The 71,582-nt window shown below is 43.5% G+C and overlaps 1 protein-coding gene and 1 long non-coding RNA gene across 4 annotated transcripts; both read left to right on the forward strand.

Moving 5' to 3' along the window:
- The first annotated feature begins 1,886 nt into the window (after positions 1–1,886).
- On the forward strand, positions 1,887–31,528 carry TIPARP (TCDD inducible poly(ADP-ribose) polymerase). Of its 2 annotated transcripts, none has more exons than XM_038571279.1 (6): positions 1,887–2,025; positions 5,013–5,970; positions 21,431–21,599; positions 22,919–23,079; positions 28,546–28,824; positions 29,457–31,528. In XM_038571279.1, exons 2-6 carry the CDS (start codon positions 5,054–5,056, stop codon positions 29,902–29,904), a joined length of 1,974 nt encoding a protein of 657 aa, XP_038427207.1. In that variant the 5' UTR covers positions 1,887–2,025; positions 5,013–5,053; the 3' UTR covers positions 29,905–31,528. The 2 variants fall into 2 exon arrangements, with proteins under 2 accessions (XP_038427207.1, XP_038427208.1); XM_038571280.1 differs by lacking the exon at positions 1,887–2,025 and adding an exon at positions 3,242–3,393.
- An 18,775-nt stretch (positions 31,529–50,303) lies between these two features.
- LOC102153563 lies at positions 50,304–59,972 on the forward strand. Of its 2 annotated transcripts, none has more exons than XR_005377266.1 (3): positions 50,304–50,841; positions 53,555–53,768; positions 57,238–59,972. It is a non-coding gene; the product is annotated as an uncharacterized LOC102153563 (long non-coding RNA). The 2 variants fall into 2 exon arrangements; XR_005377265.1 differs by lacking the exon at positions 57,238–59,972 and adding an exon at positions 53,875–54,099.
- Positions 59,973–71,582: the final 11,610 nt, after the last annotated feature.

Below are 71,582 nucleotides of genomic sequence, written 5' to 3' on the forward strand. Positions count from 1 at the left end.
ACACCTGGGTGGCTTAATGGTGGATTGCCTGCCTTCTGCCCAGGGTGCGATCCTGGAGATCTGGGCTCCAGTCCCACATCAGGCTTCCTGCATGGGGCCTGCTTCTCCCTCTACCTGTCTGTTTGCCTCTCTCTCTCTCTCTGTGTCTCTCATGAATGAATAAATAAAACCTTTAAAAAAAATTTCTTAAAAAAAATAATAAATGAGGTATTTCTAAAAGAATAAATAACGTGTAATTTAACGGGTGGGAGAGAACAGAATTAAAAACACTTAATCCAAAAGAAAGCGTGAAGTGTAAGGACCACAGAACAGATGAGACAAAGAGCAAACAGCAAAATGCTATTTTTTGAACTTAGATGCTCGCTTCTAGGGCAGCCGGAGTGGCTCAGCGGTTTAGCACCTGCCTCCAGCCCAGGGCGTGATCCTGGAGTCCCGGGATCGAGTCCCACGTCGGGCTCCCTGCATGGAGCCTGCTTCTCCCTCTGCCTGTGTCTCTACCTCTCTCTCTCTGTCCCTAATGAATAAACAAATAAAATCTTAAAAAAAAAAAAAAAAGCAAACAAAAAGGAAACGTGCTTCTAGGTAACTCCGTGTATGAGCAGGCGCAGACCAAGACGCTGCCTTAACACAGTTTTTAAGCCTGAAAATTCAATGTTTACCTAGGAGCGTCCGAATCCTGTCGGTGTCATTCGTAGCTTCGCTGAACCCCCTGGACTTGATGCCGCGTGGAGCGCGCCTGCTGGGGGAGGCGCCGCCCTTAATCCACTTCTTGTTGGCGTCGTGTGGTTTAGAAGCGCGTGAGAAGATTGGAGACCCGTTATCTCCAGTCCTACTGCCGCTTAGCTCTTTATATAGGCGTTCCGGTGTGTGTTTGTGTTTTTTTGTTGTTGTTGTTTTCTTTTTGTTTTTTGTTTTGTTTTGTTTGTTCTTTTTTTTAAGGATAATAGTTGTCTTTTTCAACCCACGAAGCCTCCGAGCTGTGGGACTCAGTCAGACTTGAGGCCGCGCGGGCGGGGAGCAGCTCTTGGCAAGCTGCGTGCGCGTCTCTGTCCACGACCAACCGCCATCCAGGGCCCTTGTCCCCCGACACAGCGGGATCCACGAGCTGCACGCAGGGCTGTCCCCGCACCACCGGAAGCCATCCGAGGACTCACCGCCCAAGACCTTCGTCGGCCCAGAAACTACGGCAAACTCGCGCCGGGTGCGCGCTGGAAGGGGGAGTCCGTGGCGCTGCGCGGGGCGGCGGCTGCCGGGGCGTCGCCGGGTCCCCGCCGCGTGCCGGGCCTTCCCTCGCGGCCCGTCAGGCAGGGGGCGGGCGACCCCGTCTGGCCGCGGCGACCGTAGCAGCCGTCCGGCTCCCGTCGGGGTCCCGCGGCGCCGAGGCCGGGAAGGCCGGCCGCACGGAAACGCCTCGTGCCGTCCCGCATCCCGTCCCGGAGCCCCTCAGTCAGTCAGGCGGCGCCCGCCCCACGCGGCGCACACCGCCGCTCCTCACGGCCGCGCGACCGCCACCCCCACCCCCACCCCCACCCCCACCCCCACCCCCGCACAGCGCGCGTGCGCGCGCGGGAGGACACGCCCCCTCGCGGGAGCACGCGGCCGCCGCACGCACGCACGCTCCGCGCGCCTCCCCACGCCGGGAGCGAGCGCGCACGCGCACGCGCACGCGCACGCGCACGCGGGGCGGGCCCCCCTCGCTCCGCACGCCCCGCCCTCCCCGGCGGCGCCCACTGAGCGCCCGGCCCTCTCACCCCGCCCCTCTCCCCCGCGGCCCAGGCTCCGCCTCCGCGACGGGGCAGCCGAGAGGAGGCGACCGGAAGCCACTTTAAAGCGGAGCTCGGGGTGACAGGCGAGCGAGCCGGAGCGGGCAGTGCGGCCGCTGCTCTCTGCGCTCCCGGCGGCGGAATGGCCCGCGCGCTGCCCGCCGCGGCCCCGGCCTGACCGTCGGACGCCCGAGCCCGCTCTCCGCGCGGACGCTGCCGGCGCCCCGGCTCCGCGGTCCGCGCTCTCCGGCGGCGCCATCAGGTGAGGGCGGCGGGCGGCGGGGGGGGCGGCAGACCCGGCGGGGATGGCGGGCGGGGGCGCCGGCCTCGCGGCGTCCGTGCCCCCGCGGGCTCCCTCGGACCCGCCAGCCCGGGACGGGGCGGCCTGCACCCCCGGAGCCCTCGCGGCCGCGGGCAGGTGTAGGATCGGGAGGCGGCGGCGGCGGCGGGCCGGCACCCCGCGGGCGGACCCCGACCGACCCCGCGCGCTCGGCGGCGCCGCAGCCCACAACTTTGCGGGCGGTTCTCACGTCAACTTCGCGGGCGCACGAGCGCGCGCCGGCCTCGCCCCCCGCCCCCGCCCCCGCCCCGCGGCGCCGGCCGCCCGGTGCCCGCGAGCGTCCGAGCCCCGCGGGACGAGCCCCTGGGCAAGGTCGGTCGGGAGGCGGGGACGGCCGAGCTGCAGAGGCGGCCCGAGCGGCTTCCGCGGAGGAGGGGCCCCGACGGGGTCGGGACGGCGCGCGGGATGCTCGGGGACGCGGGGTCGGCCGGGCCGGGCGGCGCCTCCTCCGCGCTGCGCGGGGCTGCGGGCGGCCCGGGGGGCGGGGCTGCGGGGCCCGCGGCGGCCGGCAGGAGGCGTCCCTCGGACCCGGGCTCGGCGGCGGGGGGCGGCGGGGCTGCGGAGTCCGCGCCGGGCGGTCTCGGGGCGCGGGGGCCGGGGGAGCCCGGGGGTCACCACGCGGGGTCTGCGGGAGCGCGGAGTTCGCAGCGGGCGGTTGCGGGGCGGGGGGCGGCGGGAGCGGTAGGTCGCCGGCTGCGGGGGGGCCCCAGCCCGGAGGAAGTGTCCCTCCAATCTTTATTTTTCTGTTATGCAAACTAATTGAGGAACAAGTCCTAGTGACTTCCCCACCGCAGCCACTCCTTAGCGCTCTGCCTCCTCCTCGGTCTTATTTCCGAGCGGGTCGGAGGGCAATAACAGGAAAAGAGCGTGCGTGCGCGTCCACTGCCGTGTAAATGAGACGGGTGCAGCGTCTCTTCCCGTGATCGGAGGGGGCCGGGGTGCGTGTGAGTGAGTGTGAGTGTGTGCACGCACGCACGCGAGGGGAGGCACGGGCGGGCTCGGCGTGGTGGAGAGGGAATACCACAGTCCGTGCCAATTGTGCCTGGAGGCAAGAGCACCGAGCGATGAATAATAACGCCTGGCTTGGCCGCCTTCCAGCCGATGTATGTCTTCTGTCAAGTTCCTCCTCCGTGAAGCTTTCCCCACGGTGCCAGCTCGCACTGGACTCTTGCTGCCTCTTCTTTTGTACCCACCGTGTGCGCTAGCACCTGGCCCCGTGCCGTTGAGCTTTGAAAGACGGCTGTGAGCTTTCCGCGGCCGCCCGCCTGTGTGCAGATTTTGAACAGTACTGTAAGCCTGTTTTTTTTCCCGTTCTGGTGACTCTCGATATTTTCTTTTCTCTGGCTTGTTGTAAGAATACGGCGTGTAATACGTCTAAGGCAAAACATGTGTTCATCAGCTGTTAATTCCGGTCGCCAGTAGGCTGTTAGGAGTTCAGTTTTGGGGGAGTCCAAAAGTTACCGGTGGATTTTTCCTGGGTTGGTTTCCCTGCACGTCCCCCACCCTGGCCTTGTTCGAGGGTGAGCAGTACTGTGTTTTGTGTATTTCTCTGAGTTTGATCATTATGAACTTTTTAATGTGTAGATTCATGAATCTCTCCAGTTAGATCTCTAATATTCATTTTTCTGGGGAGTCCGTTTTAGCATTTTGTTGTACCTATGAAGGCTAACAGAACTAGTCCTTTAACAAGTGCTTTTTCTTCAGTAATTCAGTTAAAAAAAAATATGGAGCACCTACTGCGTGCTTTGTGCTAGGCGTGGATGGTGCCGATCACCTGGGATGAGTGTTTGAGGAAGTCATGGACCCTTGCATCAATGATCTCTTTTTCTTTTAGTCACTTGGCCAAGACAGAAGATTAATTGCTCATCACCAGCTCTTCCACCTCGTACAAGGCTCATTAAATATTTTCAGAATTGGTTAATGAATGTTAGGTTGTGGAGGAGACACTCTTTGTCCTTCTACAAAGTTTTCTATATACTGGGTTTTCTAAGGGGTCTTATGCTTTGAAGAGAGCACGATTTTGGTCTCAGTTCATTAAGAATCTGGCATTTAGGGTGTGTTTTATATTCTTGTATTTTTCTGTAATATGGCTTCACTTACCTTAAGAGATAAAATCATATATGTAACTTTTCTGAAGATAAGGGGGAGGCCCTTCCTGAATTATGTAGTTGTGTTTGGTTTCCAAAGCAGTGTATAGTGGTTGCTGCTGATGTAGCTTCTGTTGCTAAACAAGCAACTGGAGGAGTATTCTTCCTCCAGTAGTGATAATGTTTTGGGGATTGTAAAAGTAGATCCTTAACATCCTGGGGGGATATATTGGAATTGAGAAATGCTTCAGTATGCTCCTGGCTTTCTCTCCTATAACATCTCAGTTGTGAGCCCCTGTTTCTTGAGTATATCCTCGTGCTTTAAATTCACTCACTATTTACCTTTGAAGTTTATCCTTCAGTTGATGAACTTTTTTTTTTTTTTTTAATACAGTTTTTGTCACCTCGTGGGATAGGTGATAAAGAAACTGTGAAGAGAACCACAAAGTAGAGATGTGGCTTCCCTGTTGTCATCTGTTAGCCACACCTATCTCTACCCCTCATCCTCCACCACACCCTAGATTTAGTAAAAAATTCATACCTCAGCAGAATTACCAATTGTATATTGTCCACAAATGAATGTCAAGAGCCTTTTGAAAGATACTATATCTTTACCTGCTGTGGGCTTTTGAATAGCCTTGGCTGCTTGGGAGCCTTAATTTCTCAATAAAACTTAAAATTGACTCATAAAGCTGAAATACGGTATAAAAGGAGTGACTTCAGGGACTTAGTCACAGACTAAAGCAAAACATTTTGATGAATGAATGGGATCCAGTTGTTGTCAGCTTGTAAATGATCATCTTTCCTTTCCTTTCCTGGTAGGATTTTTAGACTCTGAGGAGCAATTGGAGCTAATCCACATCATGGAAATGGAAACCACCGAACCTGAGCCAGACTGTGTAGTGCAGCCTCCCTCTCCTCCTGATGATTTTTCATGCCAAATGAGACTCTCTGAGAAGATCAGTCCCTTGAAGACTTGTTTTAAGAAAAAGGAGCAGAAGAGATTGGGAACCGGAACCCTAAGATCTTTGAGGCCAATTTTAAATACTTTGCTAGAATCTGGTTCACTTGATGGTGTTTTTAGATCTAGAAACCAGAGTGCAGATGAGAGCAGCTTACATGAACCTATAGTGAAAAAACCCCTGGAAATCAGTCCGTCATGTCCACCAACAGAAAACAGTATGTCTGTCCTGATTCCTGATGGGACAAATGTTGGGGGCCAAATACCGGAAGCCCATCCTTCCACTGATGCTCCAGAACAAGTGGTTCCAATCCAGGATCACAGCTTTCCACCGGAAACTCTTAGTGGGACGGTGGCAGATTCTACAGCAGGGCACTTCCAGACTGACCTTTTGCATCCAGTTTCAACTGATGTTCCTGCTAGTCCTGACTGCATAGACAAAGTCATGGATTACATTCCAGGGGTTTTCCAAGACAACAATTTTACAATCCAGTACATTTTGGACACCAGTGATAAGTTGAGTACTGAGCTCTTTCAGGACAAAAGTGAAGAGGCTTCCCTTGACCTTGTGTTCGAGCTGGTAAACCAGCTACAGTACCACACTCACCAAGAGAACGGAATTGAAATTTGCATGGACTTTTTGCAAGGCACTTGTATTTATGGCAGGGATTGTTTGAAACATCACACGGTCTTGCCATATCATTGGCAGATCAAGAGGACAACTACTCAAAAGTGGCAGAGTGTATCCACTGATTCCCAGGAGCACTTGGAAAGATTTTACTGTAACCCAGAGAATGACAGAATGAGAATGAAATATGGGTATGTATCTATAACTACTTTAAAGCTGTTGTTAATCCTGTAGAGAAGGTCAGGAAGCTAAATGCTTCTTAGTAGGGTGGTTTCTTTCAGTAGTAACTTAACAGGTTTTACTCTTTTGGCTGTATGCTATCCTGATTTTTCATGTTGTTTGAATGCAGACTATTTACCTAATGAAACAATGAAGGTTTTATGATTTGAACAATTCAGATGTCACTCTGTTCAATATGTGTGTGCCTAAGAAGTTGCATATACATTGAATGTTGTGAGTCAGATACTGTTTTAATGGCATGCGAGTTTGCTTTTGAAAGAAAATCCAGGGGATCCCTGGGTGGCTCAGAGGTTTAGCGCCGCCTTCAGCCCAGGGCCTGATCCTGGAGACCTGGGATCGAGTCCCGCGTCGGGCTCCCTGCATGGAGCCTGCTTCTCCCTCTGCCTGTGTCTCTGCCTCTGTCTGTCTCTCTCTCTGTCTCTGTCTCTGTCTCTGTCTCATGAATAAATAAATAAAATCTTAAAAAAAAAAAATCCGAGGTTAATCTTAAGGTAGTATAAATAATGAATACCAAATTTATCTAATTTTAAAGTTTCGCATAGTGAGTAGCTGCTGTTTTTTATGGGGGAATAGTGTCATTTAGAGATTTTTGTGGCCCTCTTTCCATTTTGAATGGTACAGGTTTTTTGTGAACTTCTTCCCAAACTTCTGAATCATGCCCAAACATGTTGAATTTCTTTTAGTTTCCTTCAGGCTTCTTACCATTAAGTTTATTACTCTATCTTTCTTATAGATAAAATTGTTCTACAGTACAGGCTATTTTCTTCAACCTGAATAATGATCTGTAGGGAAAATTCATGTTAAGATATGTTTATCATTTACATGAAAACCAATTATCCTCAAGTTTTTATATGCAAGGCATGCAAATATATTTGGTTCTTTCATTGCGGATGTCCAAGCAATATTCACTCATAGGGAACTGAAATTTCCACATCCGAATTCCTATTTAATTGAATATAAAAATGAAGAGGAAAATAATATTTGCTACGTGTGAAGTTGCTAATGTAATGACAGCAATAGAGTAAGCATTACTCTTACGTTTCTAGTTGTTTCTCCTGTAGTACAGGAGTTAAAATATGTGATATTAATAGTTATTTGTCTACAACCAAAAGAAAGGATTAAAATGATATGAAGGGAGAACATATCTGTCCATGCTCCCTGACTTGGGAAACAATGAGGGCACTCTGACAGCTTCACAGATGATGAATGGCCTGATGTAGTATTGAAAGGCATGACCCATTGGAAGGAAAAATATACGGAGTATCCTAACCCATAAGTCCAAGAGAAACTTTTTTTCTTTTAGATTTATTTATTTGAGGGAGAGGGAGAGCGTTACACTCATATGCATGCACATAAAAGAGGGGGAGGAGCAGAGGGAGAGTGAGTCTTCAGCCAACTCCCTGCTGAACGATTGGGACTCATTTCCTGATCTCATGTCCCTGATCATGACCTGAGCTGAGACCAAGAGTCCAGCACTTAACCAACTGTGCCATCCAGACACGCCCAACAGAAACACTTTGTTAAGTCCTCTTTGTTCATTGTTCACAGATAACTTCACAGTGTAACCCAAGTGTCTGGAGAGTCAACAATCAATTGATGTCAGTAAACCACTTCTAAGTTGTCTAGTTTTGTTAGTCTTGGTGTTAACCTTCTGTGTTCAGCATAGTGCCAGGTAGGGCATTGTTGGCATTGTAGAACCAGGTTTTTGTTTTGTTCTTTTTTAAAACTTGCTCCCTTTTAGTATGAGGTAAGTGGTTTTCTCTTAATATTGCATTATTTCAGTTATGTAGTACACAGATTTGTGTATCTTTTTAACAACTTAATTATCATGAGATGAGACTAGAACTTTGCGGTCTTGTGTTTCAAAAGGGATGCATGGAAGGATGAGAAACAATATAAGGCCCAAGTTTAAGGCATTATTATGTAGAAGCCCCTTGGGATAAAAGTAAGATAATTTCAAGAATGTAGCTTTCCTGGGGCTCCTGGGTGGCTCAGTTAAGCATCTGAATCTTGATTTCCGCTCAGGGTCATGATCTCACGGTTGTGGGATCAAGCCCTGATTTGGGCTCTGCTCAGTATGGAGTCGGCTTCAGATTCTCTCTCCTTCTCTGGCTTGCCCTCTTACTCACTCTCTTGGCTAATAAATAAAATCTTGAAAGTAATGCAGCTTTTTGATAATTAATGTTTCATCTTGATAATGTTAAGTACTCTAGATTCTATCTTGCTTGGGTAGCAAAATTTTTAGATCCTGTAATAAAGCTAAGTACTTTTTAATTTTTTTTTTTTAAGCCAACATCGTAGGAGACAAAAATGTTTTCCGTGTTATCTTAAAAATCTTTTTAATAAGTTATTGTCCAGGATCTCTGTTGCCCATGAGCTAGCAATTCTAATTGGTATGTCAAGGTAATTAATTTTATATACTCTCAAAGCTACTGTAATCCTTCCATCTCCAGATTGCAAAAACTGCAGAATAGTGGCCTCCCACTTCACTCTTATGAAGCAAATTTCCAGTCTGCTGAGTACTTCATTCAGCATCTTGGTACATTAAGTTTCTATCTGTTTGAATTGGTCAGGAAGAAACTAGCAGGATTATTGTCCAACACATTACATTCTGTTACCATGAACAAGGCAAGACAGGTATTTTGATCTCAGAGAATCCAAGAACTTTTAGGTCAGCAGCATATTGGGTATTTTATTCTTTGGTAGAATTATTAGGTAGGCTAAAGAATTAGACCTAGATATAGACTCATAAGTGTATATCATTGGATCAGTTATAAAGTGGTTGCACAGTGCTTGATTTCCAAATCTCTCTTAATGAAATAAACTAACGTTTATGTGACACTTAAGAGGAAAAATAGGAGTGAATTATTGTAATTACTAATGCTGCTGCTACATTGTTAATGGTAAGTGGTCCTGTTCTGATAAAAATAGCAAAAAGTGTTAACAGTTAATTATTATTAGTAAAGTGAAGTTCTCCATGGACAATAGTAAGAAATATAAGATTGTAGATAGCTAAGTGTCAAAAATTAGGCTTTTGGGAAGTTGACCTGTGGTCATTGCAACCTGGTTTTCCTTGTATTCCAAAGCGATGTTGTGTTTCCTGGCAACAAGATGCAGATAACGGCATGTTGAGCCTTGCTGAGAGATTCACAAACAAGCTGGAGCAGCCCAGGTTCACATGGTTACCACATTATTTGGCTAAAGCTATTAATCTCTGTGGTCAGGCCTGTAAAGCTGGTCTATCTGTACAGATTGCACATAACCAGGAAGTGTGTGTTCAGCTGTGTATATGTCCAAGTCTGGCCCAGCAGTCTTTGGAATCAGAAATAATGAATGGCAATTGTTTATCCCACTTGTTTTCAGCAGTTTATATGACTTGGAAAGTCATTATTATTGTATACCATATCCATGTTACTTCATTGTATGGAACTTGGGGGAAAGTTCATAGTTCTGGGTGTCTAGCAAAGACAAAAGTTCAGAGTTTCAAGCTTTGCAGATAAAATTCTTTGTTTTGCAAATGTATTGGATTTAACATCTAAACCCAAATAAGATGTGCAGTATCATTTTATTCTCAAGAATGAATTTGGAAAGGAAGTTGAGCTAGATAAGTTTACAGGTCCCTTCCAACTCTTTAGTCAGGATGTCTAGATACTAAAATATTTTTTTAAAAAGGATTTCAATAGTAAAAGCTTATTTGGTTCATTATAACAAAATTATTTTAATTATTCTTTTCCAATTTTGTCTTTATCCCAAAGTATGATACAATCCCACTTTGCTTTCTCTGCTTTTATATGTATCTCCAGATGTTGATTGCTGACATAACTGGAAACTTAATTGTATGTATGAACTCCCCATATTTAGATGCCAAGGCTTCTTTTGCACACGGGATGGGCTTTGGAGAATTTCCAAATTCCAAATACACAGTTAAGAAAACAACATTGAATGTTGTGTTTTCGATTAAGAAAACACAGTCTCCGACAATTTAGGCACTCATCCTTAGTAGAAAATGATACTAAATGGCAGGAGTAAGTAGTTTTGAAAGAGCTTTACTAACTGTGGATAATTGAAACTGTGCAGGATGTGCAAATTTCTCTTTAGCAACTGAGATCACCGCTGTTTTTCATATTATATTCATGTTAAAGTATGCCAAAATACAGAATAGTCTTCTACTTATCACCCATGAGGGAAAGGCACTCTGTGAACTTTTATTTGTAGGTAATCTGTAGGTAAAAATATGACCAGTGATTATTTCTAATTCTGAGTCCCTGAAAGAAGGAAGGGCGAGGAAGAAAGTACAAACCTAGACTCCATGGTTAATTTTTCTCAAAGGTCGGTGTTCTTTTTTCCTCTTCTGGAATTAAAGCTTATTGATATGAGAAAGGGAGTTTTACTAGTTTCGGTTTAAGCTTAGAGTGATGTTATAGTCTTACTTTTGAGTGATTTTGATTGTTAATTGCTCTTAGAAGGTTGTTTTGTTTTTTGTTTTAATCTGGACAAAGGAAAATACCATCAGATGACTTCAAAGGAACTCCGTGAAAGAAGACAGGGGAAGTGCATATTAATGATAATATGGAACATATGCAATTTTCTATTTGACTTACGGAGTGGATTATCTAAAGTAGAGTAAGCTCCTGACTGAACTATTCTGGAATAGTTAAATTAGCCAAGTTAGCTCTGGCCTGCACAGCTGTGATGGTATAGGAACTAACTCATTATGTGTTATTGATAACACTGGAGAGAGGAGAACAGCTGAAACTTACTATGCCTTGTGACTTTTTGGTATTTCTTGAATATACACAGCTGGATGAGTTTGAATTTATTTTAAAAATTCCTGCCTCAGAGAAAGAGAGAGCTCCATAAGCAAGAACTGTGTTTGAAGTGACTTTCAAAATATGTGCCTTCTGCTTTAGGATAAAGCAATCCAATGAATTATTTTTTGTACCTCTTTATGCTCTATTTACATATGAAATAAAACTAATTGGCTTCTGTCTATACTAATCCAGAGAAGTTACTGGGTCTGTGTAGAGCTATCATGGGAATCAATAGCAATCATCCATTTATTCCCTTTCTGGTTTTTTGTCAATAAGGAGATTAGACTTTTTGAAGCAGCTGTCACCTGGCTTCAGGTTGGGGTCAGTCTGTTCCTGAAGTATTGACAGTAATGAAAATGAACTTTGCAAAAGCCAGAGATGTATAACTTTTAAATCAGAATCCATCTGTGCATCTCTGATCTTACTTAGCTGGTGATCTTAGCTTCATTTGGGTTTGGGTGCCCTTTTCTAAAGGGTGAAACCATATGTAGCTCATACAAACCTGGGCTACTCCAGAAATGCTACTACAGTCCAACCATTTGAGATTATGACCTCTTCTATTCCTTATCATCTGATTTGAGACCACCAGATTTGCATCCTTCGTCTGATTGTTAATAATTTTGATCACATTAGGACCTGAGGTCCTCTTAACATTGATCAGCAACTTTTAATAATTACTACTTCCTGTTTGAGAGTTGCACTTGCCTTTTTGTGGAAGGAAAACTTGAGTATATGTGTATCATTTTTGCAAAGGAAAAAACAAATGTATTTTGAACTAGAAGATTTTTTTTTTTGGGACAACTATAAGTCTGGTTCTGGTAATTAGACACTGGTAATAAGTTTTGCAAGAAATTCCCTTCATAAAAGCAGCAGAATTTCTCTTTTAAAATAAAACTGGGATTCTTAAACTTAAGTGAATATGAGTAATTTTTGTGTCTTTTTGGAAGATTCTAGAGTACAGAGGGTTGAGCTATGTTCTATTTCATTCTGGGTTTGAAATTTTTAGGTAATAGCTTGAGTTGAACTATACTTTGCAACACCATAAACACAAGCTATACAAAGGAATAAAATACTTCTAAAGTTAACCATTTCTAGCAGCAAACCAGTTACATTTTAGATATGAAAAACTTCTTTAACAAAACCAAATGTATTCTTTTTATATTTATAGATTATTTATGGTAGTGCTTTCTAGGGACCAGGAATTCTACTGCACAGACTTGCCTATATTTAAAAACCCTGTAAGTGTTAAACCTAATCCAGCCCAGTCCCTGATACATGAACTTTTTAAAAGCCTTGAAATCCTAATATGGATTAATTCTTTGTTAATAGGGGAATCTGAAATTGCAAGGGGTAAAGTCTGAAATACATTTTGAAGTCGGTGGGGAAAAAAGCATTTTACGTAAAATCCATTTATTTGATAGTTTATAAGGTTTATATTTGATTTGTGCAAAATTATAGTATTTTAGTCTTAAGCTAACTATAAGCAATTCTGTAATCAATAAATTTTAGAAGTTGATGATACTAATAAACTTCTAATTGTGAAACTTACAATTTTTCTTGCTGACTTAACCTGTTACTGTTGCTAAGACAAGCACAGAAGGGAGTTAACTAAGCATTCCTGTTTGCTGTGTCCACACTACAAAATGTGTCTGTCTCCTTGATCTTTCTCTGCAATGTGCTGTTTACTTACTGGTAACACCCACTTGGCCTGTAAAGAACCTTTGCATGGTCATCACAATGAAAGGGTAGGCTCTTAGAATACTAGTGACTGTTCCCTTTCACATTTTACAGAAACCAGTGATTTGTGAGTATGTGTGCCACAAAATGTGTCAGGAGTGTATTAGAATCTCCCATGACTAAGTTATTGAGAAGGAGTTCAGGAAATTTGTATTCTTTATGCAAATGGATGTCCTTTATTTTGGCTCTATTGCTTCTGAGCATAAGGAGGGATTTGTGAATAATCTTATGTGAAACATAGCACTTCTCATATGACTGGAAAATATGTTTAGGCCATACTTGCAGGAATTTCTCTTTGTTGCAATTTTTTTTTCTTTTTGGATTAAGAGATCCTTTTTTTTTTTTTTTTAAATCCTTTTTCCTTTGACATATAGCCATAGAGTTTGGGTGACCTTCTTGCTTGAAATTTTAAACAGCACTAAATAGGGAAGAATGGCAGGAGTAGAGGCCCAAGGGTGATTTTGCTTGTAGTAGTGTGTATGCTTTCAGAATCTTGCCTCCTGCACCTTGTGATCTTCACAGCTCCTGCAGCTGATCAGGGCGTAAGAGGGCAAATAGCACAAAATACTCTAAATAATTTCCTGCTGCGGTTGGTCTTTGGTTTCTGTCACCTGGCTTCGCTCTTTCATTTCCAGGCATTGAGAGAATAAAAATAAGTGCAGGAGAAATACTAACTTTGCCTTCTGAGGTAATTAAAAAAAAAAAAAAAAGTCCTTGAATGGAGGTAGAATATGTGAAACAGAAGGAACTTTGCTTATTTACTTTCTGACGTTTCGATTGTTCAAATGCTGACACACATCAGAAGCATTGTATAAAGTGTTCTACAATTAATTTGTTACCAAAAAGTATTTTAGGCTGTTTTAACTATTGATAATATTGAATCTGTCTGAGAAACTTGGCTTCAGAGAATCTTTTTCCTTGAAAAAGTTACTGATTTAAAGCCCTATTGAAAGGTTTTGTGATCACAGTTTACAAAATGTAGACGATTAAAAAAAGTATCTCCTAATGTTTTCTGTAGGAAGTCTTTTTTCTTTGAGAAATTTGCTTAAAAAAACTCAGGAAATGATGAATTCTCTATATGATTAGTTTGCATACATTCAAATCTCTAGTCTTGAGAGTTTCTTAGTCATCTCTGGGTTCTCATAATAAGCCATCAAAGTGTATATTTTTAATTTGCTCATTGTACTAACTGGGGAAAAAGACAAGGCTAAATTGAGAAAATTCTGAATAAAACCTTTTTTTAAGGAGTTTATAATTTTAAAATTCAATATATAAATTAGTAGATTGTATTTTTTTTACTGGTGGTCATTAGAGGACATCATCTATAATTATTTGTAATTAGTATTTCATTTACATGTGAATGAGTTCTGAATTGTTTGAGGTTATTTGAAAACAATTATTTTAAAACACTTTTAGCATTTACATACAACCGATTTTATAATCAAGTAGAAAAATTGTATAAACAAATATGTTTCAGCCCTCTTTTAGTGCTGTAAAATTCTGTATTCACAAAATTGAATTAATCAGTATGGTGCCCTGAGTACATGGGAAACAATTTTTATTGTCTATTTTGAGGTAAGATAGAAATTTCACAGTTTTAAAAATATTTCACTTAACAAATGGGGATATTTACCTCTCTTCGTAAACAGCAGTAACTGCATAATTTCAGGCAGTGTAAGGTATGGTACACATTTTTTTAAAAATCTATCTTGTGCTTTCTATCCCAGCTGGTGTGGTAGAAATTAGGTTTCACTTCCTCTTCAGGCCATGGTTAGGAAGTATGCCTCACTTAAGTTACCTTCTAGGTGCCTCAGGACATGTGACTGAACTTGGATAAAAGTTACGGCTGTATGACATTTCTGATGTCTTCAGAGTGCAAAATTTAATCCCATGCCTCTGTAAATAGATAGCAGTGAGATATTCTGATCTCATAAGTGTAATTTTTATTTGTGAAAGATTTTAGGCTTATCCACATCTTACTAGTTCTTTTGTGTTCTTTCCTTAGATCTGGTAGTTTTGTAATAAAAACAAACAAAAAAGCCCAACGTAACAAAATTTGGCAGGTTTTTTTTTCCTCAAGTGGATATTATCATTTGCTTTTAGTGGTTGCATAGGGCAGAAGGGACTTCAGTGTATGGTATTTTTTAGGGGTTTATGAAGTACTTAGGTGTACTCAAATGTGTCTTAGTACAAAGGTTTTTGAGAATAAACTCAACTGTTATATGTTTGTTTAGTTCCTCACATGCTTTTGGAGAATATAGAATTACAAAAGCTTAAAGATGATATTCTTTCATGTAGGAAATCTGCCTTCCTTTTTTCTCCTCTTATCCTCTCATTTTTATTTCACAGTGTTCACTTCTAGAATGACTTTAAGACACAGTTCGATGTCTAAACCAGACATAGGGTTTAGCACACAGATCAAATGTGGTTCTAGATAGCATCCATTCACTAACTTACTGCTTTTTCATTCACCTGTTTCCAAGGTGTTTCAGGAAGCACCAATGGAGCAGCTTATACAATCAGAATTTTGCCTTAAAATGATCACTGTTTTAAGAATTGATTCCTAGAAACTCATTGTATCTTAAAGTGAAGAATATTTTTACCTACTCAAAAATCATTTGAGTTACTTAGAACCATAAGATAAATCCATATTTGATGTTAATTGTTTTACAGAGTGAGCTAAGCCTCAGCAAGCCTGCCTTGATTAGGTTAGGGTCTCCTTAGAGGTGGACAGATTGAATTTTCAATATTTCAATACTGCCCACCCATAACTACTGAGGGTCACGTGCATAGTAATGTAAACTTCTAATTTTGATTTGTAGGTGTGTCTATGTCTATAGCTACTTCTGGATACAAGGGGAAAAATCCAGTTGGTACTAAGACGCATGTCCTAGTAAAGAAGTTCAATATAGAATTTTAACTGGGGTACCAGGGTGGCTCAGTGGTTGAGCATCTGCCTTCGGCTCAGGTCATGATCCTGGGGTCCTGGGATGGAGTCCTGCCTTGGCCTCCCCACAAGGAGCCTGTTTCTCTCTCTGCCTGTGTCTCTGCCTCTCTGTGTGTCTCTCATGAATAAACAAATAAAATCATTAAAAAACATTTTAACCTCTGATAAGTATTGAAAGATGTTGCCTTGTTTGTAAGCATTTATAGGCAACTTTTATTGCCTCTGAGCTATTTACGAGTCAGTATTAGCAAAAATCTCAGTACCAGAATAAATGACCGTTTACTACGCTTCTGAAGCGTAAAGTTAGGACCATGAATACATGGTCCTCTGAAGTTTAATAACTACACTGCTCTCACAAAATGCTTGTGTTGAATATGCCATGGCTTTGATTCTCATTACCTTGTAACATACTTGAAGGAATATATAAGCTGCTAGATATTTCAGCATTGCTAAATGAGTTCTGGAAACATCAAAGCCAGGTATCAAAAGCCAGCTATATTTTGTGTGCCTGTGAAATTTCTATAGCAGCAGCAAACATGTCCCATCTGTCATGCCTGTCTCAAGCATAGCAGAAGAGCCTAAGTACTCTCTATACATCATTTGATCTTTATCCTTCTATTGTTTGTGACCCTCCGTTTTGGGAGAAGTTTTTACTCTACATCATAGTAATAAAACAAGAGGACCTATTAATTGTGTCTAGTTAGTTGGCTGATATGGGTGGGTGATAATTAGTTTGAGATCACAGGTTTATCCTTATAGAAACCGGTTAGCTCTTAGATTATGGAAGCCAAATTTCCAAAATCTAGCCCATCTGGTTAAAACCCTACAGAGTAGGGTCTAGAAAATTTATATTTAATTGACCTTTGCTAAAGTCTGACTTCTGTATTTTAGTTGCATCCTCTTCCCGTTTAAATGTGTTCCACCCCCCTGCAATCCCTGTTTCATGTAATGGCACCTTACCCAGTCATCCAGATCGGAAACCTGGGATACATCCTGGACTCTTCATTCCCTTCAGCCTCACATGTAATCCTATTTTATGCAGTTAGATTTTAACTCTTAAATATCTCTCAAAGCACTCCTACTGTTGCCTCCTTAGCTCTCTGTCATCATTTGTCTCATGTGGTTCTAATAGTTACAGATGGCTAGGCGTAGAGTAATAAATATTAATAATAAACATGCTAATATTTAAGCAAGTAAGTGCCTATCTCCACCCTTCCCCCACCATTCTCCACCCTCTCTTACCAAAGATAAACAAATCAGTCCTCCATACCACCGTTGTTGGAGTAGCTTTTTAAAAGGCACGTCTGAACTTTGTTGAAAATAAACCAGTGATTCCTATTGCCCACAGAGTCAAGTCCTGACCTCTTAACCCAGCATACAAAGCTTTTCATTATCTGGCCCCAGCCACCCTATCCAGTCCAGTCTTATCTCTTATCATCCCCCTCACACGCACATACACCCTGACCTCCCACATGAACTGTATGTGCTGCGTGCTCTTAGGTCTCTCGTGCCTTGTTTGGTTGGCTTCTACACATGCCAGTCACTCTGCATGTGATGTCCTGCCTCCCATTGTCTGCTTGATGTCCAGCCAGACTTGGCTTTCATCTACTCTAGGATACGTCCCATGAGCACCTTTCCTGACCCCTTTTTCCAGCAGAGGTAGGTCCTCTGCCTCTGAATTGTTCCAGAAGCACCTTTGTGCCACATTTCACACCATAACCACACTGGGTTTGCTTGTATCTCTCTCTCCTTGCCAACTCTGACCTTTTTCATCTTATCCCAAGCACATAGCCCAGTGCTTAATCAGTGTGTCTCCTTAAGATTTTTTTTGTTTTGTTTTGTTTTTCACATTTCTGTGTTGGTTTCAGACAACTTAAAAATACAGATAAATTATCTAAAATGGTTACATTCCTTTCTGAGCTCCCAAATGCATAATCCTAAGAACTATTTATCTAACAGAGAGATTTAGGTTCTTAATTTCTGTTTCATTTAGCAACTTTTTTTTTTTTAAATAGTTTTGGTTTTCATTATAGCTCTTTATCATTTACATCATGGGCTCTGTTTACTTTCTTTGTATTTGAAATTTACATAGAAGAAATGATGGTTGTGGGACATTCTTTCTGACTTAGTGTGGGTGTTGGTCCTCTATGCATAGATAATAAGCATTGGAAAATGTTGTCTTGGTATGTCAAGATATTTGTTGAGTAGGAGGAGAATCATTGTTATAAAGCATCTAAATTATGAGAATGAGTGTTCCTTTTAGAATTTTAGATTAGTTTTGATCTGGATTCTTATATTGGTATGTGTGGTGGTGTGTTTCTTGGTGAAGCATGTGGAAACAGAATTGTTAATATTTCAGAAATTTAAGTTCATTCTTCCTTTTGTAGCAAAAATCATCAATCTGTTTACAAGACTTTTTTTTCCTGATTCATCATGATAAGGTTATATCTTGGTTAAGTCAGTACTGATTGATTTAGCCATATGATATATTTAGTCAAATCTAAGTCCTGCACAGTGGCTATCTCCCCTACTCTCTCTTTTCTGGCAGTCCCACAGTGGGGATGTTCTTAGGCAAATAGGGTTCTCATCTGCCAGGATTATTATACCCTACTTTTACAGTTTCTCTCTACCTCCGAATCTCTAGCAGTCTCTTGCTCAGTCTTCACACATCCGGTATTTATTGCTTTGACCCTTTATCACCATCTGCTCAGTACTCTAAATTTGTACTCTTAAATTTGAGGCTCTGAGACCCTGGGCTTACTTCCTCAATTCATGGCCTGACTCTTCTCACATTGTCTATTTTACCCTGGTTCACATTCCTTTATCTGTTTAAAAGATTTCCTTTTCCAGCTATTTGCACTGCTCCTATGCCTCCCTGTCCCTACCCTTTTTCCAAGAAGCAAAGCCCTTGAAGAACACCTTTTTTTTTTCTTCCATACAACCCTTCAACCCTTTCTTTATTGGTATTATTTCCTGTTATTAAACTGTCCCTAAAGTTTTAGAGAAAGCCTCTTAACTTTTCCTAACCTTTATCTGTTCCTAGATACCAGTCACCATCTCCTGTCCCATAATGCTGCATGCCTGCTCTGTGTCTTCTCATTCCCAGGATGCACTTGCCAATGATGAGTGGCAATGATGACTGCCTATCTAAATAGGCAGATGTATGGATTCTGGTTTTGTGTTTTGCTAGTTATTTCTCTCTTGAAGCCCCTGGAAGCCAGGAACTACATCTGTTTAATTCTTTGTGTATTGCCTAATACAGCCCACCATCACCATTACCACACATACATGACTCATAACTGCTTTCTCATAATAAGAAACAATGGTTTGATAAAGAAGAGTGGTGTGTGTTGAACATTTGGCATCTGTATTGCATGCATTTTTTACTGGTGCAGATGGAGGAGAAAAGAAACTCTTGGCTTTGGATTTTTTAAGCATTCCCTGTTTAAGGGAGAGCAGGTGGTAAAATTAATCTTATAAAAAGATAATTTAATGTTTTTCAAATTTGTTGTTTTGTCTCTGTGAAGTCTAGAAAAGCATATTGAAAATCAAATAGAGCTAAAACAGTACTTTGATACATCAATCCAAAGAACAGTTGATTGTAGTAAATTAGGATTTGTCATAGAAATTTCATAATGCCCAATGGACTGAAATGCACAGAGGATGTGGCAAAAGCTGCAGTTTTAGATGTCTTTCTCATGCAAATCATTATCTATGAAGTCTTAATAATACAGGCTTAAACAGAAATTGCTAGAGTGATGTCCAGAATAAAATCTGGTACTTTAACAGCAAAAAGCATTGGCTGTTTATAATGCATATTAACATAATAACTGCTGTTCTAAGAATTCCTTTAAGAAAATACTGAGGATTTAGCTCATAATTGGGAACAGTTACTGGGAAAAAAATTTAAAGCAAGAAAATCTGTTTGGAACTTAAATTATAATTTAATTAAGAGGGAGAAACAGGTATCTCTCTGTTCAATATCAGATTCTCCTAAAATTAAGTGAAAATTGCTTAAAGCAACTTGATGTGAAGCTTAATTTAGGTATAAGAGTTCTTGTTTTCAGTGTTTCTTCTTCTTTCTTAAAGAATTTTCCAGGAACATCTTTTTCCTTTTAAATTAAATATCCTTATTTAACATAAATCATTTGAAACAAGAAGTGTCAATGTGATTTTGAACTACATTTTATTATCTTATTTCCATTTCACACTTAGTTAAAAGTATATGTAAAGGTATATGTTCCTTTTAAGATTATATCCTATCAGAGTACGCTTTTTTTTTTTTTTTTTTTTGTCAGTGCTCTTTCTAAGCAGGAAATTAGGGTTTGGGAAGCTATTTAGGAATTTTTAAAGGTACATAATGGTTTTTATAGGTTATGTGCTTCACAGCACTATTAGTTGGATATATAGACCTAAGGGTTTTTTTTCAAATAGAATCTGTTTCAAAACTTATAAACATTAGGATAGAGGGTAAGAAATAGATTTTCTTTCCCTGACATTTGCCAGGCGTGTTTATTGAGAGACGTTAATAAGTATTCATGGGGAAAAAAGGGAAGAGAGCACTGTCACGGTTTTAGAAAGATACTTTATAGCCCTCATCATGGTACTTCAATATTTACCTTAGCATATTAAAGGGACTGAGGAGTGGCTGCATAAGTAAATTGTTTAACTTTGTGTAACCAAGTTTTTTTTTTTTTTTTCAAACATTTGAACACAGAATGCTTTTTACACAGAATACCTATTAACAGTCCTTGAAACAAGTGTTCCAAGAGCAGAATTTGGAAAGTTTTGTACTAACCAACAAAACCCATAGGTCAAAATTAATAAATACCCTTTTCAAAATCCTAATTTACAGCAAGGAAATAAGTTAATTATTGGTGATATTTGTTCAAACACCTGAGTTTCATATACCCAGTCATTGTGAGTGCCACTAGATCTGAAATATGTGTGTGTTACAGACATCCATTTAGAAATCCGTTGTGGAAAGAAGGAATGTATTTGGAAACTTAGTCACTCTGCCAGTACCTATGATGTTACTTTATATTTTCTTTTTCATGTGTTCTTAGGGACCTTTTGAAACATAACACAAAAAGAGAACAGTACAATGAACATTTTCCAGTTATGTAAAATAATGGTTCAGATGTTTCAAACACTAGATGAAATTCCATTAAAAAAGAAAGGCAGATGTTTTCATTGAACTACCCATTATAATTTCTTAAATGATTTTGACTCATATAGTGGAATTTTCCCCCCAACAATATTGAGATATTTATGAAGTACTGATTCAGCAGCAGCAGACCAAGTAACAAAATGACAAAAATATTCACATAGCTAAACTTCATAATAATTCAAACTATTTTTCTCTTAATGTTTTGTCAATTTCTCCCCCTCCATCCCTGGGATAAAAGATAGTGTTGATATTGGGTAGAATAGTAATATTGGTCTCGTCTGGGCTTTTTAAAATTGTTTCCTTTTTTCCCCTGTCTTTCATCAGGCAATGTTGTGTATTCTGTATTGGCTTAGGTAAACTGATGCCTCTGAAAAAAAGACAGGGTTCAAGAGCAGTTTCTTTTGTTTGTTTCTCTGCTTGCTTTCTATGTCAACTTCATCTCAAAACTCCCTGATTGGCTGAGACCAGGGTGGAGGATGAAATTACATTGATTGATTTAGGTCTGTGATACTGTGGGATAGCCTCTGTCCTACCATAACTCCATGGCCTGGAACTTTTTGGTCTTGTTAAGAAAAGGCATATAGGAAAAGGGGAAAGAAGCAGTCATGTCCTTTTATTCCAAATAAGACAAATTTTGAAAATTCTACAGCATGTTATACTATATATTTCTAATGTCTGTTGAAATGTTTAGATATTCCTATTTTGCAAATGTATTAACAGTTCTTTTTTGGGGGGGGTCTCTTTAGAGGACAAGAATTTTGGGCAGATTTGAATGCCATGAATGTGTATGAAACAACTGAATTTGACCAACTACGAAGGCTGTCCACACCACCCTCTAGCAATGTAAACTCTGTTTATCACACAGTCTGGAAGTTCTTCTGTAGGGACCACTTTGGATGGAGAGAATATCCTGAGGTATTTACAGGTTCTTTTTCCAAAAAGTGCATTAAAGCTTTTTTTGTCTTTTACTGTCCTTGCCTTCTTCCTTTACAACAGTAACTGCACAGAACAACAAATCAAAGAGCTTATTGATGTAAAATTGAGTCTTGTTGATTAACATTATTCTCAATTTTTCTGAGGATGTATTTCTTTCCATTAATCTGGAATCCATAAATACACTATTACCAGAGAGGTAAAATGCTTTCCCCAGTATCTTCACACTGTAGAGATCAAGTATTTATGGTGGTAAATACTCAGACTCAGTGCCCCTTTGGAATAATTTTAATGAGATGAGCACTGGTGTAATTCTGGCTATTTCTGGCTCCTGGGCTCATGTTCATTGGATCATGTGTTACACTTAGCATTTCGGAAGTCTAATGGGAAACAAGCACTCTTAAGCTCCTGGAAGAAATACTTGAAAATGTTTATTGAGTTGTGGTCAGGCAAATCAGTCATTTAAAATTCTGCCATATGTATACATGCATCTTTGGTCTGAGATGGTAAGAATAACTCATCAATCATAAAGCGAGGTTTTAAAATGATGATGGATTTACTTGCCTCTGAAGGAGAATTCTGAGTCAAGTTTAAAAACAATAAAATGGATGTTAGAGATTAATTTCACATTCCAAAGATCTGACTTCTTTAATTTGATTAAATTCATTTCTAGCATTACAGAAAGGGAGAACTGACTTATTTACCCTTAGGTTTTCTTTTAAGGCAATAGCTAAAGAAAACTACTTGTATGTTAATTGCTTAATAATACACAATGGAATTAAGATTTCTGAGACTCTTTTAAGTAATCACCAGTATCTAATACCTTCCAAGGAGAATAAGAGGCTGTTTAAAATGTATTCTCAGAATACTTGGGCTGTCCCTGTGTTTTACCTCTGAAAGATTTCTTGGGTTTGGAACTTAACTAGTTTATTTGAACTGTATATACTACCATCTTTAATCCTCTTCTGAAAATTTCCTTAAGCGATAAAACAAAAAAATTTCTAGGACATTGTTAAGGCCTCCAAATGGAACAGAATAGTTCCCTGGGCTTCACGTGTTTTATAAGGTGGAAATCCATGCTCTTCTGAAGAGGGAACATCTTTCTATTCTGTTTGTCCCCTCACCGTCTCCTCCCCCCACCCCCAAATCCTTTGTGTAAAGGGAATAAATTTGACACTCTGCACTTCGTTGATACTTTTCTGATGTTAACAGGAAGGTTAACTATTTTTGACTTTAGTTACAGTAACATTTTTCATATTTCATAGTGATTGCTTTTTTCTAACTTCTTTTTCCTACTCCAGTCTGTAATTCGATTGATTGAAGAAGCCAACTCTCGAGGTCTGAAAGAGGTCCGATTTATGATGTGGAACAACCACTACATCCTCCACAACTCATTCTTCAGGAGAGAAATAAAAAGGAGACCCCTCTTCCGCTCTTGTTTTACACTGCTTCCATATTTACAGTAAGTGTCTGTGGAAAGCCTTATTTTTACTCTCATTTTCTATAAATGTACAACTGAATGCCAAAGAGTAAAAGGTTTTAAAGGATAGAGTTCAGATAAGCTACAGTTAACCTAACATAAAAGTGATTATCTGGGATGCCTGGGTGGCTCAGTGGTTGAGCATCTGCCTTCGGCTCAGGGCGTGATCCTGGAGGCCCAGGATTGAGTCCCAGGTCGGGCTCCCTGCGTGGAGCCTGATTCTCCCTCTTTCTGTGTCTCTGCCTCTCTCTCTCTCTCTCTCTCTCTCATAAATAAATAAATAAAACCTTAAAAAACAAAACAAAACAAAACCTGATTATCCAGTTGATTTTTTTTTTAAATGAGAAGCAAACAGAAATAACATTTTTGCACAACAAAAACTAATTATATCTAGAATGAGGTAGTTTGCATTTGCTTCTTTTGTGGAAGATACAGAGTTTCCTAATGATAACCATCCATGTAATGGGACTACCTCCCAGTACAGGTAAACTGCCAGGGCAAGTAGGGAGAGTCCTTCAAGGTGACATTCTCTAATTCTCCTTTCTTGAGTGAATTGTCATGGGAAAAATTCTTTTCAAATAATTTGCCTTCTCATTTGCTATAAGTAAGGCCTACCTTCCTATAAAACTCACTAAAATCACCTGTCATATTTCTAGGTTGATACTGAACTCATTCTTCTGAATTGTAGGTGAGCTCTTCTTCCATTTTTCCCAAGTGCTATTTCTTCTTCCCCACCCTTAGATGCCCATGGGTACATCTCCATAGATGCCAGAAAAATGGAGTGTGTTACCAATAGCATGGCCATTAGTAACCCTAGGGAAATTGTTAATGTACTCTCATCAGATATACCATATCTAGAGCCTGATCTTTATAATGATGCTAAGTTTACTTGGTTTTATGACTGGGGGAGGTCTAGAGTTACTGGTTTTTCTCTTCTCCTAATCGTAGAGATGCTGTTTTTATAATCTGTGTTTTTGGTGTTTTTGTTTTTTTTGTTTTTGTTTTTGTTTTTTTTTAATTTCAGTCTCAAACTGTTTTCCCTGGATCATTATGACAGAATTTTTTAATGATTTCTAATTGAGATTGCAAAGGGAACATTAAAAACAAAATACAAATGAATAAAAATCCCTGAAATGCTTGGTATCCAAAAGCAATTTTTAGTAAGGCTGATTTTAGAAATATATGTTGGCTTGGGGTAAATGTGTGCTTTCTTTCTAATCCAAGTGTAAAAAATTTTACCTTGTAGGTTTCTTTTTATTTTTTTTATTAGAAACTAATAAAAATGCCATTTCTGTGATTTCACTAGCACAGCTGGAGATAGTGTCAGCGTCCAGTAGTTAGGAACATATTGTCCTCCTAGTGAGATGGTGGAACTCATTAGTGAGACCAGCAGCTTGGCATGCTGAGCCAATCAAGCGGGATGTAGCTTCTGAGTGAGAGTAAGAATGCTCATTCGAGTGCTGCATTGTTGGAGAAGTTTTGCAGAATGGTGAACGTTGATTTATTTCAATCCTAAGACAAGTAATTATGGAATAACTCCTCCCTCCTCTTGTTACACTTAGGCTTATTTTGTAAAAGTATGAACTATGAAAATAATATAAGCAGTAGTAGAATCAATGTTGCAAGTTTGGCACCTTACTATTTATAACATAGGCTTACAAGAGAACAAAGTCACTCTATTCTCCCTTCCTTTTTCTTCTTAAAATTTCCTATTTTAGTCTTCTTGTCTGAAATAGTGATAATCAGGTATAAAGTAAGAGCTTAGCAAATCAAAGAGATTATGCAGACACTTAAATGAGAAAAGAGCAAAGACGCAGCAAGTTCACCAGGGTGGAATGGGTAAATGCACCCCTTCAGTTCCTATCTGCCCTGGAGTCTGGGGCTGTGGGGCACTCAGACTGGCCTAGTGGGAAGAAAGTAGAGAGGGATTAGTTTCAAAAAGCCAACTGCAAAAATAGACCATGATTTTAATATTAGCCAGGAAGAAAGTTTTGTTTTTAAGTGTTAGTAAATACAGAGAGTCAGATTAAAACATAAATATCAAAAAGGCCACAGTTATCAGGGAATCAGAGATGCCTAAGAATTGGGAATGCCAGAATAAGAGAGGTGGGATGAGGGGGCTGGCTGACTTAATCTCTGAATTTCCTGCAAATTTGACTTCTCATAAATAAATTTCCCTAGTGATTTTAATTCCCTCCAGTTTCATTGAGCTCTAACTATATACAACTCTGTCCACTTAAATTTAAGGTGTACAGCATAATGACTTGTATATTGCAAAATGATTACCACAATCGAGTTTAGTTAACCATCACTCACAGTTACAAAGAAAATATTTTTTCCTTTTGCTTGCTGCTTTTTAATGAGGCTGATAAAAAGGAGCTTATTCTTTAATATTCTTGGAATACTTGAGCTGAGGCTGCATACACAAACAAATCTCAGATTTAGAGATTTAAGAGTTCATTTCAGCTGAAAGGGCATATCCTGTGCAGTCACCCCATGGTCATAGGAAAGCCTGAATCAGTTTGACTTCTCCCCAAAAAGGATAAAATGAATTTTTACTTCATCACTGAAAGTGGGTTAGGAAACATCCTTTGAAATGGCAAGGGGAGGGAAGGAGATTGTAAAAGATGACCTTGAATTCTGAAAATCCATTCTTCAGAAGTCCTTGAGTACAAGTTCCCTACCCTTCAACTTTGCCTCTGTAAAGAAGGCTGGTACAGCACTGTGAAGCACATGATATGTCGTTGGAATACCCATGAGCTGAATACAAACTTAATATCCTCAGAAAATAAAGCCATATTTGTAACTGTGCTTGGAAGATATATTTCTAACCCATGGCAACTGGAGTGTAGAAGTCCATCAGCTGACTGTATGCATTTTTATGTTTTAGCCCAATTAGGACATTGGTTCATTAAAAGTAAGCATCTATAGATAGGAATGGATGAAAATTATATATATGAAATCTAATGTTTTAGGATTGATAGGATTTATTTACACAGGCTCATCTTCAAGTGTGAGTCTTCTTTGGTCAGTGCCAGCATTTCAATATGGCTATGACAGCAGCCTAAAACCTATTTTGGGTAGAATGGTTGGGAGAATCTTAACCTTCTTCCCTCAACTCAGAAACTTCAATCCTTAATAATACTGGAAAACCTCGTAGGCTGGAACTTACTCTCTTTGCAAAGCAGGAATAGAAGGGAACGGCTAAAAATAAAGAGATTATATTGTGTTTCCTGCCATTTCTCGAGAATAGTGATGTCCTTTTAAGAAGTTACAGACCTTTCAGAATCTGATTAAAGCAGTGGGGCCTCTCTTCAGAAAAATGTGCTAGTGAATGAAGGCTTTGGAGGAATTTGTCAAGGCTTTATGAAAATGCTCCAGAGGACAGGAACTATTATGCCTCTGCCATGAAGGTTGTAGAAACCAGTGCCCCTTTTAAATTAGCCCTTGAATTTAAAAGCATGTGGGGGATCCTGTAAGCCCTGGCTCCTCCCATAAACTCCTGTCTGTGTCTCCTAAGGGACCTTTGAGGCTTGCTAAATTGTAGGCACAGCCACTTGAAGGGGGCAGGTGTTAGAGAAGGCAGTTGTGCTTCTATAGCTTTTTAGCTTCTTATCAAACCATCTCTTAAAAGACTGTGTGAGATGGTGGTGGTGGTAGTGGGTATCCGGCAAACCTGAGTTGTAACAATGATATTTATCCATTACTTTCAAACCATGGGAGCCTAGAGGAGTGTGTGCGTGTGTGTGTGCGCGCGCGCGCGCGTGTGTGTGGTATGATTTACATATTATATAGTAGTGGAAAGGGTATACTGTCTAGAAACTGTAGATAAGCCTAGATTCAAATCCTGTCTCTGTTCTTTGCTACTATATTAGCAGTTTCTTTATTCAAAAAGTACAGATAACCAAGCCGTCTTGGAGGGTTATGACAGTTAGCAGTACTGTGTGTAAAATGCCTGTCCATAGTATGTGCTTACTATAAGGTGGCTATGATTACGAGTGGGGGGAGGCTGGTAAGATATGCTCTTGGAGATTAGATGCACGTTCACTCACAGTTGTAACCTCTGTGTCACAAAGGTCTTTTGAAAATGTTAGTTTCCTAATCCATTTGACAGACTTACTGCTTCCTTGTGACCGCTCTGTGCTGAGGAGTGTTACAGTACCCTGGCCCTGAGTCTGCAACTCAGGGCCAAGATTTCCTATCTCTCTGATTCTTCCCTTTTGCTCTGTTTTGAAAAAGGCCAAGAAATATAATTTAAATGTAAGCATTTAATTGGGCAGGAATAAATAACTATTCAGCTGCTGCTTACCTAAACTTATCCATTAAGATGTAACAGACCTGAATTTAAAGGTTCAAGGTTATACATACTGGTGTCTAGAGCTTAAAGTAATTAGCTCCATCTTCAGCACGCCTAAAGCTGTAAAATTTGAATAAAATTGATGACTTTGTTGTTATGTGATAGTAAAAATGAAGCAAATGTCGGCTTTTAATGCCTATTCCAATGATTTTTGTTTTTTATACAAAAAGTCTAAGCTTTTTAATTTTTTTAAAAGATTTATCTATTTATTTTAGAGAACACTGTGCATGTGATGAGGGTTGGGGGCAGAGAGAGAGAATCTTCAAGCAGATCCCCCCTGAGCATGGAGCCTGGTGCAGGGCTCAATCTCACAACCTGTGAGATCACAACCTGAGCTGAAACCAGGAGTTGACACTTAACCAAATGCGCCACCCAGGAACCCTTAAGCTTTTTTATTTTATTTTTTTTTAAGATTTTATTTATTTATTCATGAGAGACACCGAGGGAGAGAGAGAGGCAGAGACACAGGCAGAGGGAGAAGCAGGCTCCACCCAGGGAGCCCGATGTGGGACTCAATCCCGGGTCTCCAGGATCACACCCTGGGCTGAAGGCAGCGCTAAACCGCTGAGCCACCCAGGGATCCCAGCTTTTTTATTTTTAATATTTTATGTCTTCTTCCTATTAAGCTTCCTCTTTCTGGCCTGCCTTACTTTGTCTCCCCATCAGTCTGCTCCTCCCACACATACATAGTCTTTAGTAATGGTACATTTTCTGCTTAGTACAGCAAAGTTTGAAGAATACATAGAAATTATCATTGTACTCTTGAAAAAAGTTTAACCGTATAGGCAAAAGAGGAGTCTAGGATTCAGAAAGTAAACATAAATTGGCGCTTGCTTGCTTGCTTGCTTGGCTTGTAGCAGTATATTCCAGAGTTTTCTCCACAAGGAGGAAGTCCGGAAGAAGCTAATAATAGGTTATCTGTGTACAGGCAGTGTTACTTTAAGATGTGTTTTAATACACAGCATTTTCTGTATTGTTTTCTAAATAAGCACTTAAAGTTTTACAAGTGATGATGTTAAATACTGTTATAGAGCACTATAATGTGAGATGTACTTATGTTTTACATTGACATTCCTTCCTCTCCCTTGTAGGACACTTGGTGGTGTTCCCACACAGGCTCCTCCACCTCTTGAAGCAACCTCATCATCACAAATCATCTGCCCCGATGGGGTCACCTCAGCAAACTTTTACCCTGAAACTTGGGTTTATATGCATCCATCTCAGGACTTCATCCAAGTGCCTGTTTCTGTGGAGGACAAAAGCTATCGAATCATTTACAATCTTTTTCATAAGACTGTGCCTGAGTTTAAATATAGAATTTTGCAAATATTGAGAGTCCAAAACCAGTTTCTTTGGGAGAAATATAAAAGGTGAGTCCATAATATGAATAGTTAAAGAGTTCTTAATGTAGTTAATGACAGAGTAGAACATAATAGTAAAGACTTTCAAAAAACTAATATATTTGTATTTTCTCATACGTTAACTCACATATACTCTTTACAACACTCCGTAAGTTCAGTAACTTGCCACACATCATACAGCTGATAAGATATATACTAGAGTTTGAACCCTGGCAGTCTAGCACCAGAAGCTTTGCTCTTAATCACTTTACTATGCTGCATTTCAAGTCAACAAATAAATAAATGTAATACAAAAAGAATACGTGCAGGTTTGGGAAATCTCAGAATTAAGACACTCCAGGTTGGTGGAATTAAGACAAAGCTATCCTGAGAAGGTAAGTTTGTGAACTAGATTTGAAATGGAAGAGAGAGCACGTGAACAGGTGTAGGGGGTGGGGGGAGAGAAAAGAGCTTTTCTTGTCTGTAGTGGAAAATATAAGTTTAAACCTTTAATATGCTCTTTGATGGCATTTTGCCCTTGGAAGCTACTTTAACATTTCCTCCCCATGGAAACGGTAAAGAGAAGTTTATGACTACATCTTGCCTATTAAATTGATCTATATCTACCTTCTTCTGAATTCCCTCTCCACTCTTTGCATTAGGAAAAAGGAATATATGAACAGGAAAATGTTTGGCCGTGACAGAATAATAAATGAGAGACATTTATTTCATGGAACATCACAGGATGTGGTAGATGGAATCTGCAAGCACAACTTTGACCCTCGAGTCTGTGGAAAGCATGCTACCATGTTTGGACAAGGCAGTTATTTTGCAAAGAAGGCAAGCTACTCTCATAACTTTTCTAAGAAGTCCTCCAAAGGAGTCCATTTCATGTTTCTGGCCAAAGTGCTAACTGGCAGATACACAATGGGCAGTCATGGCATGAGAAGGCCCCCTCCGGTCAACCCTGGCAGTGTCACCAGCGACCTGTATGACTCTTGTGTGGATAATTTCTTTGAGCCTCAGATTTTTGTCATTTTTAATGATGATCAGAGTTACCCTTATTTTGTTATCCAGTATGAAGAAGTCAGTAACACTGTTTCCATTTGAAAAATCTTGGTACTGCTAAATTATTTGATATGAACTCGATCCAGCATTTGTAGCAGGTTTTGGATAGGTGGGACAGAATGGGAACAGCATTGGACATTAATAGGGCACTTTTAAGACCCATTTTTTAAGTGCTAGAAAGTGAAATTTTTTTAAAGAAAAACAAGTTTTAAAATGACCACTTATTCTTTAATTATTTACTAATTGTTGTTAGTGTACTCAGTGTGGAAAAGACTACAGATTGCATACTCTTTTTATTCACACTTGTACATATCGGCAGCAATGGTATTAGAAGCATTTTTTAAAAGAAACTGAACAGCCTAACTAATTAAATGTAGCTTAAGCCTGGTAGAAGTTTGGCCAAATGAAATGGGAGGCTGTGAGCAAAGTGAGGATTCTGTGTATTTATAATGATAAAAACTGACTGGAGCTAGTACTACCATACTCATTCCCTGTCCAAAGCATCATTTATGGTGTAAGATAAGTTCATGAAATTCTGGTGGGTGGAAAGCAATTTTTATTTCTATCAGCAGAACTGAAACGTATCACCCAACTAGAGAGCATCAGTGACTTTAATTGTTCTTCAGAGTTTGTCTGAGAACTCAGAGGACACTTTTAAAAAGAAGAAGAAGAAGAACCATTTGAAAAATTTTTGTCACCAGCAAAATTTTTCACTAACCGGTTATATGAAACATGATTCTTGTGTTGTTAAAGTTAGACCTTAGAAAACCCAGTCTCTTCCATTATCATCTACCCCAATCTGAAGGAGTTGGGCAGCTAATTTGGTTAAAGCCAGTCTTGAGGATTAGTAGTATTACTTTTAGAGTTCCAGACTTAGGCCCTGACAAGGTTTTAGAGGAAGGAAGTACATGTATAACTGAGTCGAAAAGGTTTATTACTGTGCTTTGCACAAAGTAGACTCTCAAAAGTATTTGTTGGCTTGGAAATCTTGTTAAGGTGGTTATCCCACCCCTGTGCCTGCTTTGCCAGCTGCAGCTCGATTCCCTGGCTGACTGTATTTTACACTACTTAATAGAAACACAAACTTGGAAATTGTGCCACTGGCCCGGCTGGAGCAATGTTAAGTGTATATGCTAATGCCTCAGTTCAGAGAGGAAGCAGCTAGGTGTACTTTGCCGTAAGCAAAGCAAATACCTGGATTTACAGAAGTGGAAGTGGTTGTTCACAAAAGAATTCCCCATGGAATTCTTTGAGATACCAAGCTCTCCTAGTATGTTTGTGGTTATTTCATTTACACAGAACTTTTCAGGAACTCCTGTGTTGTTTAAAGCAAGATATATCTATACTGATGTCTCAGTGAATCAGTCTGTTTAAGCACTTATCAGGGCTTCCACACAATTATTTATTTTGCCCTAGTTGATCTCGTTGTTTGCTGCCATTGGCATGAAACAGCCAGCTGTGGCTGTTAACAGTTGTTCTTTCATTCAATTATAACTTGTAAACCAGTGATTCCCAATCTTTTTCAAGTTAAGACACCTTACCATTGCTTATTTGATTTTATGAAACTTGTTCCTTTTTTTCTCCTTTAAGGAAAATAAAGCTTTATGACATATTTATTTTTTTAATAAAACTAAGCAAAAATAAAAGTTCTCGTAATTCTTTAAAACTTCTGCTGTTTTGGTTCCATTGAAGATAACTGAATTCAGCACATAGTGGATAATCTGTCTGTAAATGCTGGTTGATTGGTTGAATGAATGTGCGATTGAGTGACTGAACAGACCCAATCAGAACCTGCTGCTTGAGCTTTTGTGCTCTAGGAATCAGCAGAAACTATTAGGTAGCAGTCAACTGTAAGTCACAAGAGAAGAGTGAATGTTTTATTTTGCAGGTAAATATTTGAGGAAAAGGGGCAAGCTGTATATCAGCAAACAGCTATAGTGAAAAATACGAGCAGGTTGTCCCCATCAACAGGTGCTGAAGTAAATATGAAAAAGAATTCTAGAAATCTTGTTGGCTGTCAAGCCACCTTCGCTTTCAGCCAACTTAAAGTGATCTGATCTGAGTGCTTTTCCCCCCTGGTGTAATAATTGTTAAATTCCTGTATAGTACTGTAAGTTGTTTTAACTAAGCAAGAGCTGTGGAGTTGGTCTGAATCTTTTAATGGTTCCATGGCTTTAAAACAAACTGAAAAGCATTCAGTAAATCTTTCTCCCTACTGACACAACTGTAATTTACACCATTTCAGAAAGCTGGAACTTACTCTTAATTTAAGCTGTGGTTAAGATTGCCAGGGAGAGGCTGCAGACTCCTTGAGACATTCCAGTGTTGTACAGTTCTATAGATAGGAGAGCTTTTTTTAGATGTGCAAAGTTTATAAATATTGGGTCCTTTGTAATTATAAATTCTAAAATCCAACTCTGTGCCTTTTGTTACAAACCTGTTTATTTTAGTAAATGATTATTTAGATACTAAAGAGAATCATGAGGGCATGAAATATACTGATCTTTAAAGAGGAATTTTTATTATACTAGGTCTGAAAATGACTGAAAAACAACGTATTCACCCAAACAGTGCTATACAGTCAGTTTAAATCAGAGGGGTTTTTCCTCCTTCATTTAAGGAAGGTAAGATGACAACAAAATGTTCCTAGTTTTCCTTAATTGGGATCAAATAATCAAAATGTGTTTAGAAAATTCTGTATGACACTTCCAAAATCTAATCCATATTACTTATTGCTATTGTGTATGTTTTTAAAATAACTTAAGATCTTCCATTATACTATAATCTTGGAAAAATCACTTAACCTTTCATATGGTTACTTTTCTCATATTTGAAATAGAAGTTTGGGTTTTTTGTTTTGTGGATTTTTTTTTTTTTTTTGAGAGACTACAAATAAGAATGATCCAACTTTGAGATCCTATAATGTGAAAATGTTTTGTAAAGTTCTGTACAGACCAATGGTGTTTATTTGCAAATTAAAAGCCAGATACAGGGGCGCCTGGGTGGCCCAGTCGGTTAAATGTCTGCCTTTGGCTCAGGTCATGATCCCAGGGTCCTGGGATTGAGCTCTTAATTTCTCTGCCCAGTGGGTAGTCTGCATCTTCCTCTGCCTCTGCTTTCCTCCTAACTCATTCTCTCTCTCTCTCTCTCAATAAATAAAAATCTTAAAAAGCCAGATATGTTTTTTCTTTTCTAAGATTTTATTTATTTGAGGGACAGCACATGCTGGCAGGATGGGAGGAGGGAGAGGGAGAAGCAGACTCACCACTTGAGCAGGGAGCTCCACTCTAGCGAGGTTAGATCCCAGGATCATGACCTGAGCCCAAGGCAGATGCTTAACTGACTCAGCCACATAGGCACCCCAGATATATATATATATATATTTTTAGAGAAGACAGTGTTGGGTTTTAAAATCTGACATACACTTTATTCATTTAGGTTACTCTTAATACAATAAGAATACTTTTGACCTTTGCTAACTTTTCTCATAAGCTACCATGGTAGAAAAATTTGCTTTTGAAAGATTTCACCGGCATTATTAGTTGCTCTTATTTGATATGTTCTTGCTTAACTCAGCGTATCTTCTGGGAGTCTGTCAGATGGAGCTCTTTTAAAGCTTTAATCTTGCATGAGTGGAAGTGTTTGTGTGTTAGAAGCATTTCATGGACACTTTGCTAAATTTTCTAAGCTAGAGCAGAAGTGTCCAACCACTCTAAGAATATCAGAATTTCATGGACTTAATTGCCCTTAAGAATCTAATGGTTAGTGAAATATGATCAAAAGGTTCTATGAATTCAGTAGTCTTTATTTAAAGATTTTGTTTATTTGTTCATGAGAGATAGAGGCAGAGGGAGAAGCAGGCTTCCCTGCAGGGAGCCTGGTGCGGGACTCAATCCCAGGACCCCGGGGTTACTACCTAAGCCGAAGGCAGACACTCAACCACTGAGCCACCCAGGTGACCCGAATTCAGTGGTCTTTTTTTTTTTTTTTTTAATTTATTTTTTATTGGTGTTCAATTTACTAACATACAGAATAACCCCCAGTGCCCGTCACCCATTCACTCCCACCCCCCGCCCTTCTCCCCTTCTACCACCCTCAGTGGTCTTTTAATGAAAATTTGTGTTACTCATCACAACCATATCTGCATTTGATACGTAGGATATACCTAGTCTACAAACAACATTTGGTGCTCAAATGGATTAATGGGCTCCTTACAATAACTCCCATATGCTGCTAGTTTACAGCCAACAGACTGGAAGCCACTGGGCTAAACTATTTCTATATTCAAGTTTTATAATGGTATATATCTCCTTAACTATATCCAATCTTTAAAAAGCCCTAATCAAATCACACCATTAAGGGGCTCAAACTAGTGTTCAAGTCTCTAACCTGTCTAATATCTAGCAATGTTTTAGGTGCCAAATTGTCATTTGGCAGGTCTTTCTGTTTAGATAAATCAGCTGCCCTTCATAGTGCTTCACAGTACAATAAGGACTGCATCTAATAAATGTGAGCGGCAGGCGTACACTAAACAGATGCTTCTCAACTACATGATAATGAGGGACTCTTCAATGCTCATCAGTTTATAAATCAGTTTTTGAGCAGCAGTAATGGATTTGGGGCATTAACCCACAGTTCTCTGATGAAGGCCCTCCTTGAATATCTGCATTTCACAGTATTTTTGTCAAGAATTTAAGTCATGATTTCTAAGCTGAGTGCAATGAAATGTCCCACTTAGGGGTAGCAACCATAAATCTAATTAGCATTGGTCTCATGGATCTAAGCTAACTCAACCCAGTAACCACAGCTTTAGTTTCAACCACTCATAAATGTAGCTTATTTCTAAATGCAAGTTTCTACCCCACATGACTTACATTTTTCTAAAAATACAAGTTTGTAATCTTATTTTTATAATTGTAGGTATATATAAGTCAGTGCTAGATTGCAGTGGGAATGCAAATTTTGTGAATCATTGTTACTCAATTTTGTGACGGAATTACTGCACTTACCAGAAAGCAATGGCTTAGTCACAAACCTGAGAAAGACAATCTTAGTATGTGGCTTGTGGACTAATTGAGATTTAAAAAAGTAAAGAGTTAGCCCAGTAACTCGCTCATGGTATACAACAAAATGTTAGTAATACTAGAAATAGTAGAGTGGTAGCCTAAATAATGACCCGTAGGGATATGTTAGCATTATATAGCAAAAGAGGATTTGTAGTTGTGATTCAATTAAGGGTTTTGAGATGGGAAGATTGTCCTAGGGAGCCCAATATAATCAGAGGGAAGCAGAGATCAGAGAGAAATTAGAAATAAATTTGCTTTGTTTTAAGCCACCAAGTTTGTGGTAATTTGCAACAGCAATAAGCAGGTAATACAAATAGTAAATATAACAGAAATCCTATTAAAGACTTATCAAGCTCATAGAAATCAGCAATTGAAAGGAGCACTGCAAATAAGGAAACTTCCCATGCTTATTGGAAATTTTAAAAGGTGGTGCGAAATTCCAAGAGAGTAAACCACCAGTGGCTTTCTGAGAGTGGTATATACACGTGCTAAAGACAAACCTTACTTAAAATAAGACTTCTTCTAAGGGGTATTTACTGAAAAAAGACAAGCACTATAGGGAGTCAGCTAGCCTGGCCCTCTTGAAAGCAGGGAGAAAACAAACTGCCTTAAAGAATGGGTGAAAAAGATGTAGGGATGGCAAGTTTTAGTACCAGGATTGTCTAAGAGTGAGTTCTGTAATTTCAAGCCCCCTTTGGGTGATCTTTCTTCTTACATAGGCCAAGAGTTCACAGCTATTTAGAAAACATTTGTTGACTAGCTTCTAGAACCCTGGGACTTCCTCCTTGAAAGGGCACCGTGCTCCATGATCGAAAATACCTTCCTTTGCTCTAGCAAGGCACAGGGTTTTTTTGAGCCCCTTTTGGTTAAGGAATATCAGAAACCCTTGTCTTTGTAAAGACTTCTTAAAGTCTCAAGTACTAACTCCACTCCTAAGTGCCTTTTTTTCCTGTACTCAGGAACTTCTTAACAAAAGGCTGCATTGAGCTTCGCTTTGAAGGAAGGGACATCTGCTTAGTCAGCTTTGCCTTGCTTTTCTCTGTTGTACCTTCTTCCAAAGAGTCTTGTGGAAAAGGTCAGGGTAATCAGACCATTTTGGTAAAAATGCATACGGGTGTCTTAAATCATAATATAATGAATTCTTTATCATAACAAATACAGAATAGGTTATTCCAACACTGATTGATTCAAAAGTGCAACGTTTCCAAGGATTCTGTGTAATTCACTTGGTTCTCCCCTCATGGTGACAAGAGGACTGCTTAGCCTCAAATACTACATCTCATTTGCAACGTACAAATGTAGGAAGGGATGAGCTTCAACTAGTGCTTTTTCTTTTTTTTTTTTAATTTCAAAAGTTAGAAAAACCTTACAAAAGCACCCCAATGGTCTGCCATCTTTGTATTATTGTCCCAGGTTGTATCATGTGTCCGTGCCTAAACCAATCCCTGGCAAGGAAAACAGAATCCCGTGAATGATTTGGACTAACCAACATTCACATCTTAGGGCAAGCCAGTGATCCGTTAAGCAAGTTGTCACCCAAACCTGAACAAGGTTGGGATTTTGTTAGGAAGAAGAGAGGTGGCTGCTGGGGAGAAAAACCAACAATTACCTGTCACACTGTTTTTCAAGGTTAAGTTGAGGTTGCATTAAAGGGTACTCCTTAGAAAGTTTTCCAATCTATTTCACAAAGACGCCTAGGTATCCATTTCCTTAAAGACCAAATGGCTATGGAAGGAAAAACATTGTTTCACAAAGCCTGTAAACTGACTTAAAGCTGGATTTACTACTGTCTGGTCTTTGAAACTTCCAGATTCTAAACGGAGCTATTTTTAATGTGAAACTTTGGCCTCCCTAATGGACTGACATTAAGAAGGCCCATGCAGCATGGAGTGCAGGAACAAAAACCGTTAGGTTACTTAGGTTGAAATCCTAGCATCATTACCTCCACGTGGGGTAACTTGAGCAGGCTAGCATCTCTAAGATTCCATTTCCTTATAATAAATAACCTCATGGTCTCTGTAAGGACTAAAGGAGCACTCATGTAGAACACGTAGCATGATAATAATGCTGACTTCTTTTTACTTGAGTCCAAGGACTCAAAGGAGGCCAAATTGAAGATCTACATTTGGGAGTATGGAATAAACCCCTGCAAAGTTCAAGCATACATTTTCCTTGGTTTTAGATTCACAAACTCCTACTTCCTAGTAAAAAATTTTAAAAGTGTAAGCTACAAAGATAAAATACAAGTAAGCAGAATATAGTGAAAACAAGCTAACCGTCCACCGTATCTCTCAGCATCCAAGCCAACCCCCTAGCTCTGTGGAGCTGCTACAAAAGGCTGGCGTTCTCACTCAGAATTTGGGAGGGGAGGTGGGATTGGCAGCATCAGAAAGGAACTCCTTCAGTTTTGCTGGGACATTACAGGCTTGAGCTTGTGATGGATGGTGCCATAAGCCTGCTCAGAGATGAGAAATTTAAACCCTTAGCAGCAAGCACGCTCAACTAGCTTTCTCCAGCAATGCAGACAAACGTCTGATGCAATGAAGGCATTACCAGGCAGCATTCTGATAGGAACCCGGGAAAACCCAATTCTGGGTATACCGGGTTCTGCCTTGGATCCGTCACTCACCTTCCCACAGTATCTTGGAGAAGATGTTTGTCCAGAGGTAGCAAAGCAAATAAACTATTGTGACTTGAGGTCTTGGCTCCAAACTCTAACACAGTAAAGTGGACTGCAGGTTGGAAGGCCACTGAGTCTATTTTCAGAGCTACATGCCCTCAGATCCAGCACGCCACGCAGGAGCCCTGCCTCGACTCTTCCCTACTTCTCATGCCCTAACCGGGGTATCAGGCTCTACTTCTAGGACACAAAACCAGTCCACCTCCCTTCCCTGCCAGCTCCTGGAAAAGAAAATCAATTAGTTATTCAAAGCAAGGGCTGATGAAGCTCTTTGTATAAATATTATAGACTTGGTGGGTCATAGAAAATCTCATAGCTGCTCAGTTCTGCCGTTGGGGCACAAAAGCAGCCAGAGACTACGTGTAAGTGAGCGGCATGGCTCTGTTCCAGGAAAACCTTACTTCTAGGCTGCTGCCACCTATGCTATATGCCATTTTCAATCAATCTAAACAATTGAGCCAAAGCTAGTTTGTGTGATTTGTTACTTGGTGTGTCCAGGTACCGTATCAAATACCGGCTTCTAGCTCCTACTGTAATCGTGCTCCTAACCGCAGGGAAAGTCTTACTATTACTTTCTAAAGTCTGATTTCCTTCCCCTCCCTGTCCTATATGAGGCCATATTCAACTCATAAAGAAAACTGAAAGCCTTTAGGAAGCCTGGGCCTTTGTGCCGCTATGATTGGTGAAGGCATGCTGCAATGCTTCTGTTTTCTCTGAGGCAGTGGTAGACCGCGAGGCCGTTATAAAAAGGCTTCCACCGTTGCACTGATACACCCACCGGTTGAAAGGCAATCCTATCCTTGCTGTTCTGGTTTAACAGAAACCCCTCGTCAGACAGTAGAGTGGACAAGAGACCAACTGGCTCCAGGAGTAGGAGATAGTCAGTCTCTTACTGGGATGCCAAGTGGATGAAAACCTTTTCTGACTTTCAGGTTTTCTGTCATAGAATGACCAAAAAAAAAGCATAAAGAAGTCCCTGAAGGCAAGGGGGTCACTTATAATTCCCACCCCTCTTTTTTCATGTTAGTGTTGTCAGGACTGTGGTAGCCCCTCAATCCCAGGATCAGGAAATAGAGCAGGGCGTGTTTTCTGGAGATGCAGGGAGACAACAGGATGGAAAGGGTAGGAACAATATTAGCGAACTGCAACCATATGCTTGACAAGACTCGGGATCAGCCGCAAGTCTCAAGAGGCCAGTGTGAGAGCCTGCAGTTGGGCTGTAGGGAAGTAAGAGATCAGGACTGGGACATGAGTTTTGCTTTATCCTTCCCATAAATGGGAGGAAAGGGATATTTGATAAGCAGAAAAATTGGGAAGAGATAGTTGGCAGGCATGCCTATAGGCTTCTCAAAAAATAGGAAAAGGGGAAAAAAAAGAAAGCTGTGGCAACTTTTCACGGAGTTACCATAGGGCCTCAGGAAAGCCAATAAGGAAATAGTGATGGCTACAGGGGAAGTGATCATGATCACTGGGGTGACGATGGTGGTCTTTCATGACTGTGATACTGGTGATGCAGAAGAACATGGTGTTGGTGATGGTAGTAATGGTGATTGTGATGGTCATGGTCAAGATGGTCATGTAGATCATGATGGTGGTGGTGGTGGTGGTGGTGATAGTATTGTTGCTCTTTGTACTGATGGTGGTGGAAAGGGAAAGAAATGAAGACCTCTAGGACCTGAACTAAAAAAGAAAGTGGGGATAATACATTTTATTGTCCCAGCTCCACTATAAAAACTCCTAGAAGGGAAGTACACAAATTTTGACCTTGATTCCTGCCTCACATTTCAGTCTGATAACTTCAGAGTTAGGAAAGAAAAAGCAGCAAACTCACATGCTTCTATTGATTGTTTAGCAAAAGATAGAGACCTGCGGTGAATGGTTTTTTATCTCCATGGACTTCTTGATTTTTTTTTTAATTCATGAGAGACAGAGAGAGAGAGAGAGAGAGAGAGAGAGGCAGAGACACAGGCAGAGGGAGAAGCAGGCTACATGTGGGGAGCCTGATGTCCAACTTGATCCCAGGACCCTGGGGTCACACCCTAAGCCAAAGGCAGACACCCAACTGCTGAGCCACCGAGGTGTCCCAGGCTTCTTGATTTTGCAAATAAATTTTTTTTTAAATTCTCTTCCACTCTTGTGTCAGGCCTGCCTTGTTGTACAACTCCAGGGAGCATTCACTCATCAGCATGACCCGTACTCCTGGAGGAGCTTAATGCCCAGAGTGCAGCTATGTTTAAGGCCTTGGCATAACAGATAGCCTGGGGAGCTGGGGCTGGACCCTGAATTTAAGGAAGAGCTAAGGAGGCAGAAAGTTCTCAAAAAGGAAAAACAAAACAAAACAAAACAAAACTAGGCCAACAACAGAGAGATAGGCCGGGCCTAAGGCTAGACAGAATCAATAGGACGTTCCCAGCAGTGGGCAGCAGTCCATGAACTTAGGAAGGGTATAGTGTGATACCTACATTTGCAGTTGTTTCCTGCTCTGAACTATATTTACCTTGTATTCTCCACAAGTCTTAAGTCTTAAAACAGCCCTGAGTCTTAAGGAATGCTCAAAGGAGCTTACGTCTACACCAGGAGGTGTGCTAGGTGATAGAAAACTGAGCCGGGAGAGAGACGTCGGGCAACCACTACTGGTTGTCACTCCCCAAAAAACGAAAGCCCCTTCTGGAGAAATTTCAAGAGCATACACTGGCCTTCCCATAAATAGGTGAGATGGGAAGAATTGAGTTATTTTATCAAGATAAGGGAAGGCTGGAGAACTTGGAGATATTTAGGTACAATAATATTGACTCATGTTTACTGAACATTTACTGATAATTATGGAACATTTACTCTATGTTAGGCTCTGTATTAAGTGCCTGATGGGTCTTATTTCAATTTACAGTTGAGAAAATAAAGCCTATAACAAATTATTTTGATCAAGTGTAGCCAGTGAATGGCAGAGGCTTATTTAAATCTGTCTGCTAAATTCCAATTTACAGTCAAAATCAGTGGTCTCCAAACGTTGTGATGATACATTCCTACCATTAAAAACTTGGGGGGGGGGCTGCCCCATGGTATGTGTATTTATTTACTCATAAATTATATATATATACATCTCTTCTTTTCCACTAATAAATTATATATATTATGAAACAGACATGAAAATAGAAATAAAATAAGAAAAAGATGAAGTAAATAATGTAAACAAAAGATAAAATTTTTAAAAACAAGAAATGCAATGTTTTGAGACGTATTAAATGTATACAAGTGTTTTCTGTTCTCACTATAAAAGTGCTAATGATAATAGTTGAAAAAAAGCATATCACAAAGGTACTCATATCCGATAGAAGTTCTTCACTGACTACGCTGTAGCTAGTAAATATTCCTAATACCAGATGTCTATCATTTATTCTTGCAAACAAAAATAAAAATACCACATATATATATATATAAATCATATATATCTTGTATTTTTATATTTTTACCATACAGTTTCAAATTCCATGAAACTTCGTGTGGACGGTGTTTAAACAAGCAAGTTCTGCTTCTGTGTCTGAGAATGCATACGTGAACATTTTTTTAGAGAAACAGAATAGCATAAAATGGAAACACATCAAAATATGCTTTTTCAAAATGCAGCCTTGCAGGTTTCTTGTGAAATGCACAAGTATTTCTCTCTCCTTTAAATGTGAAAGACAATTTCACTTGAAAAGACAGTTGAAATGTGTGTGTGGGGTTTTGGTTTTTTGTTTTTTTTTTTCTTTACAAAATATCTTCTCGGTCGCTAGAATCAGCTACTGGTCATCAGAAGACAAGGCCAGAAACTTTGAAACATTAGTGTTTTCATATACACAGAACTGATCTTTAATTTCAGCTTTCTTTTAAGAACTTTGTCATGAGATAACCAGTGAATCCAAGGGTGATATAGATTTTTATGACCACAACCCTCCCTCTCCCATCGTATGCAGTTTAACAAAAATTGAACTGTTTGGGACAGGTTTTGGCAAGTATTTTCTGTGAAGGGCTTGCTGGCAAATATTCTAGGTTTTTCAGGCCTTGTGGTCTCTGTTGCAACTCCTCAACTCTGCCCTTGTCTGAAAGCAGCCGTAGACAATATGTAAACCAATGAGCGTGACTGTATAAATAACACTTTTATTTACAAAAAGAGGCATCAGACTAGATTTGGTTGAGGCCAGAGTTTGCCAGCCTTAGACTTAGGATGATATCATCTTTAAACCCACTCAAACCAGGCCCAGATAACCTGTGATATGTCACAATACCCTGAAAGGGAAAAGAGCACAGGTGCCTCTCTCGGCTCAGGGAACCCCTCACTCTCTCCTGAGGGTACCATGCCTACTGCACGTGACAGGTGCCCACCCAACAGACAGGCCTCGTAGGGTGCCGGCGTCAGAAAAGCGAAAAGTCGGAGATCCCTAACATTTTTCTTTATAATTTTTTAGACAAAAATGAATGTAAGTAGTTGTTTCTCAATATTTTTGTCCTTCTTCTCAACTGATCATTGTTTATGTCCCACTTTTGAGATGACTTCAAGCTTCTGCACATCTACCTGAGAAAGTGTCATCGGGATAAGAATGGGAAGTAAAATGAAGGGGAGGGTGTGGGACCTTGACAGTCTCTAACACTAGCCCCCTTTCAGATGGGGGAGGCGTCAATGTCCCCCTTTCCGATGGAGGAGGCATCAATGTGATGGCATGGTTGCCTTTGAGGATGAAAAGTCAAGAAGTACAGAGATGAACTAAGGGAAGAAGAAACAACAGGGCCTGTGGCCTTTGGAGAAACTTGCTAATGACCATCCAGACCAAGCCTGTCATGCCTTTACCACACCATGTTGTTGTTATTTATTTAAAGGTAGACTAGGCTATGAGCTCTTTGAGTGTATCTTCGTGGATCTTTTTTAGAAACCGGGTGTTGTGAACACTCAATAATAATGTTCCGTGAGTGAGTGGATGCAGAGGTGCAGAAGAAGGGCCACAAGATTTTGGGTCCCATTCTTAAGGAATAAGATTAATGTAAGACTAGCTAAGCCACATAAACATATAAGGCAGGATGTGTCCCCAAAGTGTCGCTGGTCATTGCAACCCCACCCCAAGTGAGGGAAGGAGGAAATGACTGTGACTCAGCAGAATGGGACATTTCCCCATCACCAGGAGAGGTGTTGCGTGAGGATATGTAAGGTGAGGCACCAGGTTCTTGTTTGGGTTTATTTATTTATTTATTTATTTATTTATTTATTTATTTATTTATTTATTTATTTATTCATGAGAGGTACAGAGAGAGAGAGAGAGGCAGAGACACAGGCAGAGGGAGAAGCAGGCTCCATGCAGGGAGCCCTGATGTGGGACTTGATCCCAGGACCCTGGGGTCATGACCTGAGCTGAAGGCAGGCACTCAACCTACTCAGCCACCCAGGGGCCCCCGAGGCACCAGGTTTTTAAATGGCCTTTTCACAGATATCCAGAGTGGCAATAATTTCGTTGATTTGATCGATACAAACTGCAGGACTGGAAAATTCTGGTAAAATACAATCTATTTAATGCCAAATTATGTGGTTTGTTCAGACCTCACTGAACTGGAAAATGCCAAGTTCCTTTTCCCCTGGTGCCGCATGAATGTCACCTGCAGTGATTAAGCGCAGAATCCCAGAGCAGGGCAAGACGTCAGCCAGCCGATGGTCTAGGCAGTCCTGGCTTCCTCTGAACACACAGCTTCATCTTACCTTCTGTATGTCATATATGTGAGCTGGGGTCCGCTTATGACTAAAGTGTTATTAAATCTGGACATTATTTGTTAATTAATAATGGGTCACATTAAGCTTGGTGGGCCCTTATATAGGTCTGTGTGCTCGCTCTTTCTCTCCCCAACCCCCTCGCTCTTCTTCTTTCAGCTCAGCTTTCTGAAATTTTCTACTTAGTCAACATATTCACTTTTCTTTGGGACAGGGAAATGGACCACAGAGTTTGAAAGTGAGTGAACAGAGGTGTGAGCGGAACGTATAAATAGAAGATTACTTTTTAAATAGCCAAGGACTCTGCTTAGAGAAAGGATAACGTAAGTTCTAGCCCCAGCTTCCTGGAGAGCTTTACCACATTACTTAGCGCTCCCAGGCCTCAGTTTCCTCATCTGTACAGCCAGTGATACTGCCCCTTCCAACTGCATGATTCTTTTTTTTTTTTTAAAGATTTATTTATTTATTTATGATAGACAGAGAGAGAGAAGCAGAGACACAGGCAGAGGGAGAAGCAGGCTCCATCCCGGGAGCCCGACGTGGGATTCGATCCCGGGTCTCCAGGATCGTGCCCTGGGCCAAAGGCAGGTGCTAAACCGCTGCGCCACCCAGGGATCCCCCAACTGCATGATTCTAAGACAGATTAAGAAATAATAAGTCTATAGCTTTCCATCATTAATACTCAGACCTTGACCTTAGAGTCATATATACGTTTCATGAGGAAAGTCCTCTGATTCCAAGTGGAGTGACTCCTCCATAGAAGAATCTCATAGATGGAAGGTGGAAAATCCAAGTGGAAATCCGAGATTGTTCCCACTTGTCACTCTGATCTGCACAGATATATTTGCTGCCCTCGCTGGGGCAAAGCCACTTTCAGCCTTCACGTCTAGGGTCTCGTCTGAATGACTCTCTCTCTCTCTCTCTCTCTCTCTCCATCTCCACTTGCCAGTGCTCAAACCACAACCCCTCCTCCTCCCTCCCCCGAGACTACCGGGGAAGGTGTGTCCTCCAGAGCCACCAAGCCTGGCCTGAAACCTGATCCTGAGGACCAGGGACCCTGGCCCACAGTTAGGCAGGCCTCTGCAGTGACCCACTTTTTAATGACTTCCTATCCATAGGGTGGTGCCTCCTGTGGTGATGACTCTGGCTTGCTCTCCGGGGACCTGCACCTGCGGTAGGAAGGCGTCCCCGCACCCGGCCTCGCAGAGGGACAGTCACCCCCCAGGGGAGCCGTTTCTGCCTCGTCACCCCCTTGTCAGGTTGGGCTCTGACTCAGCCTCACATGCAGCCCTTCTCTGGGGCTTACCAGGCCTTTCTTTGTTTCCTCAGGAGCCAGTTCTCGTTTATGCAGCCCCAGCGGGCCCCAAACCCCGGCCACCCCGGCCCGGCCTGCCTGGTTCTCACGGCCTCCGCGCAGCCGATGGAAACTTTGCCCACAAGCGAGTTAATTCCTCGTGATTCTACTAGATGCATATTTAATGCATTTTTAAAATAGATCCTGAATGTCGTTTCCATGGCTATCTCAGATTATTGACAGCACATTTTCTTTTAAATAAAACTTTTATATGTATAAATGATTTATTTGACATGGGGCAGATTTTCATTCCCAGGAGAATGAAAGTTCTAAGTCCCGTTTGCTGTTCTTCCCCGGTGCAGCATCGTAGGAGGCACAGACCCTGTGCTGGGAATACAGACATCTGATTTCCATCATATTTCTTAAAATTTTACTAGTAGCCGAAGACTCTTATCAGCCCATAATCATAAATGGACCAGAACATGAAATAGCTGTGAGAGCTAAGAAAAACATTCTTACTGGAACAAGTTCATAGAAAACAAAGTCTGTTCGAACTTAGAAGGAGGAAAGTTAAAATACTGTATATGCGCTGGGAAGTATTTTTAAAGATAAATCGTTTTTTTTTTTTTTTGTTTTTTTTTTTTCGGTTCTCTCTCTGAACACGGGTCAGGTCAGCTGGTCAGACATGTGAATGGCCTAGAAGTGAGTGCACTGTCTTCCCAAAAGGATGCTCGTCGGAAAAGAAAATGCCTTTCCTGAAACATTTCCTAAGCTCACGCTCCCAGAGCCCCAGCCAAGCCCCGGCTGTGGTGTTGAGCCAGCCCACAACCTGATTACATCCCTGACTTAAGGAGCTTTGGCACTTCGAACACTTAAAACTCATCCTGGCTGGACTTGGGACGTTGAAGAACACATGCAAAGAATTTTGTATGGATATTCCTTACCTGTTTATACTGTGAAGCCTTGATTGTCATAACGTGTTTGTTAACTAGCTAAGACGTGCAATACATTAAAAATGCAAATATCACCAAAGAGTATAGAGAGTCTCCCTAGTTCTCCTCTAACCCCTGCTAAGGTAAAAACTGTTCCTGGTTTCTTATATCCGCCTCCGGAGGTAACACGTATGTGTGTACAGATGCTTTAAAAGGCGATAGGATATTGAACACACGGCTCATGCACCTTGCTTTTCTTCACTTAGTTCATCCAGGAGCTCAACCTCGTTCTTTTTAATGACTGAAAGCATTCTTTGCTATGGATGTTCTAGAATTTACTGATGAACTTTTGGGTTGTTTGCAGTCTTCTGCTACTACAAACGATGCGGCGAATATCCTTATACCTACACACACACACACACACACACACACACATTCATGCCTATGTGCCATTATTTCTATAGAAGGAAATCTTAGAAGTAGAGTTGTTGGGCCAAAGGACAGTGTACTTTAAAACTTGGTAGATAGGGCAGCCCGGGTGGCTCAACGGTTTAGCGCCGCATTCAGTCCAGGGTGTGATCCTGGAGACCCAGGATCGAGTCCCACGTTGGGCTCCCTGCATGGAGCCTGCTTCTCCCTCTGCCTGTCTCTCTGCCTCTCTCTCTCTCTCTTTATCTCTGTGTGTGTCTCTCATGAATAAATAAATAAAATCTTTAAAAAAACAAAAAATAAATAAAATTTGGTAGATAATGCAATGTCGACCTCCTTAGAGACAACCAATTTATCATCACTCTCCATACCTTTTCCCACTCAAAAAACAAAAAATATGAGAGGACAATGCCTTCCTAATCACTCTCTTTGCTCTGAGTGTATATCTTTGTGGAATTGCTTTAAAAATAGAGAGATATAGGGGTGCCTAGGTGGCTCAGTCGGCTGGGTGTCTGGCTCTTGATTTTGCTTCAGGCCATGATCTCGGAGTTGTAGGGTCGAGCCCCAAGTTGGGCACCCGGCCTGGTGGGGAGTCTGTTGGAGATTCTCTCCTTCTGCCCTTCCCCCCACTTGTATGCATGCTCTTTCTCTCTCAAGTAAACAAATAAAATCTTTAAAAAGAAATAGAGAAGTCTATCAGACAGAACTGCCATGATTACCGTAATATTATCATTCGGGTCTCAACTAAACTGTTATTCCCTAAGCAGATCTTCCCTGACCACCCCCCCCCCCCTCCACACACACACATCCCCAGTCCCTCTCTGTTATCCTTTGCATTGTCTTCCTACCATTTGTCACTTTCAAAAATGACTTCTTGGTTTACTTTCCCCCCTAGCCTGCCACCCTCCACTAGAAGGTGAACCTTAGGGGAGCATGAAACATGACTGCCTATGTTGTTTATGCAGTACTTTGAACAGGACCTGGCACGGAGTCAGCAGTTCATACACGTGTGTTGAAGGAAACTCCAGGTCCAAAGGTACCCTCAGTACCCAGGGATGTGAGCTCACACTCAAATAACTTTCCAGAGCCTTCCAAGAAAGGCAGGTGGGGGCGGGGCATGGGTGGTGCTGCTCAGAAGAGTTTCTGACCCATTCTGGAAATGTTACAGGGCTTTGGAGAAAAAATAAAGCTCACATCAATTTCAGGAAAAACAAACGGCACTGGTAGAAACTAGTCTTTTGATCAGGGGACTGAAGAAAATGAATCACATTGTCCTTGGTTGTGGGCAAAACATGGGTCAAAGTGGAATAAAAATTAATATTTGCAAAGTGTTTGAAGAGTATCATTGCCATGACTGGAAACATATTCCATGATCATGATGAAAAATAAAGCTGAAGTCTTTGATTGTAGTTTATAAAACATTCTGTCCTGAGGAAGTTCTGACAGGTGGTATCGTGCTGTGGAGCTGATTCACTGAATACAGTTCATAATAAATGAGTGTTTGTCCAAGGGGTGTTTCTAAATCCTCTAAGGTTATTCGGCTGGGTCCTGGGTGTGGCAGGCAGGTTTGGCTAGGCCTAATTAATGAGATTCTGCCGTGAGGAACACTTTGGTAATGACTGTCGGTATAAACATTTCTTGTGGCCCATTCACTGGCCCAGCACCAGGAAGACATGAAAATGTCATTGGAGCTTTCCAGACGTTATATATGCTGGGAGCTACAGGGCAGGCATGTGAATTGTCCCACTGGAAAATCTTCCTCCGTCTTGATTAATTAAATACATGAAGTAGGCTCGTGTTAATTGCTGAAGAGTGTGCCTTTCTCAGAATTCTTAGAGGTCGGCTACTCAGTTTCTTATATAAAATTACATCTAGTTTCATACATCAGTGCCATGCCGCGCAGGTGGCTTTGGGGTTTAGACCCCTACGCTCCCCATTACAGTCATCTCCTCAGTTCCTTAAAGGAACAATTAATGTTTTCTCAAGCTTGAAGTACTATGAAAGTGAAGTTCCTAAGACACTGGCGGCAGCTTCCAGCTGGCCCCCACTCCCAATGGGATGGCTGTCTGTGAGCACCTCCATGGGGCAATTTTCCTTCAGATCTGCAGACATTGGAGAAAGCAGCATTGCAGAGCTGTGTGTCCGAAGATAGCCTCATGTGCCAACAGCTCTCTACTGCTTCCTCGTCAGACATACCACCTCCAGGGAATTTATTCTTGGTAGCCTTTCATCGAGCTCCCCGCTCTGATCTCAGCAAGCCCAGGGACCTAGTGAACTTCTGACTCTGTGGAAGAATGTGGCAGGACTGGGTTATCCCGTGTGGGACAGGACCAGCAGCATCAGGTTCAGGAGAATTTTTCCAAGTCGGCCAAGTGGTTTCTTTTCAGGCCCAGGCTCTACTACAAGTGCCAACTTCCAAATATAGGAACACCTAGGAGACCAGCCTGATAGTCACACAGGCCCCTCGAAGGGCTATGCAGAGCCCCTGCTAGGCCGGGCATTTGAACAGGTGCCTCTCTCCAAAGCTGGAATAAAGTATTTTGCCAAGTCAGGAGTGACTAGAGACATTCAAAGTTTCTTTGGCACTTTGATTTCTGAGATGTAAGGATCGAAATGGACCTGCAGGGCTCAAGATGCTCCTCCTTTTCAAAGCATGTATTTTCCAGACCTGTCTCTAAAATACCCTTCAAAGAAAGATGAACCACATATTTGTGTGTGAAAAACGAAAAACACACACAAAACACCCTTTTTCAAAAAGGTCGTTTAAGATTCTCCATTGTGTGTCTTTACAGGTATCAGACATCCATCTGCCTACTTTTGATTTTCCGCCCAGGAAATAAGAGTTTTCCCACAAATAACTTCAGTTGCCCAGGGGAAAAGTTAGAGAGAAACATAATTTCTCGTAAGTGGAATGAGGAGTGATGTTATGATTCCCGCTCATAGGATCCACTGAGATCGTTTCTGAAACTAAATGCCCTCTAATAATAGATCTGCCCCGTACGAAGCCTCATTTTGCCAGGCCTGGCTTCGAGTTTTAACAACGTCTGCCCTTAAAATGCATTCCTAACAAGAACCTGTGTATCGACTCAGTTTTCTAGAGCTGAGGCACAATAGTGAGGACATGGCTTTCTCTGGAAATCCCCTACATAACCGCTCTGTCCAGGACCTGTGGCCAGGGCGGCCAGCGTGGCCGTGACGGAGACAGAGCTGGGTCAGAAAAGCCAGCGTGGAGTATTGTCTTGTTAGCTCGGACTTTCATAACAAAGCCCATAGACCGGGTGGCTTAAACAACAGAAATGTATTGCTCGCTGCTCTGGAGACTGGAAGTCTGCGACCTCGGCGACCCGGGTGCCAAAATAGCCTGGGTCCTGGGGACCATCCTCTTCTGGTTTGCAGAAAGGGAGGGAAACAGAAGAGAGAACATGAGGGCCCTACCCAAGGGCCCCACTCCAAACACCCTCACACTGTGGGTTGAGGGCTTCAACATATGAATTTGGGTGGAACACAATTCGGTTCACAGCTGGTATTGAAGCAGAGGGAGCTGGACCAAACCATCTTCCTCCCATGCACTTGCGTAGACGAAGACAGTCTGTAGCATAGAGGCCATTCTAGATGCGGTCCTGCGGGATTTCTTCAGAGAAGCTCAACGAACGGCCTGTTTATTTATTTGTTTGTTTTTCTGCTTTTTTCCCCAAAGATATACAGGGAAAAAGATCTGCCCCTAGGAGCGTATATCTGATCCTTATACGCTCTAACACTGAACAAAGAAATATCTTTGAAGGAGAACATCACGCCCAGTTACGGCAGAGGGTTTGAATCCAGGGATCAGTTCTATCTCTCAAAGGACAATTTCGATACTTGGCTCTTTCTTCCTTGATGCCTCTTCTGGGTCCTGTGCAAGAAAGTGTTTCTAAATGGGTGCAAGGGTCAGTTCCAGGCCAGAAAGAACATCGGGCGCGGGCGTCGAATTGCCGAGGGTCAGACACTGAAGGCCCACCTCGTAGGCCTGAGCTCAGGAAACCGAAATCCCCGCACTCCCCGGAGATCCTGGCAGCCAAGGGGCGAGGAGGACGTGGGTCGGCTGCAGGTTAGGCCTCGGGCCGCACCGGGTCGGGAGGACGGCAGGAAGGATCACACTCGCACCCTCTCTACGAAAGCCACATAATCTCAGGGACTCCTGGCGTCTTGAAAAACGCTTATCCTCTCCAATACCCCGCTGAGCGGGATCCCAAAGGGCCTCTTAATTCGACCTGTGAGAGAAGAAAACACACAGTGGATTCTCCCCCCTCGTTTGCTTGCCAAGGTTAAGAAACCAGCGACGCCAACGGCCCCTTCTGTCAACCAGCGGGACCAAGGGGAGGGAGCAAAGGAAAGCAGGAGCCTCCGCAGTTCCCGCATCTGACCTCAGGTCCAGGGACCTTCAGAAGGATTCTCTGAATGTGTCCCGTGTCATCCTGAGACGGGAGGAGGGCAGCTGAGGCCTGTGGACACCCGGGGTAGGAGTAGGCCACGATGCCGTGTGGGCAGGGACACGGAGCTGTAGGAACCAGAGCCACCACGGAGATGTCGGGGCGTCCTTAGCCATCACTCTGAAAAGAGACCGCGTTGTCCTCCACTGTCCTGGGCGTCCCTGTTCTGCGCCCTGGCAGGGAGCCCTGGCAGTGCCTACAGACACCCCCCTCAGAATCGTGTATGAAGTTCTTTGACCTTAGAAGCCCAGGCCTTCAACGATACAGAATCTCAGGCCTGGAAGACACCCCAGAGACACCTTATTTTGCCTTATCTGGGAGAGACGGAGCTTGAAAGTGACGTTTCCACTTACCCATCTACGCCCTGAGAAGTGTCCGGTGAGCCATTTTTGAAAAATGAGGCGACCTACTAACCTGTTTTATTCAATAGGTGTCACCAAGCATGCGACCTCTTCTTAATAACTGGATATCACCCTAAGCTTCAGTTTTCCCATCTGCAAAATGGGGCAAAGCCCTGAGCTTATAGGGTTGTCAGGGTCGAATGAGACATGACGTGGAAAGTGCTCAAGTGCTTGGCAGTGTCTTACCCACCACCCATGTTAAAGAAAGAGCAACAAGGGGACCCCTGGGTGTCTCCGCAGCTGAGCAGCTGCCTTCGGCTTGGGTGTGATCCTGGAGTCCCGGGATCGGGTCCCGTATTGGGCTCCCTGCATGGAGCCTGCTTCTCCCTCTGCCTGGGTCTCTGTCTCTCTCTCTGTGTGTGTCTCTCATGAATAAATAAATAAAATCTTAAAAAAAAAAAAAAAAAAAAAGAGCAACAAGAGCCAGGACACCACTACCATCGTAGCCGCTCAGACCACCAGGTATCTTCTCTGCTGGCAGCACAGTGACTCCCTGCCACAGCCCACTCGGTCTGTTGTTTCTTATATGCCATGGACTGGGGAACTAGAAAAATCCACCACGTCCAGAACCACATGTTTATATGCTCAATTAGAATCAATATAGCTTCAAATGGGTGGTTAAATGTACAGCTGTGCGAGGGCTTTATCTGATCTGCGGAAACTTTTCCCCACCCAGGAACACAGCCTGTATTCCAAAGGGTTGGATACATCATAAATCAGCCACCCCAGACGAGTGAGCTGTTACTGGATTTATTATACCCCACTTATGCAAGGTCCTATTTCTCTTCAATAAAGTAATTTTACTCACACATCTTTAAGGTGTTGCTGGGAAGTCACTCTCTTTCCACCTGTTGGCAAAAAGACGCACGAGGGGGCCTTGGAAATGATGTACTGGGATCGGTATAAACCAAAGCCGTGGCTCCTTGAAGCACCTACCCAGATTTAGAGATACCAGGGATTTATCAGACCAGGAGAAATCCCCAGCCTTGGCTGTGCAAAATAAATCTCACAGAAGAATGTCTACATCTGGTTGTGTAGGAAGGCTAATGGAAAACAGTGATGTGTTTCTGGGTTGGGAGTTTGGCATTGTCAGTCTTCATAAGGGGGCGAGCGTAATATAATTTTCTGTTATGAAAGCAGACAGGGATGTGCTTTTGTTCAGCCCAGCACCCTTCACCATTTTATTTTATTATTATTATTTTTTTGGTTACAGCCAGCTGGTCTAGGGACAAGCAGGTGACCAGCCTGGCCAATCCATCCGTACCATATTCGAAAGATCACAGGGATTGGTTCAGAGATGATGATTCCAGCCAGTGGCAGCCCGCTGGGATTTTTGTTGGCGCAAATGGGAAAGAGGCAGTCTCTCTCTCTGGTAGGCTGGAGATGCGAGGCTGGAGCTCCTGGTGGAGGAGAGTCCAGGAGGACAGTCGGCCTGAGAATGAGACAGAACCCTGGGGATGTCACTGAAGCCCCCCATCTAGGTACATCAAGACCTTTCCGTCATATATGCTAGTAGACGCATTCGCTCTTATTTGATTTTCCTTGAAATGGTTTAAGGTAGGTTTTGGCTAGCTGCAACGGACAGATTTCCAGTCGTACGTTGTGATAATCTGGAGCGTGCAGCCCGCGTGGCTAGGTGGTAGCCAGCCTCCACGAGGGCCCCTATAAACTTTGCCCCCTAGTATTTCCTAGAGTCATCACGTAGGAGGCCTCCTTCCCACACCGGGGCAGGGCTGGCCTGTGTCACTACAGGCTGCAGCAGAAGTACCGCCTGTGGCTTCACGGGCTTGACGCTCATTCTGGGGCAAGCCAGCCACCGTGTTGTGAGAACGCTCGGGAAGGCCCTGGGACGGAGCCCACGTTGAGAGCACGCAGGCCTCCTGGGAAGAGCCAGCAGCAGTTCACCAGATGTGTGAGTCGAGCTACCCTGGAGGTGGGGCAGCCTGGTCACACCTCGGAGTGACCGCCGTCCAGCTGGGGTCTGGACTGCCACCCCACGAGAGACCCCGAGCTCCAGACACCCTTCCGCTGTGGGCCCAGATTCCTGGTGCATGGTGGGAAGCTGTGAGGGATGATAGATGATCACTGCGGTCTTAAGCCAGTGAGTTTTGGAGTAATTAGTCACACAGCGTTAGAGGAGTCCTGGGCCTCGTCTGCTACTTCTCATGGCCCAGTGAGAAAAACAAAATCCTGTAATGCATACATCCCAGGCTCTTGGCTCTCAAATATCACTCCGTTTTTGAGAGTTTCCAGAACGGAAGTAATTGCCGTAGTGGAACCCCTGCCACCCTATGCTCTCACCTTCCCTGAGTCCCACCGTCACCTGTGCTGGGCACCCACTGCCCTTCCCTGGGGATCAGCGGCCTCTGCCAAACGACCCGGCTGTCCTTGAGAACTAAGGCCCCCCTCAAATTCCTAACGCAGAACTCAGGGACACTTCTGAGCTCAGGGCTCACTGTGTCCTCTGCAGTAATGGGGTTGCTCCTTGTCCTCGCTCTGTGACGTCACTTTAACTTTTGACTTTGCCCATGAAGTTTGGAATTTTAATTTCGAACATACCAGATGATAGCTCCGAGGTCCAGCTTGGCCCTTATTTTCTCTGCCATCATCGGAACAAAAGCTTTTTCTTTGAAGCAGAGCAGCCTAAAAAGAATTTTTTTTTTTTTTTTTTTTTTTTTGCAAAATGGCAGCGTCCTTTCATCTTCACTATTCAACACAGGAGCCCCTGGCTGCATGTGGTTACTTAGCGCTTGACATGTGACTAGTGTGACGGAAGAACTGGATCTTTAATTCTACTTAAATAGTCACGTGCGACTAGTGGCTTCTGTACAGGACATCACAGCTTTAGATGCAGTGGTTGCCGAGCAAACAACTTTTAATCTCGAGCACAGAGTTTGTACCAAGGTAAGTGCGACTGTAGAGCCCCGCTTTCCCTCGAGTCTTACCCAATTCCAGGGCAAGTGGCCCTTTCAAGTTCTCTCAGTGGCTCCTCCTCCCACCTGCCCCCCAGGACTCAGCCGGGACCCCAGGATTGACTCATCGCCGGCCTCCAGCCGCGCCCACACACAGCTGCCCCCCAGCGATGGCTGCGTCTGTCTCAGGGGGATACCCTGCTGCAGTGAAGGCCGGCGTCTGGGGCCGGAGAAGCTTCTAGAAGCTTCTCCGGTCCACGCCTGCAGGGTCCCCTCGCTGCTTAGGATTACACTGCGGCCCAACGGGGGGTCCCAACTCGGGGTAAAACATGAAACAGTTTTCATTTTTCTGATCACTGCCTTCAAGTGTGCTCTGTTTCTGGCCAAACCAAACAAATGAACGCATTAAAAAACGAGAAGCGTGTCCCTGTGCACATCTCGGCAGGTTGCGCTCCTCTCTTGGCACTTGCGGTCCAGTTAGAACCCTCCTTCCTCCTCCCGACTGCAGAACTCTGGGTCAGCCTCCGTCTCTCAACTCAGTTTCCAGGTCCTCCAGGCTGCTGGGGTCCGGAGCGGCGGGGACTGGGCCAGGCCTCTCCTGCTCTCTCCCGGGTCACGGGAGCCGGTGGCCCTGGGTGGATCCGGGCAGCTCCTCTCGGGCAGGCGAGGGGGGCACCTGCAGGCCCCCGGCCTCTGCCCGAGGCTGCCCCGGAGTAAGGGGCCACGGCCCTCCCTGCACTGCCCCTTGGGAGACAGTGGGGCACAGGGAGCGGGGCATCCTCACTGTGCCCCCTGCCAGGCTGTGGACCCAGACGCTCCCTCCTGCCTCCCTGCAAAAAGGGGTGAGGCTGACCCTCGGGGGCTCACACAGGGCCCTGGGGGCTGGAGACTGACACTCGGGTCCTCATATAGGGCCCGGGAGCTGGAGGCTGGAGGCTGACCCTTGGGGGCTCACATAGGGCCCGGGAGCTGGGGGATGGGGACTGGAGGCTGACTCTCAGGGCTTCACACAGGGCCTGGGGGCTGGGGGCTGGGGGCTGACCCTCAGGGGCTCACACAGGGCCCTGGGGGCTGGAGACTGACACTTGGGTCCTCATATAGGGCCCGGGAGCTGGAGGCTGGAGGCTGACCCTCAGGGGCTCACACAGGGCCCGGGGTCCCAGGGGAGCTCCTAACTGGTCTCCGCTGACTGCCGAGTAGGCTTGGGGCACCTATGGGATCCAAGCCCTGGGGAGCAGAGTGCCCGTCCCTGGCACTCATATAGGGCCCGGGACAGGGGGCTTAGGGACCAGTGGTGGGTGCCCTCCTGCTGAAGCCAACCCCAAAGGGCAGGAGTATGGGGGCCTGGGACAGAGCTGCTGAGTCCCCGGTGGCCAAGGTTGGGTGACGTTCAGAATCCCAGCCCGGTGCCAGGGGCCTGCACACCCCGTCAGGCTGCCCGCCGAGCCCTTCCCGGCCTGGCCTGCACACTCAGGTCTTGCACTGGGACACCTGCGGAGGCCGGGCCTGGGAGCCACGCTCAGGACTGCGCCAGCAGCACGCGGCCTCCCCGCGGCCTCCCCGCGGCCTCCCCCCGGCCTCCCCCACTCCCCGGCCCCCCGCGGCCCAAAGCACAGCTGGCCTGGCTGTGCACTGTGTCCTCCTCCCCAGGAAACAGCTCCTGCCCAGTTCCCCGCCCGTCCCTCTCCCTGACCCTGCCCTTCCTTCTTAAGCCCGGAGCACAAGCACCTGGCTCCTGGGGGAGGCTCCCCGCAGTGATGCCAGGGTGGACTTCAGAGCAGCCGGTGTGGACACCGCTGGCCCCGGCTCCTAGGGACCAGAAGAGGGGGAGCGCCCACTCGCATGTGCAGGTCGCGGCCCTGCCCCAGGCCCCCCCCCCCCCGCCCCCGGAGCACCCCGTCCTCAACACCATCTGTTCTCACACCTGCGACCTTTGCATAGGCCAAACGTTCCTGCGGCAACAGGTAAGAGGAGCGGTTTCTATGAGCACAGCCCCTCCGGAGCCTGGAGCCTGGAGCCTGGACCTTATGGTAACCTACGGGGAAAACCTTCCAGGTGGATTCTTAGTAGAAGGCGAAGGACTTGCTTGCCTTGTCTCTTTATTAGAAAGAGGACATGGAGCGCAAAGCTGGGTCAACCTTTTCCTTTTTCCCCTCTCCTCTGAATGGTTTCTTCCTTGTTGTTTGGGTGACTTTGGGAAGACTTTCTTTTTTTCCTAAAAAACAACCAGTCTCTGGGTTCTTCAAGAGGAGAGGGTCTCACTCCAGATCCGAAGGACCATGGTGGCACATTATTTAGTTGTTATTTAGTTCGCTTGCTCACAACGGAGCCATGAAGCAGTGACGTGCCATCCTACGGATGAGCCCACCGAGGCACGGAAGTTCCAGAAAGTGTCTCCGAGGTTACGTGGTCACTGACTGACCAGGGCTTCCAGTCATCCACCCTCCCAAGTATTTAAGCACTTAGGCCACTGTTGACTTTCTGACGAGCTGAGATATTTCCCTTTGGTCCTTGATGCCAGCTCTTTGATCCGTGTTATCATTTTATTTCAAGTTCTCTTGGGAAGGTTTAGATTAAGAAGTAAATTAACGGGAAGAATCTTGATTATCTATTTTCTTAATAGTGACCTAAGGAGATATTTAGGGAAAGTGTGGCCGGAATTTTGCCTCAGTTTTCCAGGTTCTGTTTGAGCGGTTATCTTACTGGCAAATCCTATTTCTAAATGCTTCTGTTTTAAGTGGGAGACCCTCCTAGCTACTGCTGGGAAAGCATTTTAAGTTACTTACCCCACGGAATCCCTTTCTCAGTGTTTATGTCCTATATGACTGGCTTTTCTTTCATGTTGTGTTTTCACGGGCCCGACTAACACTTTGTCCGTGTGTTCTTGGATTCCTTTCCTCTTTGGTTGTCTTTCTCTTCCCTACAGCCACCCAGATTTTCCCTCTTTTCTCTACAGATGCATAGTCAACAGGCTTGCTCACTGTTTATTTTTCTGACTTCTTTTCTTCTGCTTTAATCTGTGCTGTGTGCCCCACAATAGGAACAGGGGATTTAGGAAACTGCATTTTTGGCCTTGGTCACAGCAGCTCCAAACAACACCTCCAGAAAGTAAATGTTTGTGCTCCCAACTGCTCCAAGTTCTCAAACATTCGGGCCAGCAGTGTAGGTGGGAGCTTGTCGTGCTTCCTACAGGAGTAGGAAGCCAGGCGGGCGCCGGTGTCTGAGGGGGGGCAGCCCTGGGCAGCACTCCGAGGCCATCTGCTCCCTCAGAGAACCGGTAGGAATCTTTTCTTTCCAGAAGCCTCTTTGTGTGGCTCCAGGGATGCGGTACCTGGGCCTCCTGCGGTCCTTTGATCCCACAGGGCTTGCCAGCACCTGACTCCTCGCAGTCCCCCTTTCGCTCTTTTCAATAAAGGAGATACCTTAACAAATCACCCAGTGATTTGTTTCTTCTCTTTCAGGCTGTGGAAGGCCCAGACGGCAGTCTGGAGGGACAGGGAGTGGTCTGAGACCCTGTGGACGACCGGGAAGGCACAGAGGCTTGGCACGTTAAGGACAAGTTAGTGGTGCACGAGCATGGCATTCGGAGAAACGACGAGAAGACATATTTCAGGGCTCGAAAGAACCTAGCACCCATCAAGTCCAGCGGTCCCCAAAGCTGGCCTCAGCCCAGGGAGACACTGCTGTCGTCAAACGGCCCGTAGAGGCAAGGGCTGGACATTGGGGAGGGGTGTGCAAAGAATGTACTTCTGGGCTCCAGGTGTATGAGCCCCTCCCAATTTAGCCCATTTACAGGTGAGGCCCAGAGCAGGTGTGTGGCTCTTCCAACACCCCTGACCGTTTGGCGACTGCACCAGCACATACGTTCCCCCAAGTTATTAATCCACTTTCCCCTCTAGAACAGCCTGGAAATAACATGCCACAGCGGTGGTGGTGGCGAGGGCGGGGGAGCATCCTGCCAACATCAGAGGAAGAGCTAAATACCAAGCAAAAGCTCAAGGGAAAAAGTAAAAGGAGGTGAGGGGAGTGGGGGGTGGCTGGTCCCCAGGCAGAGGACCTGGAGCACCGTGCGCAAACCTGAGAGCATGCGGAGGCCGGAATGTCACAGATCAGACTAATTCGATCCAGATCTGGGAAATTATTGCCCTGAGTGTATCCTTGCAGCCCCTGCTTCCTCCTCCCTCCCTCCCTCGCAAGGCTGGGGGGCTGGTCCTGACGCCTGAGGTTAGAGAAATTCAGTGGGAAGATTTGGAGACTCAGAGCCAAGCAGATCATTACAACTCTTGTGCTCCCAGCACAGAAGTGAGGGTAGTTGTGTTTTGTATTTAAGGAAGAAAAAAAAAAGCCTGTGTGGCCCTGAAGGAAAGAACATTTTAGGTCAAGTTTAGGAAAAACTTGCTAAAACTCAGAGCCATTCCTCTGATGATCTGGGAACTTCCCTCCCTGCCATGTTCAGATCGTGCCTTTTTTTTTTTTTTTTTTTTTTTTTGGTCACGGCAGTGCAGCAGAAAGGACCATTTGCAGAACAAATTCAGGTCAATCTTTTGGGTTGTCCGCCTGGCTTCTGTGCTTTACGAGATTTGCTCAGTGACTAGCAGGCCAGCGGTGTGCCGGCCCCTTCCCGGGCGAGTAGCCCCAAGCCTCACTCTAATACTCTAATCAGGAGCCGGAGCCTTCTCTAACCCTGATTCCTCGGTGCTTCAGGAGTGCAGGGCCGGGATCTCGGCCTGGTGACGTCCCGGGGGCTGGAATTTCTGGATGGCTTTTCCCACTGCGGGGATTCAAGCAAACCATTGTCATTCTTCCCTCTCTAACAAGAGAAAGAGAAATCCCAGCCCTGAGAGCATTAGTTCTGGCTCAAGGACATGGGTTTTCTTTCCTGGAAACAGGGACTGGCTCAGCGAGACGCCCCCTGAGCTGTGCTTTGTCCTGCCAGGACACCCGCGCTGGCCAGCTGCAGAGCAAAGGGGCTGCTTGGGAGGGGGAGTCCTGATGCCCCCCCCCAGACACAAACCCTTCATTATTTAAAAGTTATTCAGCATCAGGGAAGATTTTTCCCAGGATAACGGCTTAGATAACTTCATTAATAGGAGGATTTGCAGGAATCAGAGCATTGAGCCAAGTATGAGTTACGTAGCCTAACGGAGGAAATAGGGAAACAAGCGGGGTGAGGATCCCCACTGTTGGGAGTCTGCAACCGGCGGCGGGGTGAGCCCCCTTGCCCTGGCCTCCCTCCCACCCAGGTCCTCACAAGCACCTCAGCACCCAGTCGGCCCAGGGCTCCTCCGGAAAGCCCGGCTGTGACAGCGGTGCCTGGGGCCAGGCTGGGGTGTGACGCGGAACCCCTCTCCCGGGGCCTTGCCGTGACCATTCGTCTCCGTGGTTTCTCCTAAGAGCCAGGGTTGGCCGCAGGTACCCTGCGGCGGCAGGTCCCCAAGGGCAGGCTGCAGCCCCCTGGCAGCTCACCCCTATTGCAGGTGGCCCGCGAGGCAAAGCCAGGTGCCCGAGGATGTTGAGATGCTCTCTACCTCTTTTCACCCACTGACATTTGCATCGATGACCTAAAAGCAACAGTGGAGAAAGGCCCCAGTGCCTTAGCACAAATCAAGGCAACGGCAGCAAACCATCCCCAGGGGCACTTCAGGATCCCAGGGTCCTGGGATGGAGCCCCGCGTCGGGCTCCCTGCTCAGCCGGCTTCTCCCTCTGCATCTGCCACCGCCCACCTACTTATGCTCTCGCTCGCTCTGTGTGTCAAATAAATAGGTAAATAAAATCTAAAAAAAAAAAGAGAGAGAGAGAGAGAGAATGCCCTTGAGGAACCATACAAAATACTCACTTTACTAAATCTCACCTGGAGGTACCGGCCTTCTTAGTGGTCTATGTCATGGAGTGGGAAATACACGTCTAAAGCCCCTGCTGTCTCCCAGGGTCCCCTGTCTGTCCCAAGGGAAAGCACGTGCGCAATTGTCTGAGTTACGAACTAAACTAGCTGCCCGTCGTAGAGCACGACTCCTACCTAAAAGAATGGCTGAGAGGCCAACGACAGGCTCTCAGACTCGGATCTCTGGCAGACTTTTTCGCAAAGTTGGCAAGTGAGCCTGTCACTTCAAAGAAAACAACCGACTGCTTGTTGCCAGTGGTAGAAATGAAGACTTCAGGCAAAAAAAAAAAAAAAAAAAACTTTGGAAAACTTGTGCCTTGAAGGTACCATGAGCTCCACAGCTTTACCAGTATTTAAAGACTTTACTGATGATATCGGTGGGGATGCTAACAAATGCGATTTTATTTATTTTTATTTATTTTTTTAACAAATGGAATTTTAGATACTGTATGATTCATGTCTCAACATCGGGAAGGTCTGCATAACTCAGCGAATCAACATTTTCCAAATGACCGATGCCTGATATCACACAGTTATGCCTGGGTAAAGATCACTTCAAAGCGTAAGACAGACCAATGGATTCCAACGCAACTGAGATGAAAATGTTATTCATTTGGCTTTAGGTTCCACACTGCAACTAACTTTTAAGAAACTAAAAGTTGTGCAGTTTTGACATGGTAGCAAAGAATCTGCACGATTTTCTGAAAAGGCTCATAAAATACACCTCTCTTTTCCAATGATGTATCTGTGTGAAGTCAGATTTTCTTTGTATGCTTCCACCAAAACAACCCATCACAACAGATTGAATGCAGAAGCAGATAGAATCCAGCTGTCTTGTATTAAGCCAGATGTTAAAGAGATTTGCCAAAATGTAAAGCAATGTCACTCTCCTCACTATTTTGTTTCGTTTGGGAAAAGACGGTCATTTTTCATAAAAACATATTACTAATGTTAGCATGAAATGGGCTATTAATGCTATTTTTAAATTAATTAAACACCTTGAAATTCTCAGTCTTAATTTTTAATGTGTTAAATACCAATAGTTATAACCCAAATACGTAAAAACACTTTATGATCCTCAATCATCTCTAAGAATGTAAAGGGGTCCTGGGGTCTAAAAAGTTGAGAACTGACAATGCACTGAAACTTCACGTGATAAAGCCATTCAAGCTAGAGAGCATGCTAGGGTGGATGGGACGTGTGCTTTAGAGTCAGACCCAGGTTCAAATTCTAACTTTAGCCCTTATTAGCTATTTGACCCTACTGAGCACTGGTGTGTTCCAAGTTTCACCTTCCTCATCTGTGAAATGGGAATAATAATACGTGACCTCCTGATTGCTCGAGGGTTAGGATAGTACTTGTATTTAGCAGAATGCACTCAGATATTGGTTGATGGAATGAACATAGGAAGATGTTTGGTGTATCAATGAGGACTTTTGCTTGCAAAGAACATAAATCGCTTAAACAGTAGAAAACGTACCTTCCACAGCAAGAAGTGCAGAGCTAGAAGAGGTCAACAGCATCAGAAGACCCAGGTCCTTCTCATCCCTGCTCTGAGCCCTCGATGCCGGCTTCCTTCCTTGGTCAGGTAGCAGGTGGCAGCAGTAGTTCCAAGGCAGTTGACACTGAGGCGGAACGAGGTCTTCTTTCTCCCTTGTGGCTCTCTCTTAGGAGAGAGAAAACTTTTTTCTAGATTGTTGCCCCCACCCCACCCCCCGGACAGACTTACCCTCCTATTTCATTAACCTGAATTTGGTCATGTGTCCCTTCCCGAACCCATCCCTGGCTGGAGGTAGGTGGGCGTGGGTGGGCGCCAGGGAATGGGTTGTCCCTTTGACCAGTCAGGCCCAGCTCCTGGGCGGGAGGTGAGGTCAAGCTTCCTTGAGGGACAGGCTTGGCGGGTGAAAGGCCGATAGCTGAACAAAATCCGGCCTTTGTTAGGTAGGAAAAAGGGATAACGGAAGAAATCATCAGGCAGTGGCACAGGGTCTACTAGATTCAGTCTTGAGCATTTGGTCTCCGATGCGGCTCCGCAGACTGGTTACATGGGAATCACCTGGGAGCTTGTTGAAAAGCGCCGTTCAAAGTGTCCTATGCATACGAATTTCCCTGGGATCTTGTGAAAATGCAAATCCTATGTTCACAACCAGTTTTCAGATAATGCAGCTGCTACCGGTCGATGATCCCGACTTTGATAAGCAAAGATGTAGATCTGCACCCCCAAATTACTGACTTAGTCTCCTAGCTGGCCCTGGCTCGAGAGTTGGGTCCGATGTCGTAGAATGTCAGCTCCGTACAAGTTGGCACATATTCGTTCCTCATTCCTTAATTTACTCATTCAATAAGCATTCGCAGAAACCTATACCCCGCCAAGCCCGTGCAAGTGCAGCCCACGTTTCGTCGGGAAGAAAGGGCAGCAGATCTGTAAGCAGGTGTCTTTAATGTAACGCGAGAAATGCTCTTTAATAAGGTGGTGAGGGTGGGGTGACCATCAGGGAAAGTTGCGCAGAGGAGGGCATTTCAGCTGGGCTTTCTTTGGTGCCCAGAGTGAGAGAGTGCATGTGCACGAGAGCAGGGAAATAGGAATGAACCGAGTTCACTCAGGGTACAACGACAAGGTCTGTGCGCCTCATGTACCGGCTGAGACGGGAGTGAAGGAAGGGAAGGTCACAAGATTTGTCTGGGACTCGATTATGAGAGGCTTGAATGGTGCGTTAATCACCCCACAGCTGTTCTCAAGTTTGCACCTTAGAGTGAGTTGGAGAGCTTTAAAAAATCCTGATGCCCAGGCCACGCCCTAGGTCACTCTCTTGGGGGTGGCGGTGGGGGTGGGGTGGGGGCAGGCAGGCATCAGCACCTTTTAGAGCAGGTGAGGCAATGTGCAGCCAAGTTGGGAACCATAGCTCCGCAAGAGCCAGCGCCTGCCCAACCTGTTTGCATAGAACATGCTTCTCAGTGTGGAATGGGCCTCTACCTTCCTAAATGCACTTTTCATTTTGATTTGATATTCAAAATCAGGATTATTAAAAGGCTTTTATGCCACAGAGGCCATGTGATGGGCATTGGAATGGAGCCCCCCCTTGCACAGGGGCCTGTGGGGTGCGGGCAGATGAAGCCTGCCCTTTGTTCTCCTGCCTGCATCTGTGAAAGCTGATCCCGGAGAGGCCGCGCCGGCCCAGGGCACCCCTTCCACCCACGGGCCTGCACCGCGGGGATCCCGGGCCAGGCAAGTCCGCAGCCTTGGCCGCGGAGCACACGTCCCTCAGCCCCTTTCGCTGACTGAATACCTATTCGGGGAATCTGGAGTGTGTTTCTCCTCGATAAGATGAAAAGATGAAGCCTCCACATTTCCAGGCTGGCGGAAGAATGTTTTCGCAGGCGCTTCACAATATGGATTTGGAATGCCCGCTCCTGGTTTTGATCTCCGTACTCAGCTGCTAAAATGTTAGAGTTAATAAAAGTCGTCCCTTCTCCCATTTATCACCATTACAGTCCCCGAAATAAAGTCTTTAAAGCGTCCAAATGTTGCTATGAAACTTTTGTAGTTGTTGTTGCCTCAAGTTGCAGAATTTCTGGAGTGTTTTGAATTAAAAGAAAAAATTTAAACTATTCCATGTATAAAGCATAAACACATCAAAAAAATAAATAAATAAGCAGCCCTCCAACCTTGTTCACCGACCAGCCCCGTGCCCTAGTGTTGAGTCAGTGAAGTACTGGGCGCCGCAGTGGCGAGGCCTGACTCCCTGGGCCCCGGGGCAGGCCGTGGAGGGCCGCGGGCCACCTGGTGGGCTCTGGGCCGCCGCCCCGGCCTTCACCACGGTTTGAGCTGTGTCCTGTTTTACAAGCCCCCCCAACACGTGGGAGGTGTGCTGCTTTATTGTCAGAGTTAAAGCACCTTCTAGGAAGCCCAGGGTCGCTTTTGCTTCTTCTCGGAGCCTCCCCTGCCCCCCAGGGAGGAGAGGGGTGCGCCCTCTTCTCCAGAGCCATGCACAGGCCTTCCTGCAGGACCTTCAAGTCACTCACCAGGCCTCTTCCCCTCCCGATAGTCTAGGCTCCCCCCGCCCCACCCCCACAGATGCCTAATCACCTTGAAAAGAAATCTAAAACCAACAGTTAGCTGCAGCTCTGACTGCAAGAAGCGGACTCTGTGGAAATCCCAGGCCTCCACTGTGGCTGCAGATGTGACCAGGAATCCGGGCCGTAGCTAATGCAGAGCGAGCTGGCTTCCGTGCGCTCCGACGCGCCAGCGTGTGGGTGGCCCGGCCAGCCCCGGGTAGGCCTCGCTGTGCGGCGGCGAGGCCCGCGGATGCCCCGCCACTTAGGGCGAGAATCTATGATCAGTAAACAAACCCCAACGGCCCCTCTCCCCGGGCCTGCATTCCCACGGCCCCCGTGGGTCCCCCACTCCTGCGGCTGCGGCCACTTGGCCCGGGTTCCCGGCTCCCCCAGGGCCCCGCCTGGATGCAAACAATCTGGCCTTTGATGACAGGAAAGGAGTGGACTTTTAATCTTGGTTCTGGGGGACGTCACCTCCCTCTTTGTGGATCTGCAGTTGCTTTCAAAATACTAGGAATCTTGTTTTTTGTTTTTTGTTTTTTTGTTTTTTTGTTTTTTTTTTTTTTTACCTACAGGGTTATTGTGTGCCATAATTAATTTAGCCAAGGCTCTGAGAAAGCAGTAAATGCTGAGTGGCCTTATTAGTCCTCGTTTTGAAAAGCACTTTAACATCCCCGGGCAGCAGGTCTGCTGAGAAGTGCTGCTTAGGCCGCCGCTGCCACCTTCCTCCTCCTCCGCGGCTTCTCACGGCTCTGCAGCCCGTCTGATGAATATGCACCAGCTCCAAGTGAATCGCAGAAAAACTGGGCAGGGAGGTGAAGCTTATCTTTAGAGTAGACCAATTCCAGTTTTGAATGAAGGGAAAAGAAGAAATAATTTCCTGGTAAGTAGCAGGGAGGCGCGTAGCCGGCTTTCTGGAGAGGCGCAGGGCAAGGGTCTGGGCTTAAAGTTTATTTAGAAAATGCCTAAAAGGAAACCCATTTTGAAGCTTGTTCACAGCCAGGGGCTCTTGTTTCAAGCCATCTCCTCTCTTCTCTCTCCTTCCCCTTCCTCATTTCCTCTCTACCCACCTACCACCCCCCCCCCAAAAAAAAGAAAAAAACTACCAGAGAGAAACACAGCACAGGCCAAGGGATGAGTCTTCTCGGGCGGTGCAGAAAGGCGGGACTAGAAGGACAGGGGATGGGTTGGCAGCAGGACGTGCCTCGCCCCAGCCCCGTGGAGTCCACACTCTTGCCCGGGCGAGCACCCTGGTGGCCCATAGGCTGAGGGGTGGCTGGCAGGCCCGGGGCCAGCAAGTCCTGGGGAGCCCAGGCGTCCTCATGAAGCGTCCAACTGTCCAAGCTGAAGCTGCGTTGCTGAGGACGTCCCAGGATAAGCCAAACTCGTACCCTGTTTGACAGTTTTAAAACCACTCTTCACATGTGCTTTGAATTTTTATTTGACAAAGAGATAAATGCTTCATAACGAGAGGCCCGTCGGCGAGGAGTGTCCCCGCGGAGGGTGCAGGGAGGGCGCGGGGAGGGCGCGGGGAGGGCCCAGGCTCCCCAGCCCGGCGGCCCTGGCCCTCGGCTGCCCCACGCAGCCGCCTCTCACTTTCCCCAGCTCTGCTTTGGTCTCGGAATTCTATCCTGTTTACACAACTGCTCATCCGTTATCCTCCTGTTTTTGATTACCAACTGGTGTTTATTTTAAATGCAGTTACGGGCCAATTAAATAGAAATTAACTACATTGAGAGACAGGGCGCCCGATGCCTGGGCTGGGCGGCTTCTTCGGGAACGTTCCCCTTGTGCAGGCTGCGCGGAGAGCAGAAACCCCAAGGGGGGGCTCCTTGGGGCCGACCTGGGAGCCCCAGGGGTGCAGGAGGGACCGGGGATGCGCTGGTGCCCGGGGGACCTGAGCAAGCCGGGGTGACCAGGGCTGCCTCCTGCTGATTCGCTTAAACCAGTTCTGATTCAGACAGACTCTCCCAGCGGAAGGTCAGGTTCATTCCACTGAAGCAAAGGGAAGACCCCCCCATCTTCTGCTTGTCTTTGTTTTTCAGGACAGCTGGAACGCGTTTCCCTTTGCACCCAAACCCTGAACATTGCTGGCCGGGAGGCCGGGGGGCTCCCTGGGGGCACTGCGGGCACCCCAGGGCTGAAGGCTCCCGACCTCGGGCCTCCCCACTGTGCCCTCACCGACGTCACCTGACACGGGAATCATTTACTCTAAAATGCAGACAAGAAGCACATCTGTGACGCACCTCCTTGGCCCCAGCCGTTTCCAGGCTCCATGCTCTTCTGCAGCTGGCACAGCTGTGCACAAGCGCTGTCGGTGGGGGCGTCTCCTCACCTGGCCTCCTCAGCAGGAAACCTCTTCTCCTGTCTTGGCCTGACACGAGCTACCCATCCTTCAAGGTTCCGCTCAGGCCCGTCTTCCCCTTTTTGAAAACTTTCCCAGAGATACTGAGTCAGGTCCTGGTGGGTCACTTCATAGCCGTGGGGCCCTGGGTTGACTGGTGGAAGTCCTCTAGTTCTCATTTTCCTAACAGGGAAAATGAGGAATTCTTGTTAAGATCAAAAGGTTGAATAAATGCGGAGGCACTGTTATTTTTACACGGATGGGCGGTACCATTATTATTCGATTATGACCCTTTATTATGGTTGCACCCTAGAATGCTGCTTGGGCCATTCATGATATCCTACCCTACGTACGTCATTCCTTAACTGTTCCTGATAAGCCTGCCTATTCTCTTTATGTTGTAAACTTTGAGAAAGTAAATAATCAAAGATAATTTACCTATAAGAATCATTCAACCTTGTTTATGATAGTAAAAGATGAAAAATTGCCAAGAGTAAAACAAGGGATTGAGATTGGTTAAATAAAGCATATTACACATTCACTTAATTCACTTAACATAATACACTTTGGCATTAAAATGAAAGGGAAGGGCTTTGCTCTGTGATGTAGAGAGCTAGAAGGAGCATCACTCTCATTTGTGCAAGGAAAGTAACTGGATGAATGTCAAATTTTGTATAGACTGTCAGAGCTGAGGTTGCAGAGCAAGCCACAGGTCCTGAACCTAGGAAGAGATAATGTCTGCAGAGAGAAAGAGAAGGCAAAGTACTCAATTGGGGTGATTACCATTGGACGCCAATAAGAAGAATTTGACTAAAATAGTTGATAAATTGTTAAAGACTGAATATGGGATGACTAGCAATTATGAAATCCCTGGGGGCCACAGAGTTTGGGGAGTCTGCACTTCATTCAGGCTTTTTCCACAACCCCAACAAGTGCAGAAAAGATTGGAAAGATCTCTTAGGTGGCCCCATCACATTGCAGACCTAGGATAGTGGTAGAGCAGTCTTGTGGGAGGACCAAGAAACACCAGTTGGATCCATCTCCTATCTCCAGAAGGGGAAAAAAGCCTTAATCTGTAGAGGGAGAGCACACCAAGCATGACTGCACTAGGGCTTTGGTGAAAACTCACTGCACTTGGGTGAAAGCAACCAAAGGGAAAAAAAATCAGGGAAGGACAGGAGTATCCACTGGCCCACAATACAGCTGAGGTAGAGACAAGAGAACTGAGAGACATAACCCGTCCCTAATCCAGAGATAAGATACATGCCTAAAACTGAGGCTTATTCAAAACATGGAGAATATACTCCCACACTACCTCTCTCCACTGCCAAACCATCAAGTTTTGAATAACAAATAACAGAATTCTACCAAGAGAGGGATGGAAGAGAAACAAGAACACACAGAGACTCTCTGAGGTACAATGCAAAGAGAAGACTTAAAATTCAGAATCAAACAGCTAGTGCTCTGATAAATTTACTTCCATCCACCTGAAACACAAGGTATCCCTGTAAGAATCTCAAGCCTTGAGGATAAACATAGTAACCCAAACATAGATGAATTCATGCCTCTATTAAAGACCCTAGCAGAAGGAAACGTGCCTCTTTATTAAGGCTAAAGACTATTTCCTCCAGTTTCTACTAGCCTATACAAGATGACTGGCTTTCAACAGAAAATTACAAGGCATATAAAAAGGCAAGAAAAAAATATTCCAAAGAAACAATAATCATCAGAATCAGATACAGATATGATACAGATGTTGGAACTGACATGAGATTTTTTTAAAAGATTTTATTTATTTATTCATAAAAGACACACAGAGAGAGGCAGAGACACAGGCAGAGGGAGGAGCAGGCTCCCTGTGGAGAGCCTGATGTGGAACTCGATCCCAGGACCCTGAGGTCATGACCTGAGCCAGAGACAGACGCTCAACCCCTGAGCCACCCAGGTGCCCCCTGACAGGAGATTTTTAAATAAGTATGATTAATATGTTAATGGCCCTAATAAAAAAGATGGACAACAGGTAAAATCAGATGGTTAATTTAAACAGAGAGACAACTATAAAAAAAGAATTCAATCAAAATGCTGGAAATGAAAATCACAATAATAAAGAATGCCTTGGAGAGTTTCATCAATAGACTCAGAAGGTGAGGCAGAAATAGTGAACTTGAAGGTAGGTCAAAATGAATGACCAAAATTGAATCACAAAGGGAAAAAAGAGTGAGAGGAAAAACAGAATGTAACACCCAAGAGTCTCAGGAAATTATTAAACATTCTAACATATGCATAATTAAAATCCTAGAAGTAGAAGAGAAAGTGAGGGACACAAGAAATATCTGCAAAATAATGACCAAGACTTACTTAAATTTAATGTTAGATCCAGAAGGTCAGAGAACACAAAGCAGGGATGATCATACACACACACACACACACACACACACACAAACACAAACACACACTCCTAGGCACACTATTATATTCAAAACCAGCTGAAAACCAATGACAAATAGAAAATGTTAGGGCAGCCAGAGAAAAAAGAAATTGCATACTGTGGAACAAAGGGAAGAGTTGCAACAGACTTCTCAGAAATAATATAAGCCAGAAGACAGTGAAGTGACATCTTTAAAGTGCTGAAAAAGAAAAACAAACAAACAAAAACCTGCCAACCCAGAATCCTACACCCAGCAAAAATCTCTTTCAAAAAGAAAAAGAAGTAAAAGACTTTTCCAGACTAACAGAAATTGAGGGAATTTCTTACCAGGAGACACTATAAGAAATGTTAAAAGGAGTTCTTCATGCAGAAAGAATGTATCAGACTGAAACAGTATCTACACAGAAAAATAAAGGCCTTGGAAATAAATAAAGATCAAATAAAATTCCTTTCTTTTCTTATTTATGATTTTTCTAAAAGATAACTTTTCACTGTTGGAAATAATGATAGTGCAATGTTCTCTGTGTTTATAGCACATGTAAAAATGAAAGATATGAAAAAAATAGCACAAAGATGGAAGGGAGGAATTGGGAATACACTATTGCTAGGTCCTCATAAAACACTGGAAGAAGTATAATATTTGAAGGCTGACTCATATTAATTAAAGATGGGTATTGTAAACCCTAGAGAAACTACTAAAAATATTTTTTAAAGAAGAATGAATAATAAGTCAATAGGAGAGGTAAAATGGAATAATAAAGAATTCTCAATGAACACAAGAAATCACAGGAAAAAGAAAAAAGAAACAGAGGACAGATGGAACAAGTGAGCTCACCTTAATTATAGAGACAGATTGGTTAAAAGTGAAAGGATGAAGAATAATACACCAGGCAAACACTAACAACAACAACAACAACAAAAAGCTGGAGTAGCTATGCTACCAAAGTAAACTTCAAAACAAGAAATATTGTTTTAGTGATAAAGAGGTATAATACATAAGGATAAAGGGCTTAGTTTTCTAAGAAAATATAGCCAACTAAGTTGTGAATGCAACTAATAGCAGAGGTTGAATAGACATGAGGCAAAAGAGATAAAACTAAAAGGAAAAATATGCAATTATCTCTCAGTAATTAATAGAAGCAGACAGATAATTATTATGAACATAGAAGCCCTGAACAATGCTATCAACAACTAGACCAAATTGATGTATATAAAACACTCCTCCCAATAGCAGCAGAACACACGTTTTTTTTTTTTTTTCAAGTATAGATGGGACATTCATCAATATATACCATATTCTGTGAAATAAACTTAAAAGAGTAGAAACCATTCAAAGTATGTTCTCAGGCCACAGAGGAATTAAAGTAGAAATCCATAACAGAAAGATATTTGGAAAATCCCCAAATACCAGAAATTAAGCAACCCTCTCCTAATAATCTGTAGACCAAAGAAAAAGTCTCAGGAGAATTAAAAAGATTCTTGACTGAAAGAAATTAAAAATACAACATATCAAAATGTGTGCTATTCAGCTAAAGGAGTGCTTAGAGAGAAATTTAGCATTAAATGCTCAGAAGAGAAAAAGGGTTCCAAATCAATTTTCTAAGCTTCTGCCTTTAGAAACTGGAAAAAGAAGAACAAAGTACACTCAAGTTACACATAAGCTAAAGAAAGAAAATAATAACAGTTACAACAGAAATCAATGAAATTAAAACAGAAAACAATAGAGAAATATTAATAAAACCAAAAGCTGACTCTTTGAGAGACTGATAAAACCAGTAAACCTCTAGCCAGACTGACCAAGACAAAAAAGAGAAAAGACATAAATTACCAGGGTGAGGGACAAAAGGAGGGATAGATCATCACAGATCCCACAAATATTAACAAGATTAGAAGGTATATTATTAACAACTCTGTACCTAGAAAATTGACAATTTATATGAGATGGATCCCTTGAAAGAAACAAATTACCAAAGCTCACTCAAGAAGAAGTAGATAAACTGATAGTCCTATATCTATTAAAGAAATGTAATTGTACTTTAAAAACTTTCCATAAAGAAATCTCCAGGCCCAAAAGTTTTTACTGTTGAATTCCACCAAACCTTTAAGAAAGATTCAGCACAACTTTCTTCAGAAAAGAGGAGGAAACCTCAACTCGCTTTATGATGCTTGCATTCCCTAATACCAAAGCCAGACATGGCCATCATGAGAGAAGAAAACTATAGAACAATATCCCTCGTTAAGATAGATTAAAACCTCCTTAAATTCCTTACCAATATATTAGGAAATTTAACGCAGCATATTTAAAAGATAATCATGATCAAGCGGCATTGGTCTCAGGAATGTAAGACTGATTCAACTTCTGAAAATCAACCAATGTAAGTCACCGAATTAACAGACTAAAGAAGAAAATAGATGCAGAACAAGCATTTAACAAAATTCTACCCTCATTCGTGATAAAAACTTTCAGTAAACTAGTAACAGAAACTTCCTTAACCTAATAAAAGACATCGATGAGAAACCCGCAGCTAACGTCACACTTAACAGGAAAAGACTGAATGCTTTCTCCCAAAGACTGGGAAGAAGGCAAGGATACCAATCCTCTTTCACTATTCTTATTTAACAAAATACTGGAAATCCTAGCCATTACAATAAGACATGGGAATAAAAGACATGTCATCTCTCTTCACGATGACATAATTTTCCATGTAGATATTTCCATGTAGATCTTGCTAAAGAATCTACACAAAAGCTCGTACTAGGTCTAATAACGTCTCAGGATACAGAGTCTGTGCATACAAATCAATGATATTTCTACATACCAGCACTGAACAATCGAAATTCAAAGTCAAAATAACAATACTATTTATAATAGTACCAAAACCCCCCTGACTTAGGTATTATTCTAAAAAAAAAATTTTTTTAAAAAGAAAGAAAAGAAAAAAAAGAAAAAAAATTTAAAAAAGAAAAAGAAAAAGAAAGAAAAGATAAAGATGTGGGGAAGCTGCAAAGAACAAAACACTAAAGAAAAAAGAATTTAAGAAGACCCAAATAAATGGAGAAATAGACTACGTCAATGGATTAGATGATTCAGTATTA

This window comes from Canis lupus, chromosome 23 (genome assembly GCF_011100685.1).
Source record: "Canis lupus familiaris isolate Mischka breed German Shepherd chromosome 23, alternate assembly UU_Cfam_GSD_1.0, whole genome shotgun sequence".
Lineage (NCBI taxonomy): Eukaryota > Metazoa > Chordata > Mammalia > Carnivora > Canidae > Canis > Canis lupus.

What these genes read in the sequence shown, in the direction of transcription:
- TIPARP (XM_038571279.1), top strand. Translation starts at nt 5,054, where the DNA reads ATGGAAATGGAAACCACCGAACCTGAGCCAGACTGTGTAGTGCAGCCT. An exon ending in AGAATGAGAATGAAATATGG is followed by an intron (nt 5,971 to 21,430) that starts GTATGTATCTAT and finishes GGGTCTCTTTAG; the next exon opens with AGGACAAGAATTTTGGGCAG. An exon ending in ACACTGCTTCCATATTTACA is followed by an intron (nt 23,080 to 28,545) that starts GTAAGTGTCTGT and finishes TCTCCCTTGTAG; the next exon opens with GACACTTGGTGGTGTTCCCA.